Raw genomic sequence first — 71,841 nt, forward strand, 5'->3', positions numbered from 1 at the left:
GGTAGTTCATTCCAATTTGCATTGTAGAGGTCGAATTGACAATTTTTCATTTCTAGGGTTCTTGAAGTTTCGGGGCTTTCCTTCACCGGCTTGATTCGACCACTTCGAGGTAAAATTGGATGATGTTGTAGTTGGGAAAATTGTTGGGCCTGTTGTGTAGATGCTAGTGCCGGAATTTGGTGGTCATCGGAGGAAGTGGTTGCCAGCGAGTGTGAGCCATAGTGACCGCACCTGCTTCCGCCATCACCTTCTGTAGGTTACCTGTTTAACCTACTGCACTCCTTGTCTATTTATATTCCTAGAATGCTCTGATTACTAAGGGATATGTGACCCAAACTTGTATGAATTATATTTGAGGTCGATGACCTAACTTTGGTGATTGTAATAACTTTTACCTTTTGGAGATTATGTATGATGTTATTAACTTTGAGATGGGTTTGGTTGAATTTGGGAGCAGGGTGGCTCCAGGAGTTATGGTTGGATGATTAGAAGTGAATTTTGGTTTTCCGCAGGATTTTGGGTTATCCATTTTTAAGGGAGATTATGCCGAAATTTTTGGTAAATCTCCTTTAAAGGTGGGTCCCGCAGGGCCACTTCGGATTTCAGGGTGGAATTCGGGGTGGGTCTTGTCACTTAATTTGTCAAGAGTAATTGTTATTTGTTAAGACGCTGAGTTAAACAAGTAGTAATTAGTTCTAACGGGTGGTAAAAATCATGCTTTAATGATTAAATGATTCTGGAAATTACGTGTTAAATTCTTTGTCTAATGGTTAATTTGCATGTGTGAGTTGATTCAAGGGTTAAATAATACTACTAGTTAAGAAAATTACGCTGAGTGTTTTCGAAAAGTATTAGTATTAGGCTTGGTAAGGACTTTTTCGATCCAATCCTACATTAGAATGAATCAGATAAATGGATTGATCCGCTGAGGCTTTTCATTTGGGCTCTTATCTAGGCATTTAAGATTGGCACATTTTTGTAGCATGTTGAAAATGAATTTTCTATTTTTACACTTAGTAATTTCTTAGTGGTATTGGTCTAGGTTAGGGAAGTCGATCATTGTATATAGGTTTATTTGTTTCGTTTTTATTTTAAGTAGATTAGGAACTAACTTTCAAGACCCCCCATTTTATTCTTTTATTTATTAATTGACCTTTTTGTGTAGGTGTACACTACAATCCCCGGACTGAACGATCCCTGCTTATCCTATACTGACAACTACATTTTGCAGGATTAAATTGTGAGGCTATTTCAGCCGCATCAAATTCTCACATAGGCTATTTTGAATCAAAACTTATTTTAGCATACTCATAATCTGTACCATGTCAACAAACTATATCCACTACAGAGTTATATATCATAGATACATCTTATTTAAGCAAAGAAAAATAACAAACATCATCTCAATATTGTGATCATCTTTTAGACATGCTTTCAGAGATACAAACTCATCCTAGACAGTTGAAAGGGCGATTCTAATGACTCAGAAACAAAACAAACGACTCAAACAAAAACAAAAACAATCAATTTCGACTCTAACCAATAAAACCTAAAATGACAATTTTTTTTTTTACGACACTTTATATTTTTTTTCTTTTGTTTGTTTCTTCAATTTTTCAATTTTTATTGCCTTTTTTCAATTTTTAACTAACCTGAAAAAAAAAAACCTAAAACCCAATAAAGTCAACGTTAACCTTCTGATCATACATTGTCCTCAATGTTAAACAATTCAAAGCATGCAAAACACAAGATAAACAATTCAATTTTTATTGCCTCTTTTCAATTTTTAACTAACCTAAAAAAAAAAACCTAAAACCCAATAAAGTCAATGTTAACCTTCTGATCATACATTGTCCTCAATGTAAAATAATTCAAAGCATGCAAAACACAAGATAAGCATATAAGGGATAATCATGAACCACTTTATTGAATAACCAAAAAGATTACAAAATAACTAACCAACGAAAATTGCAAAAACACTAACCAAATAATTGTTCCAAAAATAAAAGACTAACGAAAATAAAAATAAAAAATAGAGAGATCAAATCTAGTTTCTTTGGGGTGCCTCCCATGTAGCGCTTGGTTTTAACGTCTTCTCAGCCTAGACGTGGTCTTCCTTTTGCTCCTTAAGTGTTGGTGCCTTCAAAACCTCCCTTTGGATTTGGAAATGTGTTACTTGGAAGCTTTCCTTGTTCATGGAACTTGGTCATAAAGTCCACCACTTGTCCCATTTGCTTCTTCAAATCCGCTATATCCTTCCCATGATTTTGTTACCCTTGAATCAAAGCTTGAGTTGAAGAATTAAGCGTCTCAATAATCTTATCATAATTAGGGGATGTTCCCTGAGCTTGAGGAGGAGCTTGAGATCTCTGATAAAATGCTCCCTGAGGTCCTCTGTTGTAGGTGTTCTGATTAGCAACATTATCATTAACCCTCCACCTAAAGTTAGGGTGATCCCTCCAACCTGGGTTATAGGTGTTGGAGAAAGGGTCATTCCTTGGACGAGTTTGCCCTTGGTTCTGGTTCTAACACCTTAAGTAGTTAGGACTTTCCCATCCACCATTTTCTATCAGTTGAGGATATTGATCAGTCATGTGCCCTTGAGTAGAGCATACCCCACAAACTTGAGCAACTCCTTGGACTTTTGGCGTTAACACTTGTGACATAAGAGAAGTAAGCTTATCCAATCTTGCATTCAAATCCGAATTCATAGTCACTTCCTTCACTTGACGAGTTGCAGTCCTAATGCCCTCATATTGTTGAGCAATGGCAGCCCTATTAGCAATCAATTCCTTCCCTTGAGCTGGAGTCTTGTCCACAAAAGTACCTCCACTAGCAGCATCTAACATTTGGGGTTCCAGAGGGAGAAAACCCTCATAAAAGTATTACAAGAGGCTTTCATCCTTGAACTTGTGTTGGGGACATTGCGCCAAAAGGGATTTGAACCTTGCGTAGTACACAGGATATGACTCATCTTCAGCCTGTTGAATTCCAGTAATCTTCTTCCTCATAGCAATAACTCTCGAAACAAGGAAGAATTTCTCAAGAAATACCCTCATCATGACGTCCCAAGAAGTGACATGTCCATCTGGAAGTTCATATAACCAATCTTCTTTGGCTCTATCAGCTAGGGAAAAAGGGAATGTCTTCAGCTTGAAAATGTTCTCATCTGCCTCAGGTGGCGTCATACTTCCAACTACAAACTGAAACTCCTTCAAATGCATGTTAGGGTCCTCCATGGAGAGTCCATGAAATGTAGGTATACGATGAAGAAGTCCACCCTTAATCTCAAAGTTGGTAGACTTGCCCTATACAGCAGTTGAGAAAACAATGGAAAGAGGAAGCCCTCCTTCAACAGTGGACGTAGAGAGGTCCTTGATACTCTGATTAGCCTCATTATTTCCTCCAAGACCAGCCATTTCGTGCTCTTCTTCTTCAGGGGGTGGCGTATAAGTTGGTGAAGGTGAAAGAAGTGGTGTAATCTGAGGTGAGAATGAGTTGGACGAAACCAAAGGTGATGGCGTCAAAGATGGTGGAGATGGAGTAGGTGTAGGTGATGTAGATTCCTCTGAAGAATGTAAGATCCTCTTCCCTTGATCGTTAAATGTATATGGCTTGAAATTCAAAGGAGAAGGTCTCCTGTACTCAAGTTGTGGAGGATTCTTCAAACGTGCAAGTCTTTTTTCAATCTCTTGTGCAATAGGGATCTTAGAAGGCTCGAACATTCATAGAAATCCTGAACAAGTTAAAAATTAAATAAGTTAGTTAACTATACAATAAAAAAATACAAGTTAATTATTTTATACATAGTTAACGTTACATACAACAATACAAACGTACAAGAGTATTTTTTTATACAATTACAACAAAAATTACAAGTATGATGTAAGTATAAAACGGGTTTTTACAATTTTAGGGGTGGATTTATGAAATCAAGCAACTCATAAGAATTTAAATTTAACCACAAGCTTTCAATTGATCGAACGTGCGGCCCAAGTATAGTCATCTAGACACAAGCTTCCTTTCAAATCTTTTGGGCAACCTTACTGAAATGGCCAGGTGAGGGAGGACGAACACAAGAGGTAGAAATCATTTTGGCTTGAGCTACTCCCACAGTGGTTTAGGCCCAATTGTATGCACTTCTGAATTCAAAACCCATTATGGACATTGTCCCCTCTCTAGCCACCACTCCACATAGGCTATACTTACTAAGATAAGAAATTTCACAAGTGTGAAGATAGTTCAACAAGTGTTAATAAAAGCCCTCAACTTTAAGAAACCTGGTTACACTTTTTGATCTACAAGAATGCAAGATGCTTCAAAAGGTGGTGGAATGGATGAGAGCTACGACAAGGATGCTTGAATGGATGAATGGATGCTTCATGGTCTTGAACTTTGGATTTCTTTGAAGTTGCCCAAACCTTGGAAGAGAAAGGGGAGTGTTTGTGTATTTGATTCTGAATTTTGTGGTGTGTAGAAGAGCTTCACAAACCTCCTTTATATAGTGAAAGGCAAGGGCTAGGGTTCCCTTGAATTTCTCTTGAATTGCATCACTTCGACCAATAGAAAAATAGTATATGAATTGGAGAGCAAGTAATCTCTATTTTGCCGAATTCACCATGTATCCATATTTCGGCCTCCTTGTATGTAGAGTCATAAATCAATACTTATTCCTCTATTTTCTCTCATGAAATTCCCAAGAAAATCCAATAATATCTCATAATATCTTTTGCCGAAAATCCTTGAATAATCCTTATATATATCACGGCAAAAGCATGTAGAATGGGCCTATGACTCCTCCAAAACGTTAAGAATGATCTAGAGACTCATGTGCAAGTCACATGCTTCAAACTTCGGGCCAAACCTCCCAAAATGGGGCCAATTCGAAATCCATAATCCATATTGCCGAAATTCCTTTAATAATCTAGAACATTCTTGAACTATTTTGAGTCATCTTCAAGACACAACATCTCCTAATCTCACCAGGTCTCCTAGCAGAATCAGGACTCCTAGCGTCATCAGGTTTCCTAGTCCAACTGGGACTCTATCATTTCTTCATTTTCGAACATCATTTTTCTGAGCTCACTCCTAGTTGCATTAGGATTCCTACTTCAACTAGGATTCCTTTTCCTGGTAGAACTGGGAAAACTTCATTTCTCCATTTCCTCTCATTTCTGCGCAAATAACTCCTTACCTTCCATTTCCAGAATCAAAACTACCTAAAAACAAGTTAGAAATGACATTGTTAAGAGAATAACTAAGCAAAATGTAGAGAGAAATATACTAAAAATATAGTAGAATTTAGTCTCAACATTCTCTTACCTAAATATTGTACAAAAATTTAGCTAAGTCAAGATGCTTGTGGGCTGGTGGTGAAATTACTTGTAGTAATCCCGAAGGTGTTCAGTATTCCAAGGGTGAGCGGACGTAGCGGCATCATTGTCCTTTAAGTAGAAAGTGTCAGGGCTGATGACTCCTACTTTTTGGTATGGCCGTTCCCAAGTGGGTCGGAGGACGGTTGGTGGAGGGATGACCTCTTTCATGACCCAGTCTCCTAGTTGGAGGTTACGGGCCTTGACTCTAGCGTTGTAGAAGCGTGATACCCATTGTTTGTTTTGCAAGCTGTGTAGGTGAGCCTTGTGGCGCCTCTCCTCGAGGAGATTCTTGTTGAGGCAAATGCCATCAGTGTTGGTTTTAGCATTGTAGCCTTCAACCATAACGGTTGGCTGTGTGACTTCGATTGGGAGGACTGCCTCGGTGCCGAACATCATGCATAACGGTGTTTCTCCGTTAGCAGATGTTGGGGTTGTTTTGATGGCCCAGAGGATCTCTAGGAGCTTCTCCGCCCACAAGCCTTTGGCATTGTCAAGGTTTTTCTTGAGCAGCTTCTTGACGATCCTGTTTGCTGCTTTGACCTGCTCGTTGATTTGGGGGTGTACCACAGATGCGTAGAGCATCTTGGTGCCTAGCTTGCAATGAAGTTAATGATTTCCTCATTGTTGAACTGTGCCCCGTTGTTTGTGATGATAGTGTGAGGTACGCCGTAGCAGCAATAAATATTTTTCCAGAGGAAATGGGTCACCTTTGCGGTAGTGATTGCCGTTAGCGGTTCAGCTTCTATCCACTTGCTGTTGTAATCGATGGCAACAATGATGTACTTGAACTGCCCCTTAGCGGTTAGCAATTTGCCAACGAGGCTGAGGCCTATTGAGACTAATTTTGACTATATTTTTAGTGCATTTCTCTCTATATTTTACTTGGTTATTTCCTTAACAATATCGTTTCTAACTTATTTTGTGTTTTTAGGTAGTTTTGAGTCTAGAAATGGAAGGCAAGGAGTAAAAATCGCAGAAATGAGAAGAAATGGAGAAATGAAGTCTGTCCTACCTGGAAAAGGAATCCCCGTCGAAGTAGGAATCCTAACTCAACTAGGAGTGAGCTTGGAAAAATGATATTCGGAAATGAGAAACGACAGAATCCCAGTTGGACTAGGAAATCTGATCACACTAGGAGTCCTGATGCTACTAGGAAACCTGGTGAGACTAGGAGATGCTGTGTCTTGAAGATGACTCCAGATAGTTCAAGAATATTCTAGAATGCACAAGAATTTCGACATTTGCATAATGGGCTTTCGAATTGACCCATTTGAGAAGTCTGGCCCAAAGATTGAAGCATGTGACTTGCACATGAGTCTCTAGAACCATCCATGACGTCTTGAGGAGTCCATGACCCATTTATATTGATTTTTGCCGTGATAATTAAAGGAGAATATCAAGGAATTTCAGCAAAGACAAATTTGGGATAGTTTTGGATTTCAATGGAATTGTTTGGGAAGAAAATAAAGGAATAAAGATTGAATTTGGATTCCTAATTCCATTCTACATACTTGGAGGCCAAAATATGGTCTAGGTTCAAGGAAGATTTCGGCAAAAGGAAGGTGACTTGCTCTCCAATTCTCATGGAATATTTTCATTGGCCGGATGATGTCACAAGTAGATTTCGACCTTGATACCCTAGCCCTTGCCGTTCACTATATATAGGGGGTTTGTGAAGATATTCTACACACCACCAAATTTAGAATCAAAAGCCATAAACACTTCCCCTTCTCTCCAAAGTTTTGGCAACAATCCAAGCATTCAAAGTTCAAGGCTGTGAGCAATCTTCCTCTCCATTCAAGCATCCTTGCTGTGATCCTCATCCATTCCACCACCTTTTGATGCTTCTTGCTTCTTTAAAGATCAAAAAGTGTAACCATGAACACTCTATCTTGTTTTCGGTTTTGGATTGTAAAACTATTTCGGGTTTTCTATAAATTACGATTTGGTTTTCTTAATTTATTCTATGATTTGCGATTTCTATGGTGGATGAAGAGTTGATTTTAGATATGTAATTTTGGAATACTATGAAGCATGTTTTAGGTTTTTAGTTTTCAAGTTGAAAGTTGCGATTTCTATATGTTCTTGCATGATTGTTAATTTCGAGATTCAATGTGACGTCCCGAACCCGAATTTACCAGTTTACAAGTCTTTCGATGGGTAAACGACATTTACATTTACTTTTTGGCTCTGTTTCGACATTTTAGGGGGCCCTAAAAGTTGACTTTTTGTTCGGGTCAAAATTTGAGAAAATTTCCTTCATGAAAGTTGTAGTAGATGTTAAACCGAGCGCGTGCATATGTGGTACGTAAAAATCGGAGCTCATATGCGAAAGTTATACGCGAAAATGTGAAAGTTACTGTTCACAGTAAGTAGTATATATTTGAAATTTTTACTGTTGGGCCAGGTAACTTTCTTTTCTCCTTCTCTCTCCTCCCGCACGCTCTCTCTTTCTCCTCTGCGCATTTTCTCTCTCTCCTCTGCAACTCCGGTTGCTTTCTCTTTCCGACCACCAAAAAGCGTCAAATCGGTGGCTACGGACTCGTCTTGACCTCCTCTTGGCCCCTACGGTGGTGGCTCACGGCGGCTTGGCCGGAAAACGACGTATCGGGTCCTTGAAGTTTACTGTAGCAGGTGACCGTTGACCCGAATTCCGGCCACCTCCGGCGACAAAGACAGGCTTTTTAGAAGCGTCTTGAGGCGTACTTGAAGCTCCCCAAATATCTTGAAGCGATTTGCAGCGTGGAGGAAGAAAGCATAATTAGAAAATTTTACTCTACTTCGGTTTGCTTAATTGTTCGGCCACTTAGAGATATGGTGGTCGACCGGCGGCGCGTGGGCCAGGCACAGCTGCCTGTAGTGGCGCGTGAGGGCGCGTCCGGCCGATCCTGGTGAGTTGTTTTGGTCTATTGACTAGTACATATTGTTATGAATTTATGGATATGTGTTTGGTGGAAATTGGAGGAGGTTTGGATATTAATCAGAATTTCCGAAGTTCAATAGTTTGGTTATTGGTTTATGAGAAATTCCACTATCGGATATCTCTCAGTTTTGCCCTAGAAACCTTCAATTAATGAATTGGTACTAATGGTGAAGTTTGGGTTAAATTGGAGAAGAAATGAAAATGTTGATTTATGAGGATTTGATGTGGGAATTGTATTTAATTTCCGGATTGTTATTCGCGAATTATAATTGTGTACAGGGCGACGTGCCGAGCTACTGCTCGACGTAGGAAACCGGTAGCGTGGTCGCCTAAATAGTACTGTGAGTGGACATTTGTTTTTAAATTAATTCCGCATGCAGTATTATTATTATTTTCTTCCAATTGAGATTTAATTATGTTTTGAATATTTGAGATTTAGTTTATCGAGATTTATTTATGGATTACGAGATTAGTATTGAAATTCCTTCCCGAGGGCTTTTAGGAGATTTTTGAGATAGTCATTCATGAGTTATTGAGTTGGGAAATGATTTTCGGGAAGTGACTGATTCGGAAAAATATTATGAGAATTATTGTTTTCGAATATCAGTTTTTATGAAGATATACGAGTGCGAGGGATTTAGCAAATATTTGAGCATGATTGATTTATCAAGATTTATTGAGTTTTGAATTCCGCACTTATCAGACTTGGGTTAGATGGAGCTTTCTTTCCGAAAGCAATTATTGAATTATAGAGTATGTGATTATGCTTTCGAGGGTTTATTGACATATCGAGGATTGAGTTAGTGAGTTATTACTGAGTTATGCTTTCGGTGAATTATTATTGATTTATTGAGGTAATATCGAGTTTCTTTCCGAAAGCAAGTGATTGAAAGAGGTTTTTTTCAGTTTCTTGAGGAGGCTATTCAGTTTATTAAGGAGGCCAGTTTTGGCGCATGCGTATCTTACCTAGTTGGCAGTCCCTTCTAGGTAATAGTCTGGTTGGCAGTCCCTTCCAGACTACAGCTCGGTTGGCAGTCCCATCCGATGCGTCACCTGGTTGGCAGTCTCTTCCAGATGACATGAGGTAGTTAGTCGGCAGTCCCGTCTACTACCTGTGGTTAGTCGGCAGTCCCGTCTACTACTTGTGGCTAGTTGGCAGTCCCTTCTATCCACCGCCTCCTATTTCGGTTGGCAGTCCCTTCCGATGCGTCATCTGGGTGGCAGTCCCTCCTAGATGGGATGAGATGACTAGACAGCAGTCCTTTCTAGTCATCAAACGAGCCTCATGAAAAGGATGTTTTTATAAGGATTGAGGATGAGATTTTAAGAGGTTTCAAGATGTTCTTGTTACGTGTTTGAGATTTCAGTAAAGAGGATGATTAAGAGTGTTTTCAAGATTGTTACTGCATGCGAGATTTTAGAGAATAACTTGGGAAAGCATTAAGTTTTACTTATACATTTGAAAGTACTTATTTTTCGTCCACTCACTCTAACGGATTTTAAATGTTTTCCCCTGGGCCCTTCGGTTTTAAATGCCCAGTTTGCAGGCCAGTTTAGCTTGAGGTCGAGCGTACTTGGGGTTGAGGCATAGCTGTCATAGCTTCCACATTATAAAAGCATCGGTCATTTATCTTGCTTTCTATTCTCTTGTTCGCTTGTACATTAGATTGCTCTGATAACCTATGAGATTAATATTCTTAAATTCAGAATGGTTTATGAAATGAGAGATGTGAGATGTTGTGATATAGGGAGCAGGGTGGCTCCAGGAGAATAAGGATGGATGATTTAGAAGTGTAATTGTTTTTCTACAGGTTTTGGGTTGTCCATTTTTAGGGGAAGTTCTGTCAAATTTTTGGTAGAATTTCTTCTAAGGTGGGCCCCGCAGGGCCTCTTCGGATTTCAGGGTGAAATCCGGGGCAGGTCCTGTCATTCAATCCCATCTTTTATGTGTTAGTTGATATTGATGAACATGTAATTGAATCCATATTAAGTTGCTAGCGTTCTAGGCTTTGATAATTAAAGTGAAAAACATAAAATTAGTTAGGTAAATTAACAATGAGTCTTGCATGCTTGATTAGCATTCTAACTTGTGTTCTTGGCTTGAATTTATGAAACTTCCGTTTGTGCTTAATGCGTTAAAAGTGTTTTTGTTAGTAATTAGCTACCACTAGTAATTGCATGCTTAATAGGGTTAAATATGGTGCGTTCATCTAGTTAATTTAACTAAGGGAAGTAAAAAGAACTTTGTATGCGTTCATCTTTGTTCTTGATTTATTCTATGCTTTGACATATTTTGATTCGTGATTTGATTTTTGAAACCTTGCCAACGTGTTAATAGTATTAATTATATCTAAATTCATTCCATTCATAGTTCTCTACTTGATTCTGTGTTTTGATGTGTCACATGTATATAATAAGTTGTTAATTTAGAAAATAAAATCCTAAATCCCCATTACTTGTATTTTTTGTAAATAATGTGAATAATGTATATAATATATAGTTTTGTCTTGTCTAATATTTTATTTTTCAGGAATTAATAAGTCCCTAATCCCCGGTTGAGAACGCTCCATACTTATTCTTACTACATTGATAGGGTTTTAAATGGAGCACTAACTCTGTGTAGGTCAAGGCCCCAAGTGGAATGAATCCATGGGTCGATGATGATTGAAAGAGGTTCCGCTGGTGCATGTAGGAGGTCAGCGTATTGTTGACACTTATGGCATGACTTAGAGACTTCTGTCACGTCATCGCCAAGCGTGGGCCAAAAGTACCCTTGCCGCATGGTTCGATTTGCCAAAGATCTGGTACCTGAATGATTTCCACACTCCCCTGCGTGTATCATTGCTAGTACCACTCTTCCTTCTTCTGGTGTTAAGCATCTGAGATTTGGGTGAGTAAAGCCCTGGCGGTAAAGTTTACTATTTTGGATGTTATAACGGGTTACCTTCTACTTGAGTTGCCGTGCCTCGACCATGTCGGTTGGCAGTGTTCTGTTGCGCTCGTATTCTATTATTTCATCCATCATGCTAGGATTGACCTCGATGTTGAATATTTCTGGTAGGGTTTTGGTGATGCCTAGCTTGGCAATGCATTCCACCCTTGTGTCCGTCAGACTTTGATTTTGGCGTGAGCGGTTTCTAACCTTGCTAGAGAGTCTGCCTTGGCATTCTTCTCTCTAGGGATCTGTGTAATAGAGTGAAACTTGAATTTTCCAATTAGGGTTTTCACATACCCTAAGTATGCCATCAACTGCTTGTCCTTAGCCTGAAAGCTGTCGTTGACGACAAGCTAAGAGTCGCTGAATATGTTGACAATATCAGCACCTGAGTCTATGGCAAGGAGTAGGCATGTGATGAGCGCTTTATATTCTGCCATGTTGTTCGAAGCTTTGAAGTTGGATTTGAGTGCGTATTCCACGTTCAGTCCCCTTGGCCCTGTTAGGATGATTCCCGCGCCACATGCTTTTATGCAAGCCGAGCCGTCAACATGGAGGTTCTGTTATGACTGTTCCTCGGTAGGGGATACTTTGGTTGCTACTATGGTGGTGTTGTCCGCTGGTGTCCCGGAAGTGGGTTCCTCCTAGCGCTCGGTGAGCTCAGCAATGAAGTCTGCTACTGCTTGGCCTTTCATAGCGGTTCGTGGTCTATATTCCATGTCGAACTTGCTGAGCTCGTTTACCCACTTGTTTAGGCGGCTAGAGAGCTTGGGGCTTTGCAAAGGCGTCCGACGGCAATAATGAGTGATAGAGCCAATTGTTCGAGAGGGGTGTGCCTTGTTTCCGCTCCGATCATGCCCCTGCTGGCATAGAACACCAGGAGCTCTTCCTATCCTTCTCTCCGCACTATGGCATAGCTCACCACTGATGTGGAAACTGCTAGGTATATCTGGAGTATTTCACCTTGTACAGGTATGGAGAGAAGTTGGATTGCTGCTAGGTACTCTTTCAGACTTTGGAGTGCCGTCTCACAATTTAGCGTCCAATTAACCACTTCTTGGTGGGTCCTCTTCATAGCTTCGAAGAATAGGAGACACCTGTCGGTGAGCTTTGAGTTGACATGGTTAACTTGCTCTGGAGGTTTTGAACATGTACCTTCCACTCAAGGGATTTCATGTTGAGGATGGCCTGCACCTTTTCGGGGTTAGCTTCTATGTCTCACTTGCTAACGATGTAGCACAAGAATTTGCTAGCGGTGAAACCTAAGAAGCACTTCTTAGGGTTAAGGCGCATACCGTAAGCTAAGAGAATGGCAAATATCAATCGGAGGTTAGCCATATGTCTGCTGGCCTTGATACCTTTGACAAGCATGTCGTCCACGTATACCTCTATTATCTTGCTGAGGTGTTAGCGAACATGGCGTTCATTAACCACTGGTACATTGCACCTGCGTTCTTTAGGCTAAAAGGCACAACATTATAGCAATACAAGCCTATGTCAATTGTGAATATGGTGCACTCTTAGTCGCCAGGGTGCATTTTGATTTAGTTGTAGCCGAAGAAAGCATCAGTCATGCTAAGCAGCTCGTGTCCCGCTGTAGCGGGGAACTGTTCTTGGGGCATGCCTTGTTCAGACCCTTGAAGTCTATGCACATTCGCCATTTGCTGCTGGGCTTTTTTACCATTACCAACTTAGAGATCCACTGCGGGTAATTAACTTGGCGAATGAATCTGATGCCCTGTAGCTTGGCCACCTCCTCCATGATTGCACGATATCTCTCCTCATCAAAGGCTCTTCTTTTTTGTTTGACTAGATAAAAAAATGGTTTGATTCTTAGCTTGTGCGTAATTATATCAGGAGAGATGCCCGGCATGTCTGCGTAAGACCATGCAAAAACAGCGGCATTTTCTCGCTGCTATCTCAAGGGAGAGTTGGACGTCGATGCAGACTGTCCACTCAGGATGCTCGTCAGAGATATTGATGATTTGTAGAGACGTCTTCGGGTTGACAGGTTCCTTTTTTACATACTTTTTCTCATCATCCCTAGGGTCGTCAATTTTATCCGTTCGCGGTGGGTGGCTTCCTACTATTAGGATTTCATGGTGGCGCATCGATCGTGTCACCGTTTTTGAGTAACACTCCCATGCCAGCTGTTGGCTTCCTCTTACACAACCCGTGCCATTAGGGGTAGGGAACTTCATGAGAAGCATGTACCCAGCGATGATGCATTAATTTCAACTTGTTGAGTGCTGGTAGGCCGATGATGGCATCGTAAAAGCTGAAGTAATCGACAACGATGAACTAAGTGTGCACCTCCACTGTGCTAGGGCTAGTACAGATGGATAGGCGCATATAGTTAGAACCTAATGATTGTGTGACGTCACCGGAGAAGCTAAGCAGTGGTTCATGGTCCTGTAGGAATTTTCTGTTCCGCTGGAGCTGATTGTAGCAGCCGTTGAAGATGACATTGACGGCGGATCAGCTATCGACCAACACTCTTCCCACTGATCATTTATCGAGTATTGCGTCGATCAAGAATGGGTCATAGTGGGGGAGGTGCACGCCGCGCTCGTCCTCCTCGGAGAAAGTTATGGGCACCCAACCAGATTTTGGTAGTTTAACGGATCTCTCGTAGCGGATGTTACAGACTTCCTTACGGTCATTGGAGCGTGCATAGCACTTTCTTGCCCGGTGGGACATATTGGTGATGGGAGCGCCACCGTCGATGGTGTTGATGAGATGCATTGGCTCAATGTTAGCGGCCACTGGCGCTGGCTGGCATACCTTGAACTGTTCCATCTTTCCATCCTGATAAAGGGTCTCAATTGTTGTTTTGAGCGCATTGCAACTATTGGTGTTGTGACCACTGTCCTCGTGATATTTGCACCATTTGCCTGTGTTATTTCGTTTTCCCACTCTCGGGTATTTTCTTGAGGGTGGCGGTGGGATTTGATCCTTGCATTGATCACATATCTCCACATACGAGACTATAAGAACTGTTAACATTGCGTATCGCTGGGAGGATGTTGCCTGCTTATTGTGGTTGTCACCTTGGAAGGAACGATTACCCTTGTTGTGGTATTGTTGATCCTTGTGCGGCTTGTCCTGGTAATTTCCCTGCTGCCATTCTCTCTTTTTATCATTTGAGGGTGTGGCGAAGGATTTGTTAGCGGTTTCCTGCTGGGAGGAGGAAGGCTGAATTGTCTTGGCGAGAGTTTGCGGGGGTGGTAGTGATTTTCCATATGTGATGTATTCTGCCTATGCATGGAGGACTGCCTCACTCATGACATGGACATATGCCGCATTTGGGCAATTGTAATTGAGATGACACTGCCAATAACCTCATCAGATGACAGACAGGTTGGTTTCTGTCGTCTGATATATTTTAACGACAGACAGTGTAAAAATTGTCGTCTGAATATAGCAACATACCATGGTAAGTTAGCTTTGAGAATTAGGTTTGTCTTCACACAACAGTTATCTATCGTCTAATCAAAGGAGATAAATTTGATTTCGGTTCGTGTTGTATCTGTTTTTTTTTTTGTTCAGACGTCTCGTAAAAGGAGATAAATTGACCTTGGATTTTCTCATAGCTGTTTGTTTTTTTGGCACAACATGAAGGGATATATGCCAAATTTTAAAGCTATTTCTCTCTCCTCGACAAATTTAACCCTTTGAAAAATTTTCTCTTCCACATATGAGAAACCCTATGTATCTCGCTCTCCCTAAACCCTTAGGCACAAAAGAACCCAGCAGCCCCAACTCAACACAAATTTCTTGGCAGATCTCCCCCATTAAACTCTCATCTAATCAAAACTGAAAACTCAATCTCCCCATCTCTCTTCGACAAACACAGAACCCATCTCAATCACTTTTTCAAACCATACAGCCAAACCATCTTAATCCTTCTCACGAGTTCTTGTTGGTGTTGAGAAGATTTCAACGCTTTCAATCCGTATTGTTTCACTATTGTTGGGTAAGCCCTTCGATTCACTGTTAATCAATTTATTTAGAGTTTCTTTTGGATTGGATTTTAGGGTTTTAATTGAAAATTTCTATTCAAATTTGATTTGTGTTTGCTGGGTTATATTCGAATTGGGGATACAAGGTTATCTTTTGTCTGGGTTACGTTCAAAGTAGTTCTTCTATCGAAAAGGGGAAAGGCACCGAAGGTGTAGCGGCTTGCCTAGATCTCGTATTTCCCACGTAGTCCGTCGGTCAAACCAACGATTCTCTTCTCAAAGTAATAGAGAGATTCTTTTTCTTTTTCCGCTCTGCTTTCCTTTTCGAAGGTACGATTCGTCTTTGAAATTGGTGAAGGAGCTTAACCAACCCCTTGGATTCGAATTACGGGGTGTTCGTGAATCGGAGAAGGAGATGATAGGTTAGTTAGCATTTTATTTCCATTTGCATTTGCACTTTTCGGGTCATTACCTATCTAAACTTTGTTTTGCTTAACTATCTTTGTTAAGTTTCAGTTTCATGCTTGTTGTTTGCGAGGTCTGATACATGTATATTGGTATTATGTGCATCTTATTTTCAGGAGAGTTAGAAAATGAAAGGTTGCTGCTCCAGTTGATAAGAGTAGCAAAGGAAAGGCCATTTTTCATTGGTTTTGCTAGCATCTCATTGATGGGTCAATTTAGTTTTGTCATGTTTTCTTCAATTCAATTGTGTTTGTGGGTTTTGTAGATTGGATTTATTGAAGAGTCTGAAAGCATGTTTCTGAAATCTTGGACAGAAGACCCTTTGAGGGAAGAGCCTCTTCTTCTCCTTGCATACTTCCAGAAAGGTCAATTCTTTTTTTCTTAGGCTATAGGTGTCCCAAGCTATAATGTTTATCATTCTATCTAGTATGCTGATCCTAGTATGGTCTTGTAGAATTGGAAATGGTTATAAATGGTATCCTTCCTGCTTGATTTTTTTCTTTCTAATTTCATTGTTATTGAGCCCAAATTATTGACTAATCAATAGAAGGGAGCATGTTGATTAGTTGTGTGCTGCTCTATTGTGCCCGACTACATATTCTATGCCTTCTACAGAACTTAGTGACAAATTAACAGTTGTATTTGTTGTGAGTTTTCTAGTATTATATGCACCTCCACTAGCAATCTATCTAATCTGTTCTTTTACCAGTGTTGTTTGTTGATTAATAATTGATTTTGTGTCTACAACATACAGAATTGGATTGAAGACTTATTTTGGAAACAACTTGATATAAATTACCTTGGCATGCCTAATGCAATGGTACTTATTGCAGTGAAGGTTCTCTACTTGTTTGCTTGTGGTGAAGTTTTGATTTTCATGCTTTTTTGCATTGTTTCAGGTACACCATGGTTTTTATAATACTTAAACAAATATTTAGATTTGCCTGTGTACACTGATCATTTTTAGTCTTCTATTGTGGCCATCGTGTCTATATTTACTAGCTAATGCAAGCAGACATTTGCATTCTTTCTGTGCCTAGTTCAGTTTTAAGATTTTGGTAACAGTTATTCGATATATGTGATTTTAGATTTGAGTTGTTCACATTTGCATTCTAAAGCTCAAATATTTATAAATTGATCCACATGTTTTATAATTTCCTTTTCTATATCATTTACATTTGAGTTACATATTCTGCATTACCTATTACTGGCTTGCCTCTACTCATTTGAGTTGCATATTCTGCATTACCTCTTACTGGCTTGCATGTGTTCAGAAGGCAGTGTGTTGATGATTAAAGTTCAGAGAAGAAGACATAAGACATATCATTATGCTCTATCTCAACCATTTGAATGAGATCTAGACTTATTTCTATTGTGAGCAGTCATTGGACGTCGGCTGTTGTGAATCTGGATGAAGAAACCATTCACTTCACGGATTCGTTAAAGAGGCTACTTCAGGCTAGATCGATTTTACTTTGTTGAATATTTGGAACAATTGATGTAGTCTGGTGGCGGCTTGAAGTGGTAGTACAGTTTTTGTAGTGTTTATCAATGGATATTTTGTCAGTGGTTTCCAGGTTTTTGATGAATATATGGTATGTCCCGCCCTTGATTTTTAGCACAAATAAAAATCGATATACAATCCCATAATTATATATGCGTGAACGTTCAGCAATTAATACAAAATACCTAGAAACTTTTTTCCCTATTAACCCAAGTATATATTGATGCCCTGAACCACTATGTCAATATTGACCCGCTCCACAGAGTCATATATTACATAAGCTTACGAATTAAATTGTCAACAACAAAATAAACGTAACTGCCGCTCAGAGTTAACCATATAACGGAAGTCCCTATCAATGGTAAGTCACAAAAATGGGTTCCTACCGTGAAGCTACAAAGGCACTATCTCCACTCCAGCCCTGATTATCCTAACCTGCAGGATTAACCCCTACACCGTTTGAATAGTGTACCGGGTTGTCACACAACAAACCCGGTAAGGGTTTGCAAGCCTGTATGAGTAATTCAAAACACACATGCACAACTCATGCCAAAAACGAGGAAAACCTTTCAACTCACGAATAAAGAAAACATACCATGCTTCCCAAAACAATACTCTTTTCCCAAAAGAAAACAACGAAAACCACACCGTGACAAAATCATATAAATCATTAACCTAACAATTCAAATATGATAAATCGATCCAACCTGGATAAAACAACAAATAGGTTCAACCTGGACAAAAACAGTAAATCGCTGCAACCTGGACAAAATAGTAAATCGGTCTAACCTGGACAAAACAGCAAATCGGTCCAACCTGGACAAAAACAGCAAATCGGTCCAACCTGGACAAAATATCAACACAAATCAATCATACCTATCGTTAACCTAACAAATAGAATATGATTCTTTAGTTCAACCTGGACAAAATATGTACCCAGGAGTCTTAAGTAACCTACTTAGATCCATGAGGTACGATGGCAGACAGACTAGAGCTCTAAATGAATCGTAACTTGTCACCCGGCCAAGGTTCAACCTTACGATTTAACATTGCCATGAGGATGCAACCTGCAACCCCGAATCCTTAGGCCAACCTGACCCTCAGATCAAAATGTCAAATCAAATCAAAAGGAGAAATCACAACCTGTGACTCTCAAATCCTCAGACCACCAGTCGTCAGATCAAAACGTTAAATCAAACCAAAAGGAGAAATCACAACCTGTGACTCTCAAATCCTCAGACCATCGGTCGTCAGATCAAAACATTAAATCAAACCAAAAGGAGAAATCACAACCTGTGACTCTCAAATCCTCAAAACACTTTTCAAAATAATAGAAATACCATTTCCCACATTTGTTTTCCGAAAAGTCACATCACAAACAATAAAACGCATCATTCATGCATATTGTTTCCATAAATACACAAATCCACCAAAACATATATAATTCACGTAAATATATACACACGTAGTCATCCGGTTAGGAATGCCTACTAATACCAACTATAGTTTGCAGTTAAATCAATAACTCCCAAAACGATAAAGGTAATCCGTCCATTAATGAACCTTGAACCTTGTGAGATTACTCACCTCAGAATCCCGCTGCGTCTTCTATACATAACCGAACTAACACTATCACCAACAACTCGTCCAATTTACCTTTAGACGCACCTAATCACCAATGATCTCAAATCAGTAACGATTCACAAATGATTTAAATCTGAAACCCTTGTTTTGAACTAAAATCCCCAAAGTGACGCCAATCAAGGCGAAACCACATCCGAGACCACCCAATATCTCCGGAATACTTCTACGATCGATATGCCAAAACCACAAGTCGATCGGATCGTTGGATCCTTACGGATCGAAACATCGAATGATCTGAAATCGTAAAAGCCCTAACATGCTCATACGATCTCCAAAAATTACAAACAATATATCGAAATACTCGTATCGACGAGTAGAGCAAAATAAATAACAAAAACTATCCCTGAGGTGGCCAGAAACCACCTGAAAATACCACCATAGTGGCGGCACCTCCGCCGGCCCAAAGTCAGAATTTGACAAAACTCCCAACACCAAACTTCTTCATCTCAACCCAAATTTCAACTTTCATAGCTACACCAAAGTCCAAATATGAACCAATCGATCGAATTTTACCTTAGAAGCCGACGGATCCGATGAACCCTAGTTTTGAATTCACTCCAATTTAATCTCCACAGATGAAATCGATGCAACCCACCTTGGAGAAATAATCTACGTCCCTTGAAGTGCAGAATCCCTTTTGGAACCATGGCCAAAGGTGGTCGGAGCAGGGAGAACAAGGGTCGGCGAATAGAGGCGATTCCGACCTTTTCTCGGGTTTTTCTCGACTTTGTAGCACGAGCTACAGCTCGACCCACCCTCGATTGCTTCCCCAGACGTGTAGAGGGCAACAAGGCAAACATAACCCACCTTGGATCGAGTCATATGGTCGCTGGAGGAGGAAGAACGAAGCTGGCAAAGTGGAAGGTGGGACGCGGGCTCAGGAGAGAATAGAAACAGAGCTGGGTTTCCCAAAATGGAAACCTGGCCTTTTCTGCAATTTCCGGAAAAATCCTCTATATATACCAAAATGGAAACTTTTTCCGACGGCCATAACTTCTTCATACGAACTCCGATCTTCACGTTCCGCATGTCCACGAACTCATATCGACACGCTCTACGACTTTTGTGAAGGAAGTTTTTTGAGAATCTCAACATATAAAAAGTCAACCTTTGCACTCCCCTAAAACCATACTATTCAAATAATTAATTGGTCCAAAACACTTCCGCTCCGTCCACGAGCCACGAAACCGTCCAATAACCCCAAATTAGATTCCGAAAAATCCTCGGAAAATAGCTACAAATTTTCGGGGCATCACATGGTACAAAGTGTTTTCCACTGTCTATATGAATGGTATATTTTGGTTTATATTTTCTGGTTCTGATGAATGTATGCTACATTATTGTTGTTTCTAGGTTTTAGAATGTATGTTGCTTTGTTAAGAAAAGAACAACACTTTGAAGCCAAATTTTGTGGTTGTAAACCAAATCACACAACATAAAAAGGAAAACAACTGAACATCCAACAACAGAATTCAAGCAAAATTCTGTTGTTTGAAACAACCAGAATCCACAGACAAAGATAAGAGTTTGTAGTCATAGTGTTATTCACACAATAGATTATTATTGTGTAAAATCATTTCACACGACAGATGTAACAAAGAAACTTTAAAATTCTACACATTCAGACGACATTTTATTGTTGTCTCACATTAAAACAGATAATAGATTTTTTTTTAAAGTCTGTTGCTAGAGTTTGACAACAAGAACATTTGACTGTCGTTCTATTTCATATCTAACCACATATACATACAATTTATGCATATTTAAGCACATTCAGACGACATATTTTTTTTAGGTGACTGTCATCTTAGTGAATTTCTGATGTCGGGTATTACCCGTCGTCTGAATGTTAATCAGATATCAGCTTAGTAGACGACAGATTTTTTACATATCAGACGACGGTCATGGTTTGTTGTCTGGTGAGGTTATTGGAACAGTGTGATACAAGAATGGTCCCTTTAAGAGCCCTTGCTTGAAGACTGCTAGTGCCATCATTTTGTCAAGGTCGGGGCATCGAGATGCTGTAGCTCTCCATCTTTTGACGAACACTTGTAGTGTCTCTTCTGTGGCTTGTTTGACGCTGAACAGCTGGCTTGTGTTGTGATATCCTGTGGCTAGGAGGATGAATCGTGACAAGAAGGCGTTTGATAATGCTGCAAAGGAGTTGATGGATCCAGGTGGGCACTCGAAGAACCAACTCATTGCCTCACTGTCTAGCGTCTCGCTGAATAGGTGGTACAAGGTGGCATCGTCGAATCCCTTATTGTTAGTTACCTTCTTGAAGGTGTCCATGTGGACAAAAGGATCAGTGAGGCCGCTATACTCAGCAATTTTTGGCCTTTTTGCATATGCTGGCCTGACGGTTTGTAAGATCCTAGCGGTAAACGGTCCTAGCCTTGAAGCGAAGAGTGGGTTTTGGATTGGCGCTGGGGTCCCTGCCTCTGCCCGGATCAATCTTTCGTCCAGCTGTTGCATTCTTTGCAGGATCAAGGTAGTGGCATCACCAGCCGGGCATGCCCGTAGGTTCCGCTGTGCCAAACATTGTCTGGGGGCTGGTTGGTTTCCTTTTATTCTGGCTCAGCCCGCACCAAGGTTGGTGCGCGGTTGTGATTCCACTTCCTGATCCAACATTAATCGTGGCAGAGAAGGTGGGCCTGATCCTGTCAGCTCGGGTGGATTCAATGGTACGTTCATCTATATGACTGGTGCTGGTATTAACCTTCCACCACTGAGCCTACTATGCCTATTGCTCTGCGATCATTCGCTCTGAGCTGGGTTAGCGTTTGCCTCCATCGCCCTCTTTAGTTAGTCAAATCTTGACATTAGTGTGGCCATTTGTTTCTGGCCTTCCTCCTTCTCCTTGTGTTCTTATTCCCGCTCTCTATTTGTGTTGTGGAGATCTGCCAGTGCCAGCTCATATTTGTCTGCAAGGTCCTGGCCGGCCAGTTGGCGACTACCACCCGAATGATTTTCCGCTGCTGACTGGGTATGTGGAATTAGAGGGCTAACTTGGGATTCAATGCCGGGGTTGACCGGAGTATTGAAGAGTGTGCGGTTAACGTTAGCCGCGAGGTTGGTGGGTTGGGGGTTGACAGACTAGTCTGCTTGCTCATTGGCGATTTCCTCGCTACCGTTAGTCATGGTGGATTATGGTGGGATGACCTTTTGTTCAAGGTTTCCCACAGACGGCGCCAATGTTAATGTTTGAGATTCAGTGGTAGCCAAATCTTGTTAACGCTGGTCCAAGCCTGGACCGCTACTAAGGAGGTTGTAACGCTCCTGCTACCTGTCAAGTGAAATACAAATGGCGTCAGAGGGAGACCGCGGTTGGCGGCCTTCTCTTCTATGATGTCTAAGTTAATCAATGTATTTGTGTTGACAACATAATGTTAGGTAAGTAATAAATGCGTAGTTAATGAGGAGATAGGAGTGGACCTTTCATAGGTGAGGAAGAGACTGATCTCTTCCCTATTTTCGATTTGGGATTGACATGCTTCAATTCCCAACTTCTGATGCTTCAGCAAGGTGATCTTGATGCGGCGCATGGTGTTGTGTCAGCAGTGATCTTAGGCTGAGCTAGAGCTCAGGTGATAGCCTGTTTGGCGGTGTTTTCGTAGGTCACACCCTTGATAGTTGTTGGTACCGCTGGTGGTTGTATGAGTGTGGCTCATTATAGCTAATTATGGTTAGGCAAATGCTCATGTAAGTACACTCTAGATGAGTTAAAGATCTTGGGAAAACATGGTTTTGTCTCGAATTAGAACTTGAGCACCATAGTGATGGCATTTTGATCCATCAGTCAGCATATACTCAGAAAATACTAAGGCGCTTTAATGATGATAAAGTAAAGCTTGTGAGTACTCTCATGATTGGCCATAGTCTTGAGCCTGGAATAGATCCGTTTCGTCCAAAGGATGAGGACGAAGACGTGTTAGAGGCTGAAGTGCTCTATCTAAGTGCAATAGGCACATTATTGTACTTAGCTCAATACACAAGACCGGACATCTAATTCACAGTGAATTTGTTAGCTAGACATAGCTCTGCGCCAACACGCCGCCATTGGACTGGTGTAAAGACAATCTTTCGATATTTAAAAGGTATGATTGATATGAGCTTATTTTATCCCTATAGAGAGAAAAAAAAAGGACGAAAGAATGGATTCGAACTCCATTAGCCCGAAGGCCATCGTCAACACTGCGCGCCGCGGGCCAGAGACGGGAGAGCACGACGCCGCCGTCGCCTCCACCTCCGTAGGTGGCCTGCATCCTCCCTCCCTCCGTCACAGCGATGGTGACGTTTTGATAGGTTTTGCTTATGCAGGGTATCTCTCTGGCCCTCACAAAGGTCGCTCTCAAAGTGGTTGTATCTTTACCATGGGAAGCACTGTGATATCTTGGAGGTCTACAAAGCAGACCCTTGTTGCTACTTCCTCAAATCATGCAGAGGTTATCGCTCTACATGAAGCCGTGCGAGAATGCATATGGCTAAGGTCTGTAGTTAGACACATTCGAGGAACTTGTGGTTTGAAGTCTACCACAGATGAACCTACATGCATCTATGAAGATAATGCAGCTTGTATTGAGCAAATGAAGTTTGATTTCATCAAGGGCGACAACACCAAGCATATATCGTCTAAGTTGTTTTACAATCAACAACAACAAACACTTCTAAATATTGAAGTGAATCAAATCCGTTCATAGGATAATGTTGCGGACTTGTTTACCAAGTCGTTACCTAAATCCACCTTCGAGAAACATGTGAAGAGCATTGGATTAAGAAAGTTATCCGAACTCCCATAATTGTAGAAATCAGGGGGAGACCTTGACATCAGGGGGAGGTATGATGTCTACATGTTCGATCTCGAAGAGTGAAGGACGTGTTGTGCTCTTTTTGCCCTTCGACCAAGGTTATTTTTGTCCCGTTGTTACCTGGCAAGGTTTTTAGTGAGGCAACGATCAAAACGTCATCACCGAGTTTGAGCGGCACAAGGAGGAGTGTGGAAGGATGTCAACTACTCCACATTCACGCGCGTTGTGCTCTTTTTCTCCTTCGACCAAGGTTGTTTTTTCCCACACGGTTTTTATTACTTGGCAAGGTTTTTGACGAGGCAACTTAGAAGCGCATAGCAGAGGCAACACCATTGACATGGAATATCCAAGGGGGAGTGTTGTAAATGATAATGACTATTCATGCAATAGGTATTGCTTAATGTATGCGATTGACAGACTCATAATGTATGCGAATGACGTACTTGTAATGTGCGATTGATTAGTATAGCTATTATGTATTGCCTTTTGTATACATGATGTAACCTTATATAAACTTCATGGTGAGATGAATACAATACAATTATCCAATTCTCTACAACAGATTTTACATTTTCATTACGATATTGATTATGGTGTCTCTTCAATCATGATCATTTATTTGTTTGATTCGATTTAAATTCCATTAACAAAAATTAGTCCAAACATTAGAATTCTTAATTTTTGTCATTTTAAAAATTCTACATTATAAAACTCAAATGATGGAATTCTCAATTAATGGAATTTAAATTCATAAAATTGTCATTCCAATGATTTTAAAGTAATTCCAATAATTTTAAAATTTTTGTAAAAATTGAAATTACTTTTATCCAAACACAACTTTAGTGTAGTCTTAGAGAAATTAGAACAAGCTAGGTTCTGGACCATGATATACGTGGTGGTCTGGATTGATGTCATTGGTCAACATGACTTATACTTATTTCTAATTGGTTATCTTAGTTTAATATTTTTTTCACTCTCTGCATGATTCCCACCAAATTCGAGTACATGGCAATGCCACATGATACTCTGGGACCACAGAATTATTCTGTGCATAGTCTTAAGCCTCTGTTAGTATAAATTGAAGAACTCCCATCATGTTAATCAAGCTTAGCAACTGCGTATTATATTTGGATGGAGCTAGTCATCGCCCTTGGCCCTTGGAGCAATCCCACTGTGTATTATATTTGGATGGAGCGATTCATGGCCCTTGGCTCTTGGAGCAATCTAAAACCGATTGCAGTAACCTGAATCCTTCTTCTTAGTTCAATTTTCAATACTTTGATAAAGTAATATGGGGTTCACATCCAAAACCAATTGGCAATGGATAGAATGGCCCAAACCCTTATAAACTCATAGGCAATGTCCCATTTTTCCTATGTGAGATGTATATATTCTCAACACGCCCCCGCACGTGTGGTGAATTTTCAAGTCATACACGTGAACAACTTTTGAGTGACGTGGAGCCAATGTGGCCGTTAGGCATGCACACGTGGATAACCTGCTCTGATACCATGAAGAGAAATGAAATTGCTTGATTGAAGATTGATTAATTACAGTAGGATGCTATTTGTACAACAAGCCAACAACTGATAAACTACTACTAGACAATGGATCACATGTGCTTTCTGAAGGAGTGGTCTGGTGTGATATTGAAGTGTGTAATTTGGTTTGACCAAGGAGCACGGGTTGTCTGATACACTGCTCGAGTTGTCTTCCAATTGTCTTGTGCTGGAGTGTGTGTTGTCTTCTTGTGCAGCCTTGTTGTAATCTTGTGATTTGCTTCTGGTAATGTCTTCATCTTATCAATAATGCGTCGAAATTTGGTGCTTTAATGGTATATATAGAGGTCAGTAACAGAAGGGTGCATTTATTAAGGCGAATAATTAGCTGGATACAAATTTGTTAGATGTAATTCTTACCTAGGTTAATTAGTTAATTAGTTAGGTGACTTACTTTGTGAGCACTTGGATTCCTTGCACAGTATCGGTACTATGGGAAATCAATTCCATCTAGACCGTGCATGCAGGATATATACAATGCTACCAGCCTCGGATATCTGAACTCCGCGCAAGCTCTGGCCGATTATGCAGAAATTATACTACACTTGAAGAGGAATTTATCGGCCGTTGCTTCTCCAGTAATTGTCATTGGAGGCTCTTTATGGGGGAAGTAAGACATAAATGATGAACTACGAAAGCGGTTTCTGTTTTATTGGTGTTAATGCTCAAGTCCGGCAGTAGCCGATTCCTTGCTTAACGCGGGTTCGGTGGGCGGACCGCTACTCCTAGGATTAGGTGATTCCTGTTAGCTGTAACACGATAGACAGGGCGTCAGAGGGAGACCGCGTTGGGCGGTCTTCACTTCTCCGATGCCTAAGTCAGTCACTGTATATGCGCAGCATAACAATAAATGAGTAGTAATTGAGTAATTAATGAGGAGAGAGGAGAGAACCTTTTATAGGTGAGGAAGAGGTTGATCTTCTTCTTGTTTCCGATGTGGGACTGATGTGCTTCGATTCCCAGCATCTGGAGCTTCTGATACTATCTTGACGCGGCGCGTGGCAGCGCGTCAGCGGTGATCTGGGGGCTACCCAGGGCTCGAGCGGTAGCCCGCCTGGCCGTGACTTCGCAGGTCATCCCCTTGGTGAGAGTCGGTACCTCTGGCGGTGCCATGAGCGTGGCTCATTATAGCTAATTATGCTCATTCTAGCACATGTAGGTACAATTGGCAATTTGCTTAACAAAAACCTGCTCATCAACTTTGTACGTGTTCTGCTATCTGTTGTTTTTCAGTGCATGCAGGCAGCATGGTTTCGCCTCAAATACCCGCACATTGCTGTGGGGGCATTGGCCTCTTCCGCCCCACTTCTTTACTTTGATGACATTACACCATCAGATGGGCTTCATTCCGTGGTCACAAACAATTTCAGGGTGAGAATTAAGGGTTTCCGAGCTATTATTGCTGTCTGAGTGCATGATCAGATTTGATTTGTTGAACATTCATGCAGGAAGCGAGTGAGAACTGCTACAATACCATAAAGAAATCATGGTCTGAAATCGATAGAATTGCTGTTCACCAAGACGATGGTCTTGACATCCTCACGGAGAAATTTCAAACTTGCGAGTAAGATACTTGATGTGTATTAGATTTGGTAGAGATAAATCCTTCATGTATTACATTTGGTTTTTGGCAATTAGACCTTTGGAGGATGGAGATGAACTCGAGCTAAAGGCCTACTTGGAGTTCATTTATATAACTGCATCTCAGTATGATGACCCTCCAACATATCCAGTCAATCTGATCTGCAACAGTATAAATGCAGCAGCAGACAGAGGAGATGATATCATTGATCGAATTGCCTCGGCTGTTAATTATACTCGTCGAGGAGAGAATAGAGGTCAATGTTTGGACCTAAGTAGCGAACTTCGCCCATCAGATGATGCAGTGGATGGTTTGAACTGGTTATGGCAGGTAATGCAGTATTTTATGGCATTTCACACAAAGAAAAATCGAATATACAGGGGAAGCATACACTTGAATTTTTAATGAAAAATTATATATGCTTCTAACAAAACTGCTTATGCAAAAATTAAATACAATTTATAGGCATGTACTGAAATTTTTATGCCAAACGGTCGAGAAACGGACGAGACTATGTTTCAGGCAGAACCATTTGATGCGGATTCCTACACTCAAAGGTGCCACCAGTTATATCAAGGTGCCCGCCCTAGACCCCATTGGATCACAACTTATTATGGGGGGCATGTAGGTATCTCAATACATACAGAAGTATGTAAATGGCTGGATATTGTGAATTGAAATAAAAACGTAACCCTTAACCTATTCCTCTTTTTTCTTGTAATGTTCATATTGTAGCATATAAGGATGACCTTGGAGAGGTCTGCCAGTAACATCATCTTCTCAAATGGCCAGCGTGATCCTTTTAGCGTTGCCGGGTAACTTCAATAATTTCAACATTCATGCACCTTATAATTTGGAAAATATCATGTAGAGCAATATTCATTTCTCATGATTCAATATGAAATAGCTCCTTGTTGCTTCTATGACAGAGTATTGACAAATATATCGCCCAGCATAGTAGCAGTGACTACACGTCAAGGTAATTAATCAATGGCAACTAATTAGTTTCTCTAAATAAATGGAATGAATGATGATATTGGATGTGTACTTGCATAAATGCCTGTAGGTTCTCATTGCTTGGACTTATTACCTGCAAGGATAAATGATCCCAGGTGGTTAGTTGTGCAGCGACACATAGAAGTTGGGATTATCACAGGATGGATTCGCAACTACTACAATGATTTGCGTATCTTTTCTTCTGAGAAGTAGAAGTAACACTTCATGCATATAATGCATACTGCGTGCTGTAGTATCTTTGATAATCCACAAGAAAATCCTCAGTTTATCTGCTATATGCTTTCAGTTCTGTGTTGTTAATTCGATTATTTGCAAAGATGAGGCACTGTCATGGCTATAACAAAGAATGGGGAAGACGATAGAATTAGGGGTAACAAAATGAATAAGAAGAGTCTGAAGTGTGGAGTTAAAATTAAATTACCAATGATATACAGCCCAAGTTGTTGAAATAATTGATACTAAAAATGTTAAAAGGGTCCAAATAATGATTGACCTGGGACATGATAACCTACAGGCCAGGTAAGTTAATTTTGAGGTGCAAAAAACCACATAATATAAACATGAAAAACCGTGACAGTGAATCAAACCCCTCTAAACTTTTCACCTACCAACAAATGCTAATAACACATCAGTATGGTACAACAGAGACACTTCTTGACATCTTGATTCCAGAAGACACACTTAATAGAAATGGTGCAGTTCATGAAAAAACTCTCAGTGCATCCAAACATCAAGTGCTGCCTCCTTGCTAATAGTTGGACTTGGATCATCTTCCCTTTTACGTTTTGTGGCTATCTTACGTCTACTCCTCTTTGAGTCTTCAACCACATCCATCAGACTACTAAGTGCTGTGTTCTTGATCTCATCGAGGGATTGCCTATCTTGGAAACCCATCTCATCTTTCAACAATGAATCAGCTATATCTGCAATTTCTCTCATAGCAGTAACCTGTAAACAAGTATACATAGTCAATACAATATGATCTGTAAACAAGTAGACATTGTCGATAAGATGATAACATTAATTGGATTGATCAATTAAGCATATGCTTTACTTACTATTCTCTGAAACTCAGATTCTAAAGATTCAGGCCTCCCCACAAACTTCCGAGTAATTCTCTCGTACCACTCCATGTACATGCTTTCATCCACACTTTCCTCATCTTTGATGATATGAAGTCGCCGATCCATCCATTCCTTCAGCTCTGCTTGATTCTTCCCTTTAAGCTGCAAAATCGTTTCCTTTGTCACGTCTAACCCCTGATCAGAAAACCGAATCTTCCTCTCCCATCGCTGTACATCCTTGGGTATCGGTTGAAGCATACCAAACTGCCTAAGGCAACGATCTGGAAGGTGTCTCTCAGCCTTGTCAAAGCATATAAGCACAGTTTCTGATGCCCGCAATATCAAACTCTCTTTAAAATCTTCCATTTCTGGTGAATAATCCAAATCTCTGTATGGGAGCCACTTAACCTGTAGTCAGCAGCATACCAAATGGTGTCATCATGTCTTAAGTAGCGAGATATCACAACAGAAATTGAGCACATATCTATTTGACCTACATCTGAAAGTTGAAGGGAATCCAAGGCCTTGCGGTAGGTAGCAATATTACTGTTTGATCTTGGTCCAGTAGCTCTACCTTTCCACCGAAGCGCAAATGGAAAGAAACCATCATTTGGCTCCTGATTGAACTTAGGATTGCCAACATTGAGGTGATAATAACTCCAACACTAAAAGGAATATATATACAATCAGAGTCAACATTTTAACTGAAAACCATTGAGATAGAGTGATGACAGCCCTCTGCTCTACAATCTAAACCGGGTTTTCATAATATTAAAGGGAAATAATAACATGCATACCTGCAAGAGTGTCAAAGAACCGCTTATGGTACTTTGTGATTTAAGGGAGGCATTTCCAAGAGCTCTATAGAGAAATGCCAAAGCTGCAGCACCCCATGCAAATTTTCCAGCTTCATCAAAATTCTTAAACAATGGGAGATACATGGCAGAGACTTTATTCCCAGTTGTTGTAGAAAATATAGTGCAACCAACAAGATATAGTAGATATGCACGAGTATGATGCTCAATATCTTCGACTGGTGCATCTTCAGGACATTTAGAAAAGCTCTCTTTCAACCAAGTTAGCTTCAACATTCCACCAGTTAGGTCCTCTGGTACTTTGCCGAGTAAATTTTCACACACTTTTCCAGGTGGCCTTGTTGCCCCCATAACAGGTTTTCCATCAATTGGTAGCCCAAGTATGAGTGCAACATCTTCAAGTGTTATGGTCATTTCTCCAACAGGCAAATGAAATGTATTTGTCTCCTTCCTCCACCTCTCAACAAGCGCCGAGATAAGTGCATTGTCAAGGCTAATTGTTGGAATCATTCTGAAGTATCCAAAACCAGCCTTCTCAACTAACTCGATTTGTTTAGGTGTGAGCTTCCATTGTTCAAGCATTGACGTGTGTTCATGACATCTAAGCACACTACGCTCCTGCAGTGGAGTCGTTACACAGAATTAATGGATTGACTAGAACAACTAAATGTAAAATGTGAAATTGAGAATATCTAACCTGCCCCTCCCAAATTGTCGAAGAGATATGGTTCTCTTGATCATAAAGCACAGACTTATCAATTGGTCCGGGATCTATAATTGACCCCATTCCGAGCCCCTAACATAACACAGAATAGAAAACACTTGGAATGAGATCCATAAGCAACCCAAATAACAATGTATTAAATAGTATTCAAACCTGTAAGCTTTCAATAACTTTGAGATTCAGTTCAATGGGTAGTAATCAGAAATTATATACTGTAACTTGGTTTCACTTCTTGCTACTTCTAAATAAAACTATACAAGTTGCTAGGGTAATTCACAACAAAGACACACAAATACAGAGAAAGCTTTATTAACAAACAGGTTATGGACACACAAGGAAATAAATTCAATGAAAATTTCAATCCTTTTTACACTAAAGTTCTAATTGAAAAGAAAAGAGTCAGAAAGATTTAACACTTTGATGAAATTTCAGTTCCCTAAAAACAATCTAAATCAAAAATGTAAGCAATTCTCTTGAAACAGACCGATGCTTCTTTTTAGCTGAATTACAAAATTTGAAAAGCTAATCCAACTTAGAGAACCCAATTGCTTGTTATCTAAAACTAGTGCAATGGGAAGTTCAGTAGCATCATTGTTGTGTTTGAATTTCTGGCATTTCCTAAGGAAACCCTAAAAGACAGAGGATTTGAAATGAAAGGTTGAAGCTTGAAAACCATACTGACCTGTGTCTGGGATAGTGGGTTGAATATATTGAGGAATCTGGAGGAGGGAATTTCAGAAATCTACGACCTTGAAGGAGATGATGACGAACTCAAAACGACGGAATTCCATCTGTCGTGCACTTCTGGTTCAGCCTCTCTCCATCACTTTAAAAGATCGGCTTTTGGCTAAAGCCTACAGAGCGGACGGCGTCGTTCCGAGGTTACGTGATAAAGCAGTGCATTTCTCATCCCCAGTGTTTTCTATTCTGTGTTATGTTAGGGGCTCGGAATGGGGTCAATTATAGATCCCGGACCAATTGATAAGTCTGTGTCCTTATTAAATAAAGCAGTCTTTATGAAAAAAAATAAAAAATTAATCAGAAATGCACTGGGTGTTAACTTTTTGTTTTCCTAACAGTTACCAAAGGATCCAAGTACCATGATCATATCGTGTCTTTTCAATCATTCAACATATGTTTTTTATTTTATTTTTATTTTTTTAAAGGGGTTTGGAACTCAGCCTAGCTGGGAGGCTCAGTCCCACGCCATGTGTTTGGCTCCAAAACCAGTTGGCTTGCAAACTGTCTCTTTTGAGCATGTGCGCAGGCGTGCCAGCACCGTGGGGTGCAGTCGTCGGGGGAGTCCCTTGACCTGACTTCTTCTTCAAGCGGTTGTGGACGAGGAGAGCACCAACCTCGCCACAAGGTTCTTCTCTAGCCTTCTGAGAAAGGACTTCTTGCCTTACGGATAAGGACTTTGGATGTGATCTTTTCGCGTCACCGAATCGATACTCAACGTTGTGCGCTGAGCAGAGCAATCACTGGGAAGTTTGGAGAAAGCACGGGTCTTGCTAAAGCGTGACTTTAGCTTCGCTGGGTTGCGAGGGCGTTACCCTTGCTTCGCTGGTTGTATCGGTGGCAGTAGTACTGGCAGTCGACTCGCGAGGAGACTAGGACTGGAAGCACGGTCGCCGGGTTGATCTAGTGATGCTGACAGTCGGCTCGCGAGGAGACTAGGACTGGCGGGCGGTCACCGGGTTTCAACGAGGTTGAAGGTTTGCTCCGGGGAGGCTTTGTAATCGCTGGGATTGATTAATTCGAGAGAGGTCCTTCTTTTGTCCTTGAAACCTAGTATTTATAATTAGGGTTTCGACTGTTCCTTGCCATAGAAAGATTATTGATTGAAGTTTCCTATTCAATCTCTGCTACTTGATTCCAATAAGGAAACGTTTTCCTTATGGATTACGGAATGGGCGAAGCTGTAACCCAAACCCAAGCAGGCTTATTTTTGGGTCGCAGGTATCGGCCCGCTATGCTAAATCCACTAAAGGATCTTGCCAAAATTACTTTTGGGCTCAAACATTGCCCCCCCCCCCCCCCCCCCGGCCCCGAAAGCAGGCCCGCTGAGATGTAACTGCTTGAAGGGGACTAAAACGACACGCCGATTGATTAAAGCGATATCATTAATGAGGATGCGTCCTTTCGCTTGCGAAAACGCCTTTCTGTCGTATCGTTTCCCTCACAAAATTTCTTATTTAAACTCGCAACCACTTCAGACCTGTCACATCAGAAACTCTCTTAAGTTCCTAAAACCCAGAAACCCTCTTACTGCCAAAACCTCCTTCACCGAAACCCAGAAATGGCTCCTCCAAAGAAGATAGTCATCGACCAAGAAGAGGAACTGAATGAAAAGGCCGCCCACGCCTGGGGAACCAACATCGGTGCCCGCATTCATCTCCACACTAATATTCAAAGACCCCTACTCCTCCGGCTCCCAAATCATCATGTTGGACTGGGCCCCGCACCGCGAGATTCTATTCCGGCAGACGCAATTGCCTTCTACGGCCTGCCTGTTCGTCGACCCATCCCGGTCCTCCGAAGGACTCTTGGAGATTTCACAAGTTGGGGTGCCCAGAATCATCGAGCAAAGATAGGGCACTGGCCATCCTCCATCAGTGCGGCGAAGCTCTCCTGGTATCTCGAAACACGCACACGAGATCTAGCTCGCTGGAATGCAGCAGGTATCACCCATACTATCGATCTCTGTTTTAATCTTCCACGCGGCGGCAACCGTTCGCCGCTCGCTGCCTTTCTTTGTTTCTGGAATACCGCCACAAACACTTTTGACTTTCGATTCGGTCAAATGAGTATCACCCTGCTGGACATTCTCGCCATCACTGGCTTACCCATCGATGGCGAGCCTTGATATATAGGAGCATTTTAATGCGACGTTTTAACTGCCATTTCCCTACATTTCCTACGTTATTTCCTAAACCCTAATCCCTGTTTAGGAAAGTTTCCATTCTTCGATTGGGAGAGTTCCTTATTGTAGAAAGTTTCCATTTCTATAGTTTCTATTTCTCATTTTAGCAAGTTTCTATTCTTAGTTTAGGAAAGTTTCTATTTTTCACTTTTAGTAAGTTTCTATTTTTCATTTTTAGAAAGTTTCTATTTTTCATTTCAGGAAAGTTTCTATTTTTAGTGATAGTTTCTATTTTCAGGACCTCGGAGCTAAAAAGTGGAAATGAACTCACGAATGGAAAGAGGAGCTTGCGAACGTTAAGGCGAACAAAGGGCCACACAATTGAGCAGAAATGAAGAAATAAGCTTTCCTGTTCCAACCAGGAAACCCTACGAAAATGAGGAAGGCTTACCAAGCAAGTTTCCAACGCAACCATGAAAAAGAAATGGAAAAATGAAGTGTCATGACGTTGGAGGATGAAAAGGCTTGAAATTGACGCAACAAGGCCCAAGAACTCTATGGATTGACTTGAATTTTCAGCAAAATGGATCAAGGCCCATAAAAGCCCATGGAATTAGGGTTTGTGACGCAAAGATGTAAACCCTAGGGAGAAGTTTCTGTGAAATACCAAGGGAAGAGAGAAAGTTGGCATGAAAATCAAGAAGAAAATAAAAGATTACACCAAGAGATTTTCTAGGGTGGAGTTTATGGAAAGAAAAAGTGTGGACATCAAGAAAAGGCTCAAATGGCGTCTAGATGCATTCCTAGATTCCCTAAAGGTATTTTGGCCGAATTACAAGATAAAAATCAGAATATATTCATGCAATTTCGGCAAGAATATATTAGGGAATCATCTTGGAGTTTTGTGATTGGTTGGATGACACACTAGGGCTTACTTGGCAATTTTTCATTGGTGGAAGCTATGTGGAATTATTAAATTAATTCCTTGGAAAATAAACAGAAAATCACGGCTTGAAGACCAAGTATTGCCGTTCCCTATATATACTCTACATCCCTAGACGTCAAGAACCCCACCCCCCCCCCCCCCCCCCCACCCCCCCAGAATTCAGAAATTACTTCATACGCGAAAGCTCTCTCCATTCTCTAGTTCATCTTTTGCGTTTTCAAGCAAGGGAGGAAGAAGCAAGAAGAAGCCGTGAGCCCTCTCCCATTCCACCTTGAAGCCGTGAGGTTTTGAAGCTTGCTTTCAAGTTTCATTAGTTCATCATTCGAATTCTTCATCACTATCTCCATTCACGGTGTAATTCAACCTTCTTTCTTGTAATCACTTTTGATTCCCCTTGTTTGATTTCGTTAGAAGTTGTTCTAGTTAATATTGATGTTTGAACAAAGTTTAAATCTGAAATTTTATGATTGAATGAGTATTTTCGATTCTTATGTTGTGATTCCAACGTTGCTTTTGTGTGATTGTTCAATTGGATTTGCTTAATTGATATCTGTTATATGTTAATCTTAATTGGTTCGAAACTTTTAGGGTTTATGTATGAGTGGTGCTAGATTTAAGAACATGATTCAACTTATTGTTTTGTGAACTTAAATCAAAAGTAGTAAAGGTTTTAGACAAAAATCGAATTCAATTGAAAAGGATTGCAATTAGGTAGACTTCTTCATACTAAGTTGCACACTTGAGTTGATAGCCTTTCTATGTGTTTCATGCGTTAAACATGTTATGATTGTCTAGCTTTCTAGAGCTTGAATGCATTTTTGATAGGATTAGTCTATGTGCTTTCACTTAGATTAATTAGCATTGAAAGTAAAATATGGGAAATCGTTTGCTTCGAATGTTTCACATGATCAACTCCTTTCACATGACTTGGAAGAACAATTGTAAGGTTAATTCGAATTCAATTATAAACTTGGTTTTGATCTTTGTTTCTTATGTTTCATTCTTGTATTTGTGTTTTTGTTTATACTTAGTTTTTATTCTTTCTTTTAATTTTCGAAAACCAACCCTAAAACCCCCCTAAATTCGTGAATAGTGTTTATATGTGTAAATGATATACTTTGTTTTTATTTTAATTGTTTAAATTGTCTTACATTGACAGGTGTACCCTCAATCCCCGGAATAGAACGATCCCTACTTGCTTATACTACTAATGATATTTATAGGGTTAAATTATATGCTTGCTCACAGCGTATCAAGCCTTATTTACACGGTCAATTTGACTCTGTCACCTTCACCTCGACCATGGCCCAACATGGTCGCAGCGCTCACAGTGGCTCCTATCCACGGTGGTTATCATATTACAGCCGGGAGCACAATGCGACCGGCGGAATCGCTTTCTTGGAGTATTGGCTTTGTAAATTCATCTTCTACACTTCCTCTTGCAAGCCCACCGGTGCTTGGACTTTGCTGGCAACAGCCGTAGTGTCGGGCTCGGGCAACCGGTGCTAGGAGCCCTTTACCGTACTTTGTATCAAGCCACCATGCATCCCTTTGAGACTAGCATATCTGGCCCCTTTTGGATTTTGGACTTCTAGATCCAAGCTTATTTTCCATTCTTTCGTCGCGATGACATTCCGCTGCTTCCCCCGGCCGACCAACTCTTGGGTCAATGGCTCAGCCGTGAGGAAAGATACTCATCTCCTCCTTACTCCGAATGCTTTACCTATCTGTATCTCCTGGATGAGATGCCATACTGCGATATAATATTGGGTAGAAGATTCCCACCTCCGCTTGAAAACGGATTCCTTCCTGGCGCTTCTCGCTACAGCGACCGCGCGCGCTTGGCCTTCCGCTGCGTGATCTCTTGCTCAGATATCAGAATCGTTGCCCAGGAACTTAGTTACGAGCTTTACGCCCCCAACCATTTCGCTCGCTAGTTCGGCCTTGCCCAACTAGTGCCATTCCCGCTGTATGATGCCTGGAATTACAACACCTCCTGGCATAGATTTGGGCCCCCTTTTGGGCCTGCGCCGGCACAAAGCATGCTCGCATTGGTTGATCTTCCCGATTGGGCTAAAGACATCGACGCTGTGGATGGGACTGAGGAGGAATATGAGGAATGGTGGGCAGAAGTTTCTGTTAACTGCTAAAGCCAACGCGATGATGAACTCTTCGCGACTATTTTTGGGGAATTGAGATGTCCCTACGCTGCTGATATTGAGCTACTTGATCGCTTCCCTGAAAACGCTGCACAACCTCCACCTCCTCCTGAGCCGGCTTCACAATCGGCGCGAGCCCCGCGGCAGGCCAGGACTGGTATTGTAATCCGTGAGCCGCCTTAAGATGTAAGTTTCTTAGTTCATATTTTATTCCTTCTTTCACTCTTCCTTTTAACTCACATTTTTACTGCACCAGGGAAATGTGCCGCCTCCTAGCAGTCGCGCGGTTGGCTCTTCCCCAGCCACTGGACAGTCCGGGAAGCAAAAGACAGTGATAACGGAGCCCGAAGTAGCAGGTTCTTCTTCCGATGAGGACGACCCGCAAACGGTAAGAACTTTGTTAATTAAACAATCAGTGTTTTCTTATCAAGTAGAGTCTAATCCTTTCTTCGAATCCGGCAGATCGCCGCTATCTTGGCCCGCAAGCGCAGTCGCTCTGATCCTCGAACTGACCCTTGGGCAGAAGATGAACCAATCGCTGATCGACTAGTCAGAAACTAAAAGTGCACATTGAAATTTTTCTCTTTTATGCCGTGCAATCACGTAACAATCCTCGCTTGTAGGTTCGTCGTAGATTCTCAAGACAAACTGGGGAAGGCTCCTCAGCCACCGGTGAAGGCATATCTACCTCGCAAGCCTAAGTGCCCATGGATTCCGATCATCCTCTACCTCCCGCTAGCATCGTGAGCGACGTGCAACTGGCCTCAATCCCGGTACAGGTTATAGATGATAGCTCGCCTGAATCGGAAGAAAGAACAACTCCTTTGGACGCACTGCTTAAGGAACCAATCGCTGCACATCCCATAGCACAGATAGCGCCTGGCCCAATTCCCGGTGAAGCGACTCAAGAGCTTGCACCAATAGTAATTCTTCACGAATCTCCGGCCGCATAGGTACATTCTCTTGACAAGCATAATGTTCTGATTTTACTAATCCTTGGGGCATTCTCATGATTCCTTCTTAAACCCAGGTTCCTGGTCCTGTCGAGGAAGTAGCTATCGCTGTGGAAGAACCTGGTGCTCCTCCTGCTGACCCTGTTGCTGAAGATGTGATCGACCAAAAGCCTGCCCCTGCTGCCCCTGAAGAAGAAGGAGAGGTGAATGTCGGACAGATACCGGAAGCGGTACCTGTTGTGGACCCTCTCGAGGCTCCGGTTGCTGCTGCCCCCCACGTAATACCTGCATCTCCCTCTAGATTGGACAAACTGGCTCACGTACTTGAGGTGACTCCTCTTGGGGTTATAGATGAAGCTAGGGATGGACTTCATCGCCTTCTGAGTCCCGAAATCCTGTTGCCTGGCGCATCCGTGCGAGCTCTGGAATATTTGAGGGTCCTTCGTTGCGAGCACGCCATCACTGAAGACGAGTTCGCTGAGATAGACGAACTGCTACAGAATCTCCCCCAACTACTTAATGAAATAGCTGTCGCGACTGCATAAGCCAGACAGGCCCAAGTCCATTATCAGGGCCTTGCTCAACAAATGGATTCTTCTCGTGATTTCTTAGGATACAGGGCTACCCTTGTCAGAGACTTGCGGATCACGCAAAATCACCTCCGGTCCCAAATTCAAGATCTTCAGGCTCAGTTAACCGCCGTGACAGCCCGTCTCGAGCATGAGGAACCTTTGCTGGAGCAACCCCTGGCGGCCTCTGAGATCCTATCTCAAAACCTGGCCGAAGCTCGTGAGGTGGTCCGACAAACGCAGCGAACTGCTGCAGATGCCAGTTTTCGTTTGGACGAACATCTATTGCGTCTGACCCATGCGGGCAGAAAACTCTAGGCCTCTACTATTAGGCCCATTTTGTATGAACAATATTATTATTTATCTAATCTCAATATTTAGTCCACTTTTCTTGGCCCAAATATACGCTCAACTTTTGAAGCAGTTCAATGTTTACCTTTATTGCGATTGAAGTTGGTTTGAAAAGATAATCTCGAAACGGAACGGTTATCTCCTTGAAGACTGCCCCGCTTCCCACGCATTTTCAAGTGCCTTCATTTCCGAGATCCTTGCATTCAATTTCACTGATACTCTCATTGATGGCGTCGAAAATATTTCAACTGCCCATCGCACGGCCGAGGCCACTGAGATTGGCCGTATAAATACCTGTATTTTGGAGAAGTGATAAACACAAGTAAATATAGCCTTCCCAGAGATAGTTTCGCAAGCCTTACTTCTCTTCCTTTAGTTTTTGAAATCTTTTTCTCGTAGTCTCACCCTCAATCATAAACTCATAGGCTTCATGGCTTAATCTCAAGACCTGGGTAGGCCTTATGGCCTAATCTCAGGTCCAGTGGCATGTCTTCGGTCTCTAGAAATCTGGATGGAATCTACCGGTTTCAGTTAGACTGAAGAACATGTCGCGCTCCTAACGCGGCAGAACCAGATTCTGAGGGGTCTCTCTTCTCAGACTGCTTGCGTGGAGCAGGAGGGGGAAGGGCGGAAGGCCACTTTGAGGCCGGTCGTTCTTCTTCCCCGGTCTACCTCCGAGGTCTGACTACGAGACTTCTGTTTTTCCCCTGGAGGTAGATGTGGTTGTGAGGCGCGCTCTCTCTGAAGACCATCTCCATCCCGGAGGATAACCAACTAGAAGGGTTGGGATGGATTATTTCTTTCCCTCTGCCTCCAGTACAAATGAGAGCAGCTGCGACTCAGATCGGAGGAGGATGTGGGTGAAGAGAGGAAGAGTACCAGCGGTACTGCCCATAGCCCCCTTCGTTGCCACAAGATCCAAAAACTCTTAGAAGATCTGCAAATCCTATGATTTTCAAGCCACTTTTGGCCTTGTAATTGCAAATGTAAACGTTTCAATTTGTACTGCTTTTGGCCCAAAGCCACTTTATGAATGAATGCTTTTAAGTATAGCTAAGAGATATTGTTAAAATAAGGCCTCATGTACAGGCCACCACCATGTATTTTCTTAACACGCATTGTCAAGGAAAAATTACAACAAAAGTTGAAAATTAATCAAAAATAAGGCCTCAGAAGAAGGCCTCATGTTACAGAATGTATAGAGTGTTGCCCCCCTAGTGTTCGTAGGCGAAGCAAACACATGAGACTAAGGCCACAAAAGAAGGCCTGAACGTATAGATGATGCGAGCCGAGGAAAACTATGATTGCCCCCCAGTCTGGGATGAAGGTTGATCTGGTGGATCTTCGAACTCCCAAACACTAGGGTAATATTTCTTCAAGAATCGCCCGTTGATGGGATTACAATGGATTTCGCCATCCAAATCCTTGAGGTGAAAAGCCCCGCGTTCCAAAATGCGATGAACAACAAAGGGTCCTTCCCATCGTGGAGTCCACTTGCCGCGGGCCCGCGGCCGGTCAACTTCTCGCCGAAAGGCAAAACAGCTTTCCAAACAAGGTCTCCCTCTTTGTAACTGAGACCACGTGTCCTCTTATCGTAGGCGCGGGCGATACGCTGTTTTTCCATTACTAAATTATCTAAAGCCGCTAAGCGCTGCTCGCTTAAGTCTTCATGTTCTTGCCACATCGCCTGGACATAATCTTCACCTATCAAGTGGTGATGATCTTGCACACGTAAGGAATGAACGTTGATTTCCAAAGGTAAAACTGCGTCATGACCAAACATTAGTGCATAGGGTGTGGTAGCAGTGGGATTCCTCTTGGAGGTGCGGTAAGCCCAGAGTGTCTCATACAAAGTGTCATGCCACTGTCGAGGGTTTTCTACCAGCATCTTCTTTAACAGGGTAATAATAATCTTGTTGTTAGCTTCCGCTTGACCGTTGGACTGAGCATAATATGGAGTGCTATGGATGAACTAGATGCCGAAATAGTTGACAAGTTGCTCGACAAGACCTCCCATGAATGCTGCCCCCCGGTCTGAAATGAGCGCCTCGGGGATACCAAACCTACAAATAATGTTACGAAAGATGAACTGGCGGATGGTGGCACCAGAGGCCTCCTTCAAAGGTTCAGCTTCAACCCACTTGGTAAAGAAGTCAGTAGCCACAATGATAAACTTATGTTGGAGAGAAGAATGGGGGTGTATCATCCCAATCAAGTCCAATGCCCAGCCTCGTGCAGGCCAAGGTTTAATGATAGGTTGCATGGGAATATTGGGAACGTGCTGGACCGGGCCGTGTGCCTGACAATCTTGGCATCCTTTGGCGAAAGCGATACAGTCCTTCAAGATGCTAGGCCAATAATACCCATGTCTTCTGATGAGCCACCGCATCTTGGGTCCCGCTTGATGGGTTCCACATATTCCAGTGTGCACTTCGCGCATCAATCGTTTCGCTTCACAGCCATAAACACATCGGAAGTCTATGTCATCTTCCTCGCGCCGGCGCAGCTCGTCACCCCTAAGGAAGTAATTTAAAGCAAGGAAACGAGTCTTCCTGTCTGCTGTCTGGTCTGGATGTTTGAGATAATTGATCAACGGAACGATCCAATCGACATCAATAGGCTCTAGGACTGCGACGACCGGATCATCAGGAGGGTCAGGCCGCGCGAGCCACGGAGGCAACTTGCGGCGCTCCACTTTCAGAATGCGCTCGCGAACCCCATACTTCAATGTAATGCCTGTAGCTAGTTGAGCGAGCTCGTTGGCTGCGAAGTTGCTCTCGCGAGAGATGTACTCCAAGCCCACGTCATCAAACTGATCCAGCAACTCAATAGCGCGATTCAAATAGGGGATGAGCAAACAGCTTGCACATCTGTATTTTTCTTGACGCTGATTGATCACGAGCAAAGAGTCGCCGTGTACCTGAACATCTCTCACCCCTAGTTCTGGTAAGACTTCTAGGCTGATAATAAGGGCCTCATACTCTGCTTGGTTGTTGGTACATTTAAACTCTAATTGGAACGAATAAGAGAAGCGGTCGCCAGCTAGGTTCTCCAGCACAATTCCAGCCCCTGCTAAGGTTTCAGTTCTTGAGCCATCAAAAAACAATATCCAGGGCTGCAAGGAAACTGTGGCTTGATACCATATGGCGTACTCTGGAATACGTGCCAAATCTGGTCGAGTAGTTGTTACGGCCGCTATCTCTAACTCCCTCACCGTTGGGATATCCAAGATAGGGTGATGTGCCAAAAAGTCTGCGATGGCCTGTCCTTTCACTGCTTTCTGGGGAACATATTGTAGCGAGAAATCGGACAGGGCCAACACCCATTTGCCAATGCGGCCTCTCAGAATAGGTCGCGATAGCATGTACTTGACCAGATCTGTCTGAGCGATAATGCAAGTAGTAAAAGATAACATGTAGTTTCGCAACTTGCATGCGGAGAAGTACAATGTAAGGCACAGATTTTCCATTGGAGTATACCTGGTTTCGCAGTCCGTAAGTGTCCTACTAAGGTAGAAAATAGCGTGCTCGACGCCTTCCTCATCATCCTGGGCGAGCAGGCTGCCAATGGAAGCCTCAGCTGCTGAGATATATAACTTCAATGGAAATCCAGCCCTCGGAGGAACCAGCACTGGCGGACTCGCGAGGTAGGCCTTGATTCTGTCGAAAGCCTCTTGATGTTTAGGCTCCCACACAAACTTAGCCTAACCCTGTAGTTTCAGCAAGGGAGAGAAGGGCTGGATTTTACCTGCAGAGTTAGAGATGAAACGTCTCAGAAAGTTGATCTTACCCAGCAAACGCTGCAATTCCTTCTTTGTGCGTGGGGCGGTGGCATTGATAACTGAGCTTGCCTTGTCTTCAGGGACCTCAATGCCTCTCTGATGGATAATGAATCCTAGAAAATCGCCTGCTTGAACTCCAAAAACGCATTTAGCGGGATTCATCTTGAGCTTGTGTTGCCGCATGCGCTCGAATACCTTTCTGAGATAGGTGATGTGGTCACCTTTCTTCTGAGACTTCACCACTACGTCATCGATGTAGACCTCTAAAATCTTCCCCAGTATGTAGTGGAAGATCAGGTTCATGGTTCTCTGATACGTTGCTCCGGCATTTTTCAGTCCAAAAGGTATAACCACATATTCAAAAACACCCGCGAAGCCAGGACAACTGAACGCGATTTTATGTCTGTCTCCTTCTGCTACTGGAATCTGGTGATACCCTGCGGTGCCGTCCATGAAGGATAATAATTCATGTCCTGCTATGGCGTCTACTAACATATCCGCGACCGGCATGGGGTAGACGTCTTTAGGTGTAGCGACATTAAGGTCTCTGTAGTCTACGCAGACCCTCATTTTGCCATTCTTTTTGCGAACAGGCACTATATTAGACAACCATTGATTGTACTTGGCTACCCGGATAATGCCTGACTTATGCATTTTTTCGACTTCCTCCTTGACGAGGACTTGGGTTTCTGAATTCATTCTTCGCGGCTCTTGTTTCACAGGCCTTTTGTCAGGGAGTGTTGGTAGTTGATGGCAAACCAAGTCCGGTGACAGGCTGGGCATGTCTTCATACTTCTCCGCGAAGTAGTCTTTGAATTCTAACAATAAGTCAACGAGGCTCTATTTCTCATTAGGCTCCAAATAAGCGCTGACAGCTACCTCCATAGGTTCATCAGCTATTCCAAGATTGACCTTCTCGGTAGGATCTCTGACTTTAGGCGGTGTATCATCCATTGCTGCTGGAGCGAGTTGAATATCGACCTCATCATTTTGTTCCTGGTTAGAGAGTGTCTCCTCCACGACCTCTAAGGTCGCGATCCGATCATAGGCCTCTTTTTCCTCCAAGTATGATGATAATCTTTCTTATAGCGAGTGGAAGGCCTCTATCCCTTCCTCTGGAAGGTCGTAATCCATTAATCGTTTAAGGGCTTGGGCACAGCGTGGCCAGGCCTTTCCAAGCCTTCTTTTGCTAGCGTGAGCCCCCACTGTGCCAATTCAGAGGTCGTCACCCCTGTGGGGTGGCCTTTGTCATTGATGCCACCGACCTACAATGGAGTGATAGGTTCCAAATAGTACCTGGCATCTACATAATCCGCGGAAACGGGGAATGGCCGAGGATCCGCTTTAATCACCTCCGCTTTATCTGTCTTCCTGTTCCACATAACGAGCTCCTGATGAAGAGTCGATGGAACACAATAACTCCTATGGATCCAGTCTCGGCCCAGAATAGCACTGTAGGCCCCATAACAATCTGTCACAAAGAAAGCATAAACTCCCTCAGCCGGACCAATCTTGATGGGCAAGAAAAGAAGTCCCAGAGTCTTTGTTACTGTCCCCGCGAAGTTTTTGAGCGTGAGGGACGTAGACTGGATCTTTTCCTTCTTGATTCCAAGCAGGTGCATGGTCCTGGTAGTGACGACATTCACAGCAGCGCCCGTATCAACCATGATCTTGCTAACTTTGGTGCCGCTCACTTCCGCTGTGATATACAGATGCCTCATGTGCTGGACCATAGCAGGTGTTGGCTTGGTGAAGCTCATGAAGAATTCTTTGCTGTGAGCATCCTCCGTTTCAAGCAAAACCGCTTCTTCCATAGGTGTCGTGACTACCGATGTGATCTGCAATGGCTGCACACTGTTTTCCTCAGTTTCGACGCACTCTTGAGCAGCGACCGGCAGTGCATACCGCGCGGGAAGTATTTAAACCATGTTGCAAGATGTATCAGCCATATTGGTCTCCTCCATGTCGTCATCCATATTAAGCTTGGGCTATTTGACAGGGGCGTCAGTGTTGAACTGCTTAGCCAAACGATCTACCAACGACTCCTCTGTAAGGCCTTTGACCTCACACTGCTCTCGTTCCTGTACCACAGGTGTCTGCTTGGGCGAGTCTGGCTTCAGTTCTCCTTCTGCGCTTATCTTGGGGGAAGCGACCACTACACTTTGGACACTTTTTGGTCTCTACTGTAAAGTATCGGTAGTCTTTTCCTTGCCCCCCAGTCTCTCGAAAACCGAAGGTTTAGCTTCTGGTTCTTCACGAAATAACCTGCGCCTGACATGAGGTCGCCTTGTCGACAAACTCTCGTTTCGAGCTGGCGGAGGTATCCTTTCTTCAGCGATCCTGCAAAAAACACTGGGTGTATCTGCCCTTGTTGCTTGTTTATGAAGGCTGCGGGGAGCCACTAATGGCTTAGCAGCGAGTGCCTCCATTTCCTTCTTGTAGATACCTCTACTAGCAAGCCTAGTTTGCTACCTCACCAAGCATAAACAACACCCTCATGGGATCCAACCGCTACTTGCATCTTGTAGCCCTATGTTCAAGCTACACTACGGTATCCGGAAGTCACAAATCCGTCGCCGGGAAGCCACCTTCCCGGCCTTGCCAAGTTGCCTCCACAATATGCTTTTCTAGACTAGAATACTGGGTTCTTGTCCCACATCTAAGAAAATGTAAAGGAAATGGCTTCCTTCACCTATAAAAGGAGACTCCTCCCACAACTCAAGACATCCCATTACATCTCTTGTAATCTTGTTAAGCCGCAAGGCTCGACACACTAGTACACATTCAAGTGGACGTAGTTTCCCGCTAAGGCGGGAGACGAACCACTATACATCCCGTGTCACTCTCTCTCTCTCTTACTTATCGTTAATTAGATCCCCACGGATCCAAACATTAACATTGGTGCCGTCTGTGGGAAGCCGACACAAAGGCTTCGTCACTTACCATTGAGTTAAGTCATATTAACCGAGCTCAAAATAATTTCTTTCTTTGAGTTATATAATTGAAATTCTTAGCGGTAACTTGTGCCATCGGGGCCGGTCAACGCCCATCAGGCTCAGTCAACGCCCATGGACCAGTCAATGCTTGGTCAACGGCAGCTCAAATAGTCACCGCTGAACTACCAAAAAAAAAAAAAATTTTTGGGGCGAGTCTTCTCTAGACACCCAGAGATTTGCTCTGGACACCCCAGAGATTTAGTATGGGACTTTGGCGCTCTCAATCATCATCGGGGCTGGCCACTGTGATCTCGCTCAATCATCATCAATAGCTACATGAGCATGCCATCACAACAGCAGCGGCGCCAACACGCCAGCACTAGCGGCACGAGTCAGTGTCCAAGCTCTTTGTTCAGCGCTCATGCCTTCTGTCAGCTGCAATCCCAACTTCCTCCGCTCCGCTAAGCACCGCCAGGAAGCTCTACTGCTACCGCCAGTAGGCCATCCTCCACTGAAGAGGATCGCTAGCCAACCTCCAACGGAAAATCTTCCGCCACACTGTACAATCTTTGGTGCACCATCTGCAGAGCAATACACCGCCATCTCCCGCTAGCAAATCTCAGCGGAAAAACCTCCGCTAAGCACCTCCGTCGGACAACCCCCCGCTGAACTTCACCTCTGGGCAGCCTGCTCTATGCTCCACCTCCGCCAGTTAACACTCAGCGGAGCACTTCCGCTGTACAACTCCGTAGCTGCTTCGTGCCACCCAGAGGGTTCCATCCTCCACTCCACCGAACTGCGCCTCCGCTCCACCGAGCTCCAAGTCAGCTACACCCCAGCACCGCCGAGCTCAGAGCCTCCACCGAGCTCCAGGTCTGTTGCACCCCAGCTCCGCCGAACTCAAAACCTCCGCTGAGCTCCGAGTTCCGCCAAACGTCTTCCTCCGCTGATGAGTTTTCTCTACCGGACTTCTTAGCTGGACGAGCTTCCTCCGCTGGACTGTTCACCGCTGAGCAATAGATCCGCTGAACTGCTGGCCACAGCTCTGTTGACCTTCTAGCCAAGCTTCCGCTAGGCAGCTACAGAGCTTGCTCGTCTTCCTTGCTTCTCCGCCCAAGATTCACTTAGGCTATTCTCATACTCTCTTCAAATATACATGAGCTTCCAACTCGATCTTCTGATGGAGCTGCACGTCCAGGCTCTTGGCCAAAAGAACGAGATAAGTTTTCAACCTTTCCTCGTTACTGCACAAAGTCAAAGCATGATTTATATACACTTGTCATGGGTTAAATCATGCATGTGATTTGCTATGCTCCAACTTAAAGACACGAGACCATATATTTGCTTGCTTCTGCACACCTACAGCAAACACGTACCAGTTGGTTTGAATGTGCTCTGCTACTTGCATGATCTTTCTGCCATATTGGTTAATTGAACGTATTCATCAATCAACTCTCACACACAAAGCTAGCTGGCACTTAACTTATTTGCTTGCTCCAACTATTCTATTATAGTTACAATTAAGCATCAGTGCATAGCTTTACAAACTTGATCTGGGCTTCCTACTTGCCATATTCTCAGTGAATACATGGTATGCTATACTCTAATTCACTGCCACATATAAGCAACATCACACTTGTCTGCTGAGATCTCTTGCCTCTTATTTTACTTTGCTTATTGAGATATATATGGAGCTGTGGACACCACTTGCTTATTCTGTGCCTCTTATCAACAAATTGATAAACATACAGCACATTTATATTTGCTTTACATGATACCATTATTGTGATTCACCTTACCTTGCGTGGTTATTTAAAGTATATATGCACAAACTTGTCAGCATGACTTTACTTCTAAAAATTTAATTGGCCTCACTTCATTATGTAAGTGCATGATAATATGTACTGCCACTAAAACACAAATAGTTGGTTGTCCACTACTACATGGCTCTTATACTTTGCTTACAATTTTGTCAAAGTCCATATGTAAATCATTGTTGTTGATTTTACAAATCTACATATTAATCATCTATTTTGTTTCAAGGAAATTCAACTATTTCTATCGAGCATTCAACCTCAACTATGAGTTGACGGACATTATTGGCGTACTTTATCCGCCACAAGCAATGGACCGCCATGCTCGGCCAACTCCGCCAGCCTCCAAATCGGCATAAGATAAGTCACTATCTTATCTTTTCCGCTCTTGCAATTAGAGCCGTTGCACGCTTTTACTACTAAAGCATGACTACAATATATCACACTTGATATGCATTTACATGCTTTCATGACCCTTAAGCATGCCTATAAAATGTTATTAGCAACTTTACTACTAGTACATGCTATACACATATGCCATGCTACTACTTAATTGCAACTCAATTAAATAAATATGTGACACTCATCTAGAAGCTTGTGACACTTACGACTTAATTAAACATGCTCGGCTAAATGACTTGTTCGGGTTACGACTCTCTTGGGTATCGAGTATGGCCACGACTTGCGCTTGGGCCACGCCTCGCATGCTCGCACAACGCCTACACACTCAACTATACCCAACTTTCTCAAACAACCCAACTTGCTCGATCATGTCCAACATGGTTTACTTAAGCCCCAAGTTCACAAACGCTTCATACGATATCACCGGGACTACTCCCACAATTTATATGGACACCCATTACACTTGCCACTATCTATTGTGCATGTTATATGGCCATAAGATCCACATATATAACTACCAATATTTTACATGTTCATACACATTAATGGAATATTGAGTTCTTCTACCATTTGTTGCTTGCAACAAAACGAATTCTTTTCGCATTCCATTAATACGAGCAGTAACCAATACAACAAGCATTCTACATATGCGCGTTTTTGTCTCATTGTGTAGGTTAAAAGAGTCCCTTCTTGCTTATGGAGCTCGGGGACTTGTAGGGGCTAGGCGCCTCTCGGACATTGTTTATGCTTGATGACTTCATGATTATAACTCCCCAACCAAGAAGCTTCTCTTACTCGGGGACTTCGGGGACTTGTAGATACCTCTACTAGCAAGGCTAGTTTGCTACCTCACCAAGCATAAACAACACCCTCATGGGATCCAACCGCTACTTGCATCTTGTAGCCCTATGTTCAAGCTACGCTACGGTATCCGGAAGTCGCAAATCCGTCGCCGGGAAGGTGGCTTCCCGGCCTTGCCAAGTTGCCTCCACAATATGCTTTTCTAGACTAGAATACTGGGTTCTTGTCCCACATCTAAGAAAATGTAAAGGAAATGGCTTCCTTCACCTATAAAAGGAGACTCCTCCCACAACTCAAGACATCCCATTACATCTCTTGTAATCTTGTTAAGCCGCAAGGCTCGACACACTAGTACACATTCAAGTGGACGTAGTTTCCCGCTAAGACGGGAGACGAACCACTATACATCCCGTGTCACTCTCTCTCTCTCTTACTTATCGTTAATTAGATCCTCACGGATCCAAACATTAACATTCTGATACTGCTCCGGTGATTTGACCAACTGCGAAGGCTTGATCAAGCCCTGATCCAGAGCCTCTAGAGTGCGCTTGGCTTCCCCGAACCTGCATTGCAGTTTCCTCTTCCTGGAAGAGCTTATTTCCACTGCCTTCCCTTTTTCCCTAGTGTACCACTTTCCTTCCTTGATGGTGGCAGCTGGAGCAGGTGGGATGTAGGGCTTGGTTAGAATATTCTTCCGTTCGTTCGTGGCCTTCTCCTCTTGTTTGTGATCAACCGCGGCCGCTTTCAGTTTCTTGAATAGATTGGAGTCTTTTGGGGATGGTGGCGACTCCATTTTCTCTTTTCCTCTCGGGCTAGAAGGCTGATAGTTCCGCGATGGCGAGGCCCACTTAATAGGCGGGAGAGAGCCAAAACGGAAAGTCTGCTCGACCTCTTCTTGCAACACTTGGATGCCACACTCTTCTTTGCATCGCGAGCATAGGACCACGGGTGAGGCTTTTCCAGCTGCTTTAGCCTTCTGCTTTGCAGGAGTTTCATCCTTGACAGATTTTCCTTCTCGCCCCTTGGTACTCAAATCCAAGGTTGGTTTCCTCTGGCTCTGCTTGGCCCAGTTCACATCGACCATGTTGATCCCAGTGTCGGGAAAAGGGTTTAAGTCTACGAGCGCTGCCGCGGTTACTGGGGCTTCCACCTGCAAACTGCCATTATTAAGCCATACCTGAATCTGGTCTTTGAGCTTCACACAGTCCGTGGTATTGTGGTTCCACAGGTTGTGGAATTTGCAGTACTTCTTCCCTTTCAGCTGGTCTGGCCGAGGAAAAGGTCTAAAGTCGGTCTTCACCATCTTCGCTGCGATCATTTCATCCAGAATCTCGTGTGCCTTATTGGCATCATAAGTATATGTCGCGAACTCAGGTTTGGTGAAGGCCATCGATTTGAGCTTAACAGGTTCCTTGGCTATCTTCAGTTGCTTCAGGGCTGGATTCTTCCTCCCTGTTAGCTCGTAAGTAGCGATATCATTCTCGTCTTCCTCATCGTCATCCTGAACCACCTCTTCAATGTGATGATGGTAGTCATGGTCATAGGTAGCCGGCTGGTAGCTCAGGGCCGCTACGGTGTGATGTTTTCCTGGCACATATGTCCCTTTGGATGCATTCTTCCTTGCATCTGTTTCTCTGAGGAGATGTTCAAAGCTTCCTACCTCTGTGATGAGCTTTCCCATTGACTGGATCATACTGCCATGTTGCTTCTTCCGCTGGCGAGGTTCCAAACCCTTGACTGCTAGTTTGACTAACTCCTTCTCGAGCAAGATGACATTCAGCTTGGCTTTCTGAATTTGGAAGCGCTGAAGATAGGCCACAGCAGACTCCATAGGCTGTTGGGCCATCTGAGTGAGAGAAGCCAAGTCAACCTCAGGCTCAATGGCTCCAAAGGTTTCTCGGAATAGCTTTTCCATCGCGGGCCAATCCGCTACGGTCCCTGGCCGAAGTTTGGAAAACCACCTAAAGGCAGCTCCTGAGAGAGAAGTGCCAAAGATCCTGCATTTGAGGATGTCATCATTCTGGTATTGGCCGCATTTTACCCTAAACCTGGCCAGATGGGTAGCCGCATTCTCTGTATCTTCTCCTGAAAAAGTAGAAAATATGATATTTTTATAACCCCTGGGAAAGGGCGCGAGCATCACATGCGGCGGGAAAGGTCCCTCATAGACCCCATTTACTTGGGTCCGAGGATTAGCCAGCCTGATCATCTCCTCTACCTCTTCACGTCTCACATACTCCGGACCCGGAGGTGGAGGAGGGGGTGTCGCCACAGTATGGCGAGCAGCCTGTAAGGGTAGTGCTTGGTTCAGAACCCCTGCTCCTTCTCCTACATGTACCACGTGGGTTGTAGCTGGTGGCTGAAGAGTTACTGTTGGTATGGGCATCTCTTTTGTCAAGGCTGTTATCTTAATCTGGTTACCCGCTTGGTCAATACCATAATAGCTTCCTGGTAGTTCCTGATAAACGTTTTCTGCCCTGTTGCTATCATATTGAACAAAGCTGGTAGAACCAAATGTGGTTCCACCAACCCTCGATGTCTGATGCTTCTGCCTGGTAGTCTGTCCGTCTACCGATGTGACTTTCTCTTTGCTGCCACCGATAACCAGAGCTTGCTCTTTGCCTTTCTGTGGAGTAGCGCCAACAGTTGCGGCCGGTGTAGCGGTGTTGCTGCTAGCCTTTTCTCGCTGATTAGGCGGCACGTACTTGCTAAAGCCGGATGGCTGGCCAATTGAACCGAGGATAGCATTAGGGTCCCCTAAAGCCTTGTTCAACACTTCTCTGGCCTGGTTCAACTCGGCTCTCTGCATGGCCACCTCGGTTGCAAGGCTAGCGCCATCCTTGCGAAGGCCTGCCATATCTGACGCAGTTTGCTTGGTCTGGTTCGTGATGGCCTCCATGATCTCTTTTTGGCACTGATTCTGCTCACTAGTGACACCCGTGACATGAACCCTTACTGCACTTTCTGATTGTGCGATTTGTTGCTGGGTATCTGCTGCATGTCGGGTAATGCGTTGGTCTAACTCGCGCATGAGCCGGTCTGTCTTCGCGGTTTCCCTTTCAAAATCAGCAGCTATCTTCTTGCGATGATTTTCAATGTTCTCCATGATGATCGCGAACCTCACCTCTGAGGTCGCTCCTTCTGGAATAAGCTTCGCGACGAAAGCCTCTCTTCCTCCACTTTCCACTGTATTGGGAACAGCGGTAGTGATAACAAGCTCACTGGCCTGATTAGCAGTGACATCCTGGCCCTCGGTAGTGGCCGGGTGGTTCTCTTCCCGCTCAGTAGACATGTTGGATGATTGAACAGGATGAGAAAATCGTTGAGTCACTTGTTCTTCAGAAAGACCACAACAATCCGCGCGAGAGTGCGGTCTGTGACTGGAGGTCTTGTGTCTTGAGCAGTTGGCATAAACCTTTTGGTAAGGGTTTTCACTCGACTTCCCAATGTTTACGGTCACGAAAAGTCACTATTACAGGTCCCACTGGGCGTGCCAAAAAGTTTGGCTTTAAAACCAGTTGGCTTGCAAACTGTCTCTTTTGAATGTGTGTGCAGGCGTGCCAGCACCGTGGAGTGCAGTCGTAGGGGGAGTCCCTGGACCTGACTTCTTCTTCAAGTGGTTGTGGACGAGGAGAGCACCAACCTCGCCACAAGGTTCTTCTCTAGCCTTCCGAGAAAGGACTTCTTACCTTACGGATAAGGACTTTGGATGTGATCTCTTCGCGTTACCGAATTGATACTCAACGTTGTGGGCTGAGCAGAGCAATCACTGGGAAGTTTGGAGAAAGCACGGGTCTTGCTAAAGCGTGACTTTAGCTTCGCTGGGTTGCGAGGGCATTACTCTTGCTTCGCTGGTTGTATCGGTGGCAGTAGTACTGGCAGTCGGCTGGCGAGGAGACTAGGACTGGAAGCACGGTCGCCGGGTTGATCTAGTGATGCTGACAGTCAGCTCACGAGGAGACTAGGACTGGCGGGCGGTCACCGGGTTTCAATGAGGTTGAAGGTTTGCTCCGGGGAGGCTTTGTAATCGCTGGGATTGATTGATTCGACTGTTCCTTGCCATAGAAGGATTATTGATTGAAGTTTCCTATTCAATCTCTGCTACTTGACTCCAATAAGGTTTCGTTTTCCTTATGGATTATGGAATGGGCGAAGCTGTAACCCAAACCCAAGCAGGCTTATTTTTGGGCCGCAGGTATCGGCCCGCTATGCTAAATCCACTAAACGATCTTGCCAAAATTACTTTTGGGCTCAGACACCATGTTCTATTTATTTTATTAATAGTAGAATTTTACATTAGGGGGACATAAAACCTGAACCCCGAGCTACAGGAAAACAGTGACAATAATCCTCGTAGAGAACATCCTGAATATAATAGAAGTCTTATCTAACCAAATATCATCAATAGCAAAAACGCTAGTAAGGTGTGCAAGTCTATCTGCAACACCACTTGCTTCCCGGTAGGTATGTTGAATTCTAACTGATTGAAAAGCAGAAAGTACTCTTTACAATCATCTAAAATTCTCTCTTCTTTCTTTCTAAACAACTTATTTGATTCTCTTATCCCCCCTCTCGACCAGTTTCAATTCTTCAATATCTTAAAAGTCATGGCTCTTTTCCTTAAATTATTCAATACCTGTGGACCTCCTTAATGACCCATTGCTGGTGAAGGCGGAGAGCTCCTTCTCATAGCTGATAATGATAGTTATCCATCTATCTTTATATAGGTTCGTCCGTCGTCTCCTTTATTATGACATACATCTTTCGCCAGTGATGACTTGATGATGGATGTGGTTGTGATTTCTCTCTCTAAAGTTGGTTTAATCATGAACTGCATCACTGCATGTAGAACTGGAACCTATATGGAGAAGAAGAGAGAAGAGAACCTTATCAAATGTTTAAGCAAAAAAAGGAAAAAGTGCACGTGTTGAACAGTGAGAGAGGTTGATTAGGAATGGCTTAACATGTATGGTCAGCCAAGTATTATTCGTTATGAAAATGTAAACTGGTGCGCGCTGAATGTGAGTAACCATGCTTTTGAATCAATAAATTAAATATTGAGTAGGTCAAAGTCTAACGACCATTTCTAATTTTTTTTTTGTTGGTTAATGTACATACTGTTTACCGTCAAATAGAAATAACATACATATGGTGATAGTTTTAGCCATGCATATAAACACATAGGGGGATGTTGTACGTATATTTATTTGTACCACTAACAGTGGTTAGTTCTGTACTAAATAGGTAAAGACCTCACAAACATTGAGACAAGATAATTAGGCATATATATACAATCTAGGATTAAATATTGTTTACTCCCTATACTTATAGGGTTTCATCGTTTCAGTCTCTGACCTTCGAATTTCACCTAAAAAGTCCCTGAACTCTCAATTTCCTCCCAATTGGTCCCTGCCTTCAAAATTTTCGGTTAAAGTTGTCAAAATGTCTATTATGCCCTCACTTACTCTTTTTTTTAAATTTATTTTTTCTCTCTCTTTTATTTCTTTTTTTCATTTCACCTCTTGAAGGTGTGTGGATTAGAACCATCTTGATGAGGAGATGAATAGAATGAGGTAATAGAGCCGGAAGAATAAGAGGTAAAAACAAAAAAAATAAAAAAAGAGAAGAAGATAATTTTTTTTTTTAAGTAATTGAGGGTATAATAGACTTTTTAGGAGAAGATAACGGAGTTTTTGACTGATACTTGACGGCAGAGACTAATTGGGGGGAAATTGGGAGTTCAAAGACTTTTAAGGTGAAATTCGAAAGTCAAGGACTGAAACGATGAAATCCTATAAGTATAGGGAGTAAACAGTATTTAACCCTACAATCTATGTCTATACATGCAAACCAACCGCTAAAGCATGTATTGTAGAAATCCAAGAATTTTGCCCGTCCTAGCAAATTGTCATCAAACTTGGCGAGTTTGACATCCAGTACAAATAGTGTGCATCAATGAAGGGTCAAGCCACAATAAATTTCTTCATTGATTTGACAAGCCTTCCGATCAAAGCCGGCCACTGATAACCAGTCGGTCACAAAACCACAAAGATTGGTTTCTCCAATCAACAAAATAGTGGTGTGGGCATCATCCTCATAGAGCTTAATGAAGTGCTCACTAAGTTTACACTCCAATTTGCATACAAAACCTCCAACAACATAGTAGAATACATGTTAGTGGCCAACCTACTACTTACCATCAATTCTAGAGTTGATAGCTTTAACACATCTGTGCCTCTCATTTGGTAGTCGATCAACAGTGAATTCCAAACCACCGATCAACAAATGGCCCCTTATTTGAAGTATGTCAAAACTCTACTCCAAAAATTTAAATTCTACAATATCACTTCAATTATCACTCAAATTATCTAAGTGATCAGGAAAATAGCACTAAGATAGATGCATTAGCAAGACTAGCAACAGCTCAACAACACTAACTTGGCAACCAAACACAAGTGCAGTGTTTAGAAAAGTCGAGTATCACCAAGATACTAGCTAAAATCTTCAGTATCGAGCAAGAACCAAGTTGGGTAGACCGCATCCTAGAGTATAAGCCCAGACAATTTCCACATCACAAATATGGAGTACAATAGCTTCCAGATGTTCCGGTTATTCAAGTGATTTCAATCTCTAAATCAGAACAAACATATTACACTAATGGGTCAAGTGGTACCTTTAGGCCAAGCTAGCCCAAAGTATCATGCACATCGACATGCCAAGCGGGCGGCTGTGTTGTCAATATCCTGTTCGTTAGTGATCGTAACTTCATACTACTCAGGATATGGTTTTGCCAGCATTATTGCTATTTCTTCCTCATTCATCAGACTGCCTAAGCTCTAATACAGGTTATCTATCAGATATAACTCAACTTATAGGAATTGCCTCATAAATATCGATGGTCACCTCAACAATACTTAGTTGAGATGTACTACTATTAACACCATTCTGTGCTCGCTCTCTATCTTCATCAACTGCCCACTCATGTCTATTTGCACAACAAAATATGCACTACCATTTGATTGTCATCAACACGTTTTACTAACTAACTCTTACACCCGAATAATCCTTAATTTAAGCAGTCAAAAAAATCTCATTCCACTTTACCTATCCCAAAGTAACTTGGACACTTCCAGGTCACTAGAGCTAAACATGTGGATCACTTCCTCACCACTATATATCCCCACTATCACATAAAAATCTTCATCTTCTTCACAACAACATAATCCTTGAAGAAAAAGGAAGGTCAGAAAGATAGTAGTGAAACATCGACTGTGATGCCCCAGAAATTCGTATTTATTTTTCGAGGATTTTCTAGAATCTAATTTGTTGTTATTGGACGATTTCGTGGCTCGTGGACGGAGTGGAGGTGTTTCGGACGAATTATTAGTCGAAGAATATGGTTTTAGGGGGGTTGCAAAGGTTGACTTTTTATACGTTAGGTTTCTTCAAAAACTTCCTTCACGAAATTTGTAGAGTGCATCGATACGAGTTCGTGAACATGCGAAACACGGAAATCAGAATTCGTATGAAGAAGTTATGGCCATTGGAAAGGGTTTCCATTTTGGTATATATGGGATTTTTCAGGAAAAATATCAAAAAAATCAGACTTTCCTTTTTCGGAAAATCTTCTCTCTCCTCTCTCCCGAGCCCGTGTCTGCCTCTCCACTTTGCCGGCTTCATTCTTCCTCCTCCGGCCACCATCAGAAGCAATTCCAAGTGGGCTTTCTTCACCTTGACCTCCTCTACACGTCTATGGAAGTGATTCTTCACGATTCGAGCTATGGTGGACGCTGCAAGGCTGAGAAGAAGCCGCGACGAGGACGAAATTGCCTTCGTCGAAATGGAGATTCCGGCCACCTTTGCTGGTGATTATTGAGGGCTTTTGGAGCTCGGAGGACGTAGATGCTTTCCACAAGGTGGCTTGCATCGATTCAACTCGTGGAGGTCAAATTTTGGAATTGAAACTCTGGGGGTTTCAATCAGTCCGATTTGTTCTAAGGTAAAATTCGATCGATTGGTTTATAATTGGGCTTTGGTAAAAGTTTTAATTGGAGTTGAGATAAAGAACTTTGGTGTTGGAAGTTTTGCCAAATTCTGACTTTGGATTGGTGGCGGTGCCACCATTGTGTTGGTGTTTTCCAGGGGTTTCCGGCCACCTTAGGAATAGTTTCTATTCCTGAATTCGATCTACTAGTCGATACAAGCATTTCGATATACAATATGTAATTTTTGGAGATCGTATGAGCATGTTAGGGTTTTTACGGTTTCGGACCGTTCGATATTTCGATCCGTAAGGATCCGACTATCCGATCGACTTGTGGTTTTGTCACATTGATCATAAAAGCATTCCGGAGAGTTTGGGTGGTCTCGGATGAGGTTTCGCCTCGATTGGCATCTCTTTGGGGATTTTAGTTCAAAATAGGGGTTTCGGACTGAAATCATTCATGAATCGTTACTGATTTGAGATCAGTGGTGAATAGGTGCTTCTAAAGGTGAATTGGACGAGTTGTTGGTGTGAGTGTTAGTTCGGTTCTGTATAGAAGACACAGCGGGATTCTAAGGTGAGTAATCTCACAATGTTCATTTACGAACGAAATTACCTTTATCGTTTTGAGAGTTATTAATTTAACTGCAAAATATAGTTAGTATTAGTGGCATTCCTGAGTGAATGACCAAGTATATATATATATATATATATATATATTTACGTGAAATATATATGTGTGGGTGAGTTCATTCTCGTTTTGTGATGTGACTTTTCGGAAAACAATTTTGGTGGGAAATGGTATTTCTATTGTTTTAAAAAGTGTTTGAGGATTTGGGGAGTTGCAGGTTGTGATTTTTCCTTTTAGGTTGGATAACATTTTCAGGTCTGGTATGACCATTTTTAATGTTTTAATCTGACGACAGGTGGTTTGAGGATTTGAGAGTCACCGGTTGTGATTTCTCCATTTGATTTTATTTAACATTTTGAGTCCAGTGCGACTCGTTTAATGTTTTGATCTGAGGGTCAGGTTGGCCTAAGGATCCAGGGTTGCAGGTTGCATTCTCAGGCAATGTTATATCGCAAGGTTGAACCTTGGCCGGGTGACAGGTTATGATTCAGTTAGAGCTCTAGTCTGTCTGTCATCATACCTTATGGATCTAAGTAGGTTACTTACGGCTCCTGGGTACATATTTTGTCCAAGTTGGACTAAAGAATCATATTCTATTTGTTAGGTTAATGTTAGGTATGATTGATGTGTGTTGATATTTTGTCCAGGTTGGACAAAAGATTCATATTTGATTTGTTAGGTTAACAATTGATATGATTTGTTGTTTTGTCCAGGTTGGACCGATTTGTTGTTTTGTCCAGGTTAGACCGAAGATTCATGTTCGATTTGTTAGGTTAACAATTGATACGATTTGATGTTTTGTCCAGGTTGGACCGATTTGATATATTGTCCAGGTTGGACCAATTTGTTGTTTTGTCTAGTTGGACCGATTTGTTATTTTGTCCAGGTTGGACCGATTTGTTGTTTTGTCCAGGTTGGACCGAAATGTTTTGTTGTGAGTTGACTTTTATTACCCAGGTTGGATCGATTTATCATATTTGAATTGTTAGGTTAACGATTTATATGATTTTGTCATAGTGTGACTTTCGTTGTTTTCTTTAGGGAAAAGAATATTGTTTTGGAAAGCATGGTATGTTTTCCTTATTCTCGAGTTGAAAGGTTTTCCTCGTTTTTGGCGTGAGTTGTGTGTTTTGAGTTACTCATACGGGCTTGCAAAAGCTTACCGGGTTTGTTGTGTGATAACCCGGTGCACCATTCAAACGGTGTAGGGGTTAATCCTGTAGGTCAGGGAAATCGTGGCTGATTCTGAGGTAGTGTGCTAGTAGCTTAACGGTAGGAAGCCATTTTTGTGACTTTACCGTTATTAAGACTTCCGCTTGTAGTGAGCTCTGAGGAGCATTTACATTTTATTTTTTTGTTGACAATTTAATTTGTAAGCTTGTGTAATATATAACTCTGTGGAGCGAGTGTATATTAACTTTGAGGGTTCAGGGCATCAGTATGTACTTGGTTTAAAGGAAAAAGGTTTCCAGGTATTTTGTATTGATAGCTGAACGATCACACTTGTATAATTATGAGATTATATATCAATTTTTATTTGTGTTAAAAATCAGAGGTGTGACATCGACCTACACTACTGAAGTGTACAAGTAAATATGAAAACTCTAATAGTTAATGAAACACCTTAAAACATGATCAAGAACTTCGGTAATCACAGTAAAAAATCAACCAAAGTTGTCTACTAAGGGGAAAGACAAGGCAAAATAAATAGAGAAATCTCAAGAAAAAATTTCCATAGTAGGTAAAGTGAGAGAAACTGCTCCCACTTGCTCTCTTAACTACTACGCACGAGATTATCTTAGTCATTGAAACGAAAGGATGCGAGTTCTAAAATCACACCATGTGGCAAACACAATCTAACTACACAACACTTACAGAGTCGCTTTGGTTACCCGAACGCAATTATTACTATTCTTGCATATCTAAGCAACACAACTCTCACGCATGCACAAGCAAGTGATGGCTGACATGTTGACACCAAGCAAAAAAAACAAAACACTTGAAAAAATTTACGTGCATTCACCTACCCTAGAGGAATGACCTCTATTCACATGCACCCACTCGCTCCAAGTAATGATTGCTGCTCACACGCGCCCACTTAATGCAAAGTAGTGACCATCGTTCACAAGTGCACACTTACTCTAAGGTAGTGACCACCCTTTAACATGCGCCCACCCATTTCAAAGTAGAGAGCTCTTGTATATCTCTTGTGTATTACATTTAACAATGACCGTCACTTACCGTACACCAAATTAACCTCACACCTGACCTCGGCCAACCATCCAATACCACTTCCTAGACCCCTAGATATGAGTAGAAAGCAATAACTTTGTTGGTGAAATTGCTGCATTGGATTATTTGCAAATTTAGGGGGTTGGGTAATCACTAGGCTGGGCATGAGTTGGGCCAAATGATGTACTTCAATAGGTTGGGACCAAATTAAACTCAGATAAAAAATTTCAAGCCTGTTTTTGGGGTTTTCAGGCCCAAATAGGCTCTAAAAAATATATGTGTGTGTGTGTGTCTTAGGAACACCATTCCCTCATCTGGCTTTGACAAACCTCTCCAAACCACACATCTTCAAATGCAACCACAAAGCCACAATTATGAAAAAGGCATGAAAAGTCAAATAAGAACAAAATTATAGAAATTTTGAATTGAAGAAGTTTAAATAGTTCATCATTTCATACTTCATAGATTCATCAGTTTGTTCATTTCTAAATTTTCAAACTTTCATGCAAAAGTGTTTCAAGCCAATAACACAAACTTACAATTTAAAGTTGAAGAATTGAAGCTATATATCCCAATTAGAGGTGGCAAACGAACCGGCCCGACCCATTTTAAGTGGGCATATTCGCCGGCCCATTTATTAACATGCCAGGCTCATGCTAGTCTGTTTTCTTGAACATTAAGCCTAACCCGACCCATGACCCAAGCCTATATTGTGTCGGACCAATAAATGGACCGTGCTTGGACCATCCGAAAATTAGGCATGATTTTAAAATTTTAATTTGGCTATTCCTTTTTTATTTGTAATAAATTGATAGTTGATTTTATTCAACTACGTAGAAAAATAAGTGACTTCGGATTCGTGGAGATGAATCTGCAAAGGGATTGCTCCTTCCCATAAAAACCTCTGTGCTTCCATGTCCATTCCAAATGTTGAGCTTGACCAGTCCACCAAACCCCAGAAGAAGACGAAGAAGACGAGGAAGGAGGATCTCCGCTATGTCTACGTCCATGACATGTCTAATGAGTGGGTCTATTTCTATGTATCACTATGGGCACTACCACTATATTCTTGTCTGTCTGTACATGGCAGCGGAATGGTATGTAACTACCTATTCTGACTTTAGATGAATATATTTATCAGCACCCGGATTTGGGTTTGGTTCAAAAAAAAAAAAACTACTTAGAAAAATAAAATAATATGACTCTTGTTCAAGTAAATCCAGAACATGTGTCTTACCTAAACTCTAGATTACTTGACCTAGTGGTAATAGGGTTAGAATTAGGGATAATATCGGAGAATCTTAGAAATATCCAATCAATTGTAATATTACGTTTCCTTGTAGAACTCTGATTCTATGCCTTGTAATCCTCTACATAAAGAGGCCCCTATTATCAATGAAAGCACGACTTAATTCTCTCCCAATTTTAGTTTTCCTTAAACACGTTATCAGCACGAGCCCTAACCCTAGCCCTAAAAACCAAAACCCTAAAACTCTTCTCACCAAATCCCCGGCAGCTTCTACGCACCCCTGCGCTCGCTGCTCCCTGCGAGCAAGCCCTGCATTCGCTGCCCCAGCAGCCCTACCCTCGCTCACTGCCCTCACATCTCCTACATGCCCCTGAGATCGTTGTTCCACTAGTGCGAGCTCTACCACTGCTGCCCTGGAGCCTTGCAGCCTACCCCCGCAGCTCTCGCTTTTAGCTAGCCTCGCCCAAAGCTCACCTGCCTCGCACACCCCCGAAGCCTGTTTTCCAACACGCGCGTGTTCTCAAGCCTCGAAACAACAAGTAAGTTTTTAAGATTGAAGTTCCCGTTTTTGAAGTTTTTCACTCTTTTCTTCTTTTTCTTGGGGACTTGCAACCTCCCTTCTTCTACCCCCCCCCCCCCCCCCCTTTCTTCATCATAGGGGAGACCAAATTAAGCCGAACTATGGGGGTTCATGCTCACTCCAAGCTTGGAGCTTGTTGAGATCTCCAAACTTAGAGTTTGTAGAGAATTTATGATCGACCACTTAGGTCATTGTTTCAATCTAATCCAATACCTCTTGGAAGCGATTACGCTTAGAAATTCATAATTTCTTGGGAGCAACTACGCTCAGAAATTTTATATGTTTTCGTGGTAGACTTTTACGCTCCGAAACTAACCCTAATTTCTTGTTCTCTTTCAGGATGAGTAACCCGAACAAATTGGACTTTGCTCCATTGGGAACAATTGGCTCTGGATATCACAGGTGGGTTCGTGATGTCCGCCAGCATCTCAAGGCCGATGGAATCCTGGATACGATTCTCGAGCCTAGCCAGGACGTGCTAACTATTGAGCAAGCTCAAGCTTTGGAAGCAAATAGAGCAGCCTTAGAGGCAAATAAGGCGAAAGCCATCATCCTAATGACTCGTCGTATGGATGATTCCCTCGAGTATGAGTGTATGAATGAAGAAGACCCCAGAAGGCTGTGGGTCTCACTCGAAGAATGATTTGGCAACGTCCGTGACTCCCTATTTCCTGACCTAGAAGTGAGATGGCATAGCCTTCGCTCCTGTGATTTCAAGTCAGTTCTTGACTACAACTCGGAAGCATTTCGCATTAAATCCTTAATGGAATTCTGTGGTAAAGAGATCACAAATGCGATGTTGATTGAGAAGACTCTCTCTACCTTCCCCGTCTCTGTATTGAAGGTTACTAAGAACTATCAAATCGATGTTACTGCAGGACGGATTTCATGAGCTCATTGGAGCTATGAATGTCGCTGAAAAGCATGACAACATCCTTGTGAAGAACTATAATTTGAAATCCGTGGAAACAAAGCTTATTCCGGAATCCAATTATAGTGGCACCCCTAAGAATGGGCGCCAAGAGCAAAGCCCTAATCTTAGGGATACTTCTTCTGGTCCATATAATCACTCTACTTGGGAAAGTAACCGCCAAAATAGGCAAACACGGAACCGAAGAGGTCAACGTGAAAAGAGAGAGGGAGGCAATGCCTCTGGCCATGTTGGTGGCGCCACCAACACTAAGAGCCATCTAAATGACACTTTCAAAGTGCTTCAATCAATGGAGTCTGAGCAAAGAGATGTATGTTCTTGATGTGGAGTATTCGGTCATTGGGCACACATTTGTAGAGCTCGTGAAGAATTGTCACCGCCTACAAAGCATATTGTGAAGCAAGAGAAGCTCACTATGTGGAACAAGAAGATCAAGAAGATGATCTAGAGTGAAGGGTTGAAGACTACAAATCTGGCTGGGATCAATAGATCGCCAATTTTGTTTAAGTCTTTATCTTTCCAAGAGATGTAATAGGCAATTGCCATATACTTTATAGTAAATGCCAATGGTTTGGTCTTTCTTCAAAGTAGGCTCACACAAAGTAAGTGTGATGTCTAGGAAGGTTATGAGATTAATGGTACTTAAGCGAGCCTTGCCCCACCGACATCTCTCTACTCACTTGGTCACATTTATTTTGGAATTACCGAAAGAAGTTAGACAACTACCATTGTTTTGCATTAGCTAGCATTTTGGATTAGATTTTCTTTGGTCAAAGAGACAATGATGTAACTCCATTGGCTTATGAATAAAATTTCGAGTTCTTTTCATTATGACTCAATTTTGATTCTGAGCATATGACTTTGTAACTACGATGACTACTCCATCAATATTAATTCAAGGACATGGAATAGCCCAAGTTCCCCTTGACAAATGGCACCTTGATTATTGTCACAGAAACTCTCTACGCTCCTAAGGTAAATCGTACCTATGAATAGCCAACGGATTCCATGCAAAAACGCATGTAGAGAACGGAAATGAGTTCCTTTGCAATACCTCCACTACTACAAAAAGGTCATCAGACGACAGTGGATTTCGGTTATCTGATGACTAAGCTGACCGTGGTCTAAGTGAGTGTTGTGTGATTGGAAAATCAGACAACGGTGATTCCACCGTTGTGTGATAAAGTTTGCTCGACAGAAAACATATTTCCGTTGTGTGAATTTTGCGCAGGCATGTGCCTGGCATGGCATGCGCGAGGATGCCTTTGCACATTCAGATAACAGAAAGAAATTTTGCTGTTGTCTGAGGTTCATAACACACAACAGATTTTACTCATTCTTTGTTGTCTGAGCTATATAACACACAACAGATTTTACGCATTCTTTGTTGTCTGAGATATGTAACACACAACAGATATAACTCATTCTTTGTCGTCTGAGATTAATAACACACAACAGATATAACTCATTGTTTGTTGTCTGAGATATGTAACACACAACCAAAGTGAAATTATCTCCCTTGTCTGTTGATCACTCAGACAACAGAGATGATTTATTTCTGTTGTGTGTTATGAATCTCACACAACAGAATTTTGTTTTCTTTTGTTGTTGGTTGTTAGTTCACACAACAATTATATTTGGTTAGCTGTGGTGTGAATATCATAATCAAATTGGCTAACAACTAATGACTGTTGTGGGAAAAGCCTTAATTTTAAATTCTTTTACAGTCATACAACACATTGTTTTGTATTGTGTTGTATGAATGAAACTTGGACAACAAGAAGAATATTCATATAAACGTTTTTCCAGAAATAATGCTCAATATATGACCATAGAAACAATACTACAATTCTTATAATTCAAGCTAGGACAACAGAGATTGAGTTTGTACTTGTAAAATGTTCTAGCTAGGAAGACCTGAACTACATAGATTACTGCTGCTTTCCTTTAATGCACCTTCATTTGTTCTTGCAGAAGCTCTCTTGTAGGCAAAGATGATTAGCAATCTTTCGATCTCTTAAGCCATCGATCCTACACATGATGGACAAGGACCTTGCAGAAGCTCTAGTATTGACTTCATTTATGCTCACCCTATGACCTTACCATTTGAACACATTCAAGACTCTGGCTGATTGAAACATTCTTCAACAAGTCCTAAATGCTCTGCCCACAGTGCCATTATGTACCCATATATCTGCAAGTCTGCAACCATGCAGATTATAATAAATTTTTACATTAGTTTCTTGTGGCCATGCATTCAAAAGGACATTAATTGCTTGCTGCTGTTGAAGGAGCTAGCAGACCTCATATTCCTTTTTTACTAATAGCTAGGAAACCTCATATTCCTTTTTTACTAATAGCTAGCAGCCAAGGCTTTCATATACTAATTCATGCGTTATATAAAAAAAATTTCCTCCATAAGAGGCTATAACACAAAAGTTATCTGCATACTAATGCATTCAGAACAGTTCTGCAATATCACAGTTCTAAGCTATATAATACCAGCCTATGTGACTTGAAGGAAATTTTGTTTTCCAATAGAATCCTTTTTTTCTAGTTTTCTCTAACAAAATAAACTAAAAAGATACTTAAGAATCAGAAACCCATTATTACAACCAAGTAAAACCAATTCAACTAAAACCAATCAGTTTCAAACAAATTCCAAGACAAAAAATTTGCAACATTTATAAGACCAATAATATAAAGTAGGGATACATGTATTTACCAATATAGAATATCACTTCCAGTTCAGAATGATAGTGGTTTAGAATCCAGAGAAGTTTCTCCAATCTGAAAGCAGATAACAGAGAATGTCAGCAAACAATCAAATTTAAACAGTAACATATGAAATGTAAGAATGAAGGTACACTATTCCCGGCAAGTGAAAAAGGGGTAACATGAATAAATTGCAGAGCCTAAAAAATCAAAACCCAACATGAATCCAAGACATCTGGGCAACATGAACAAAACAAAGTAAACATTCAAATTTGGTAGAGGTATCTATACAAAATTTTCTTAAATGTCTTCTTGTCGTTTTCAAATCATACCTCATATCATAACCAATCATCTTTAGTTTATCTAGGCCTCATCAACGGGCCGGGCCGGGCCGAGTCCGGCCCATTGGTAGAGAGCTTGGGCCGGGCCGGGCCTTACTCCATTTTTAAATAGTAGCGGGCCGGGCCGGGCTGGGCTTTGTTGTAAATTGAAGGATCCAAGCCCATCCATTTAATGCGGGCCTCACAGGCTTTTTCTGGCCTGGCCGGGCTAAGGCTTGCTGGCTTTTTCGGGGCGGGATTGCGGCTTTATTTACAAATAAATCTTTAAAGATAATATTTGTTATAAACTTATATTTATATATCATACACTCCAAAGAGAAACCTCTATCAACTTAAATAAAATGGGAAAACCGACCGTTTGATGAGATTATTATAATAAATTATGAGTGTGGTAAAAAATTTAGCCAATTTCACCATATTTTCGAATCCGATCGAATTGGTCAACCGTCGTCACTTGTATGTTTTCTTGGTTGACAGATGACATGACGACCGCGAAACGTGCTTATTTTTTCACGTCATATATGTAAATATTCCATCAATGGATGTGCGTGGACATAAGATAAAAATTTCAATTTTAATTGCAAAGATGTTGGCCTATATCAATTTGTCTCCTAAAGTCGTATAACTTGTATATTGCATTTAAATTGTTGAGGTTCATTCTAAAGCAACCATGAAGTGGAAAATGAATTTAGAGAAATCAACCGCTCGATTGAGAGATTGTAATGTTTTATGGTGATTGTAAAAAATTTAGCTAATTTGATTCTCGTTTCGAATTCGATCAATTAGGTCAAATTTAGTTACTCTTATAAACCTACATCTATATATCATACACTCCAAAGAGCAACCCCTATCAATTCAAAGAAAATGGAAAAATGGACCGTTGGATGAGATTATTACAATAAATTATGAGTGTGGTAAAAAAATTAGCCAATTTCACCATATTTTTGAATCCGATCAAATTGGTCAACCGTCATCACTTGTTTGTTTTCTTGGTTGACCGATGACATGACGACCGCGAAACGTGCTTATTTTTTCACATCACGTCTATAAATACTTCATCGATGGATGTGCGTGGACATAAGATAAAAATTTCAATTTTAATTACAAAGATGTTGGCCTATATTAATTTGCCTCCTAAAGTTGTATGACTTGTATATTGCATTTAAATTGTTGAAGTTCATTCTAAAGCAACCACGAAGTGGAAAATGAATTTAGAGAAATCAACAGCTCGATTGAGAGATTGTAATGTTTTATGGTGATTGTAAAAAAATTAGCTAATTTGATTCTCGTTTCGAATTCGATCAACTAGGTCAAATTTAGTTACTCTTATAAACCTATATCTATATATCCTACACTCCAAAGAGCAACCCCTATCAATTCAAAGAAAATGGAAAAATGGACCGTTGGATGACATTATTACAATAAATTATGAGTGTGGTAAAAAATTTAGCCAATTTCACCATATTTTCGAATCCAATCGAATTGGTCAACCGTCGTCACTTGTATGTCTTCTTAGTTGACTGATGGCATGACGACAGCGAAACGTGCTTATTTTTTCACATCACATTTGTAAATATTCCATTGATGGATATGCGTGGACATAAGATAAAAACAAAATTAATTACAAACACATTGGCCTATACCAATTTTCCTTGTAAAGTTGTATGACTTATACATTGCATTTAAATTATTGAGGTTCATTCTAAAGTAACCATGAAGTGGAAAATGAATTCGGAGAAACCAACCGCTCGATGGAGAGATTGTAATGTTTTATGGTGGTTGTAGAAAATCCAGCCAATTTGGTTCTCGTTTCGAATTCGATCAAGTAGGTCAAACTTAGTTACTCTTATAAACCTATATTTATATATCATACACTCCAAAGGGCAACCTCTATCAATTCAAATAAAATGGAAAAACCGACCGTTGGATGAGATTATTATAATAAATTATGAGTGTGATAAAAAATTTAGCTAATTTCACCATATTTTCTAATCCAATCGAATCGGTCAACCGTAGTCATAACATGTAGAATACTAGAATATATATGCACATATTCTATATAGAAGTATGAGAACTTCCAATTTCACCATAAACCAAATTACAACAAATTCACACTCACACAAAGACACACACACATACAGTCACACACGCACGCACACACACACACACACACACACACACACACACACACACACACATATATATATATATATATATATGTATACAGGCGGGTTCTGAAGCGGACGTCCGCACTTGGCTAAAGTGCGGACGGTGACGCAGCGGCGGCGTTCCAGGCTTGGCCGGAGGCTCGGGGATTGGCGGACGGAGGCCGAAGGCTTGGCGGACGGTTCTGGGCAGCGTTCGAGGTCGGAGGAGGTCGGAGTTGCAGGTTTCTGGGCAGCGAGCTCACCTGCAACTGCAGGTTTCTGGGCAAGGCTGCAACCACGTCGCCGGCGACTCCACCGACTGCAGACCAGTCCGTCTGACCCGTGGGGTCCGTCCGGTAAGCTCCGCCGCTCCGTCGCACCCCGAGTCGAGCTGCAGCAGCGCTGTCCGCACTTTAACGAAAGTGCGGACGTCCTCTTCAGAACGCGGTCGTATATGTATATACATATATATATAAACACACACACACATATATAAACATGTCTAAAAGTCCTGGATCTTCAATATTGATGATGTGGCATACTGAAGATTTCCAAATATATGTGTTGGGCCTTCTAGATGGGTCTTTCCATGCATATTGTAATAGATGTTGTAGATTCCCGTCCAAGCTGAACTTTCTTCACTTAAATTGCCATAACTCCTTCTAGAAAAGTGGAATCACAAACCATAAAATTCTTCAGAAACTAGACACATGGGGCTTTCCGTGCATATAGGGTATAGCTCCTAATTCCATCCGAGCAGTTCCCAGTAATTCAGCGAAGTTAGGTTCTAGACATGAACTTGTAAAAGATGTTGCAGATTCCCGTTCAAGCTGAACTTCCTTCACTTAAATTGCCATAACTCCTTTTAGAAAAGTCAGAATTGCAAACCGTAAAATTTCTCAGAAACTAGACACATGGGGCTTTCCGTGAATATAGGGTACAGCTCCTAATTCCATCCGAGAAGTTCCCAGTAATTCAGCGAAGTTAGGTTCTAGACATGAACTTGTAAAAGATGTTGCAGATTCCAGTTCAAGCTGAACTGCCTTCACTTAAATTGCCATAACTCCTTCTAGAAAAGTCGGAATTGCAAACCGTAAAATTCCTCAGAAACTAGACACATGGAGCTTTCCTTGCACATAGCTACAGATCCTAATTCCATCCGAGCAGTTTCCAGTAATTCAACGAAGTTAGGTGTTCTACACAATAGTTTCTGTGTTAGTTAGCTTAGCGTAGCTTCTTTTCTTCTTTCTTTGAAACACACCTACAAAGACTCTAAACTAACGTAAATGAACCATAAATAAGGAGAACTAAACATATATACCAAGAGAAAGAGGTATAGAAATATAAGAATTAAGAAAATATGAGCACATCAACATACATATATATATATATATATATAATATAATAGTTTACGGGCTTTTACGGGTCGGGCCTAGCTTTTGCGGGCTTTTTGACAGGCCGGGCCGGGCTGGGCTTTTGGCCCTCCGGGTCGGCGGACCTCCATCAGCCCACTTGATCCGTAGCCTTTTTGATGAGGCCTAAGTTTATCCATGTTACTTAAGCACTTGTAAGTGCTCCTTCCAAAATCGGTCAAACATTATTGAAAACTAAGAACCGTTAAGCATCCTTCATAAAGTCTTGTGCTTGGCTCTTGTTGGTACTCTGATGCACAGAAGATATATATTATCAAGCCTACTTTGAAGACTAGTCATTCCAAAATATAGCAGTCATCGGAAAGACTTGGTGAATTGACACTGTAATTGCATTCACTGTCACAACCATATCTCTCTAAATGAAATTATCTTAAAAACTTATCATACTAACCCTTTTTCGCAAATATGCTTGACAATCTCAAAGATAGAGGTAGTCCTTCAAATCTTCATAACTTGAACATTTGCTCCTCAACTCATCTAGTGTCAAATCATTCAATAGATAACAACATCTAAAGCCACAGCAATAATTTGTCAGTGAAAAAAAAAAAAAAAGATATGAACTACCATGAAACATATATACATACAATAAAGGAAGCAGCAAGACCTAAAGTATTTAGTAGCAATGAACTAAGGAAGTAAAAGATTTTACAGGTTCTGAGTGAGTACCTAGCATTATGACTTCCCATCCAACCTTGAGAGGCAGTTAGGTATTGAAGAGTGGATAGGATAGTGGCCTTTGGTCTTCAGGTGAAAAGACGCCACCATGCAAAATTTAACAGATAATTAGATAGAAACAAAATAAATGCTAAGGCGATTTTCTGGAGTATGCACTTTAAATAGATCTTGATGAGTCTCTGAAAAATCCTATGGTAGTCATTACTAGGTGCGTCATAGGATAACATCAAGGGCATGCCAACTGAAAACAAGACTTGATTTCCACCTAAGATCTCCCTCCTTAGTCATTGATGAACAACGTCTAAATCCTCATGCATGTGTGCACAAACAGAAGGATTAGGTGACCAAAATCTTTTACCAGAAATCATATAGGCCACAGAAAATTACAGCTGACTGTCACTAGCTTCGTCAATGGAATATAAAACCAGTAACTAAATAAGAACAATTTGAAATTTTTCAGAGAAATCCAATACTAGAAAATGATTACGGAGTATTATCATTTAGTTTTTACCATACAACTTTAATTTTTCAGAAATGTCTTTCTTTTAGCATATCCCATTCTCTAAGTCATTAGAGAAAAGTTGTTACTAGTTTATGATATATATAATATATTACACTGGAATATGTTCAAACTGAATTACAACAACACAGAGAGATTAGTCATTCCAGAAATTCAATGGTTTCAAGCAGGCCAAATGCTAGATTAGCTACACCAACAGACTATCTAGATAGACAACTCTACTGGGAAAATTACAGAATTTGATCTTCAGATAATGGTAATTAACCATCTATATCGGACGGTTGGTTATTGGTCTGAAATATTGGGCTTTTGCCAAAATTTGATAAACAACTGCCAGTTTACAACCAACTTATGCCCTACTGATCTGATGCATGTCATTTTCTAGACTCCCCAACATAAACCTAAAAGTGAAGCCATAGACATTTTCCTAAATTGAAATTGGAATTTACATATGCTAACAGTGAGTGATCTTCTATAATTTTATTCTGCATAATTGTCCAAAACAAGAATAAAGAACTCTGCAGAAGCAAGAACTCACAGCTAGTACAGACTACAATAGAAAATATTCAATTGAAACTTTATTTAAATTAAACTTGTTGCTATATGGGAGAGAATATATGGGGATGAATCATAGGATCAGTACCTGTAATTAAAAGATAAAGTGATAAAGTGATTCCAATTGAGGTTACACTATCAGTGACTCAGAGATACTAAGAAACTACCAGAATTCAAATGATGATGTCCAACGAAGACAAGGAGATGCTAAGACATTCATAACTCATGCAAAAACAATGAATACTAAAAAGCTCCTTGCAACAAGCCTTCATTCTTATCGGAAAGTTTCTGAATAAAAGATGCTATAATCTTTCTAATGGGCTTCAGATTCATCTCCGTGGAGATTTTAGTCCAATAATTTAAATGTCCTGGAACTTTAGGTTGTAATCAACAATATCAAACTTGCCACAAATTCTTGGATTCAGTGTAGATTGAGTGGGTAAAAGACAACTATTATCTGACAATTCCTTAGCTCTCAAAGTGTGACAAAACATAAATCACTACATCCACAGGGTTCAACAAAACAAGATTAGGAAATAGTGATAAAAAATGCCCAAGAAATGGAATCGTACCTGAATCACAACCAAAATTTAGTGCCAAAGCTTCGAGTTCATTGCTAGTGTTCAAAGCTCTCAGATTATCAAAATCTAGACCGGCAGATTGGGATTTTCCAGTTCACTAACTTCACCGCTTCTTGAACTATGCTCCGATTCGTACACGAAACTTCCTGAAATTCCAGAAATTAGAAAGAAACTGAAACATCAACAGACGGAAACCTAGCGAAGATTTGTAGAGGAAAACAAGACTCGAACCTTTTCTTTGTTGTTTCTCTTCCAATTGGAGAAATGAGGTCGGCGCAACTCGGAGAATTGAGAGGTGACTCAAACACTCAAACCCACAACAATTTGAATAGATTCTCATCGTTTCCGACTAAAGGAAGCTCAGCCCATCCAACAAAAAGTGAAGAAATTAACTTCACAGCAGAATCAGAATCATATTGGCTGAGATCAAGAAAGACTTACGGAAGCTTTGACGGTAGAAGGGAGAGAGAGACGAAGCGGGAGGCAGAAGGGAGCGGGAAGCGGAAGGGAGGCGGAGAAAAACCAAGGCTGTTGAGGATAGTGACAGCGAGAGAAAAGAGGGTGAGGAAGCGGAAGGAAGAGGCTCTTATGAAGTTGAAGCCATTCGAAAGGCAGTACCTAAGATCAAGATGTGGCCGGCTTTGTAAGAGATGGGTTTCTAGGTTTAAGGTCGAGAGAGAGTTGAGTGTCGAGTGTCGAGTGTTGAGAGAGAAGCTGTGTTTTTTTCCTTCTCTTTCTTTCTTTTGGACACGATGTGGCAATTAAACCTAGCTAAAAATTCTCCAAGTTATTCACACAACAGAAATCTCACCAACTATCGTGTGAGTGCAGCACTAAAAATCAAAATGTGAAATCATGGAGGGAAACATGGCGCCTTCAGCATTTTGGCTCAAAATGTTGCTACCCAGTTCCATCTTCACACAACAGAAAATCTTAAATCTGTTGTACAATTACAACAGCTTGTACTAGGCCTATCTAGGGGAAGACATTCAAGCAAGCTTCCCCAAAGTTTGATGCTGAGTTTTTCAATCACACAATGGAAATAGTAAAACCCGTTGTCCTAGTAGCCCAAATTTCAGTGTTTCAAGAGCCAACCAAGACTCCAAAGTGGAGGGAAATCTGCCGCTAAATTTTTTAAGACTCAGACGATAGACATTACTTCATTTCCATTGTGCAATGTAGTTCTGATAAAAAAAGTTTTCACTTTGTTGGCATTCACACAATAGAATATAACAAGTATCGTTGTGCAATAAAGGTTACTTAAACACACAACATATGATTTCTTTTTCGTTGTGTGATTAGTGTTATGTGATTA

The 71,841-nt window shown here is 41.8% G+C and overlaps 4 protein-coding genes across 4 annotated transcripts; 1 reads left to right on the forward strand and 3 right to left on the reverse strand.

The window, feature by feature from the left end:
- Positions 1-13,741: 13,741 nt before the first annotated feature.
- Positions 13,742-21,283, reverse strand: LOC112204018. The gene is made up of 2 exons (XM_024344905.1): positions 20,744-21,283; positions 13,742-14,491 (listed from the first exon to the last, which is right to left on the reverse strand). Exons 1-2 carry the CDS (start codon positions 21,281-21,283, stop codon positions 13,742-13,744), a joined length of 1,290 nt encoding a protein of 429 aa, XP_024200673.1.
- A 4,420-nt stretch (positions 21,284-25,703) lies between these two features.
- LOC112167541 (lysosomal Pro-X carboxypeptidase) lies at positions 25,704-28,010 on the forward strand. Its single transcript, XM_024304569.2, has 8 exons — positions 25,704-25,830; positions 26,344-26,546; positions 26,624-26,739; positions 26,814-27,087; positions 27,223-27,381; positions 27,493-27,572; positions 27,687-27,736; positions 27,824-28,010. Exons 1-8 carry the CDS (start codon positions 25,797-25,799, stop codon positions 27,964-27,966), a joined length of 1,059 nt encoding a protein of 352 aa, XP_024160337.1. The 5' UTR covers positions 25,704-25,796; the 3' UTR covers positions 27,967-28,010.
- Positions 28,011-28,230: 220 nt separating this feature from the next.
- Positions 28,231-31,312, reverse strand: LOC112167540 (protein MAIN-LIKE 2). The gene is made up of 6 exons (XM_024304567.2): positions 31,060-31,312; positions 30,351-30,449; positions 29,636-30,271; positions 29,336-29,503; positions 28,833-29,246; positions 28,231-28,722 (listed from the first exon to the last, which is right to left on the reverse strand). Exons 2-6 carry the CDS (start codon positions 30,438-30,440, stop codon positions 28,489-28,491), a joined length of 1,542 nt encoding a protein of 513 aa, XP_024160335.1. The 5' UTR covers positions 30,441-30,449; positions 31,060-31,312; the 3' UTR covers positions 28,231-28,488.
- Positions 31,313-40,190: 8,878 nt separating this feature from the next.
- LOC112204019 lies at positions 40,191-42,953 on the reverse strand. The gene is made up of 5 exons (XM_024344906.1): positions 42,879-42,953; positions 42,195-42,269; positions 42,008-42,095; positions 40,518-41,890; positions 40,191-40,358 (listed from the first exon to the last, which is right to left on the reverse strand). Exons 1-5 carry the CDS (start codon positions 42,951-42,953, stop codon positions 40,191-40,193), a joined length of 1,779 nt encoding a protein of 592 aa, XP_024200674.1.
- Positions 42,954-71,841: the final 28,888 nt, after the last annotated feature.

Source organism: Rosa chinensis, chromosome 5 (genome assembly GCF_002994745.2).
Source record: "Rosa chinensis cultivar Old Blush chromosome 5, RchiOBHm-V2, whole genome shotgun sequence".
In the NCBI taxonomy this organism is placed as follows: Eukaryota; Viridiplantae; Streptophyta; class Magnoliopsida; order Rosales; family Rosaceae; genus Rosa; species Rosa chinensis.

Coding starts and splice junctions, on each gene's coding strand:
- LOC112167540 (XM_024304567.2), bottom strand. CDS start 30,440: ATGGGGTCAATTATAGATCCCGGACCAATTGATAAGTCTGTGCTTTAT. Junction 29,504..29,635: donor GTTCTTTGACACTCTTGCAG/GTATGCATGTTA, acceptor TATTCCTTTTAG/TGTTGGAGTTATTATCACCT. Junction 28,723..28,832: donor AATCTGAGTTTCAGAGAATA/GTAAGTAAAGCA, acceptor ACTTGTTTACAG/GTTACTGCTATGAGAGAAAT.
- LOC112204019 (XM_024344906.1), bottom strand. CDS start 42,953: ATGGATGATACACCGCCTAAAGTCAGAGATCCTACCGAGAAGGTCAAT. Junction 42,096..42,194: donor ACATCACCTATCTCAGAAAG/GTATTCGAGCGC, acceptor ATTATCCATCAG/AGAGGCATTGAGGTCCCTGA. Junction 41,891..42,007: donor GGAATTGCAGCGTTTGCTGG/GTAAGATCAACT, acceptor CTAAACATCAAG/AGGCTTTCGACAGAATCAAG.
- LOC112204018 (XM_024344905.1), bottom strand. CDS start 21,283: ATGCAACAGCTGGACGAAAGATTGATCCGGGCAGAGGCAGGGACCCCA. Junction 14,492..20,743: donor GACCATTCTTGTATCACACT/GTTCCAATAACC, acceptor CTCCATGCATAG/GCAGAATACATCACATATGG.
- LOC112167541 (XM_024304569.2), top strand. CDS start 25,797: ATGATGAACTACGAAAGCGGTTTCTGTTTTATTG. Junction 26,547..26,623: donor TGGTCACAAACAATTTCAGG/GTGAGAATTAAG, acceptor ACATTCATGCAG/GAAGCGAGTGAGAACTGCTA. Junction 27,737..27,823: donor AGCAGTGACTACACGTCAAG/GTAATTAATCAA, acceptor AAATGCCTGTAG/GTTCTCATTGCTTGGACTTA.